This window comes from Colossoma macropomum, unplaced genomic scaffold (assembly GCF_904425465.1).
Source record: "Colossoma macropomum unplaced genomic scaffold, Colossoma_macropomum, whole genome shotgun sequence".
NCBI lineage: Eukaryota > Metazoa > Chordata > Actinopteri > Characiformes > Serrasalmidae > Colossoma > Colossoma macropomum.
This window is the reverse complement of record NW_023494810.1, coordinates 19,862,001-19,926,503: the sequence shown is the minus strand read 5'-3', so window position 1 is coordinate 19,926,503 and position 64,503 is coordinate 19,862,001. Positions and strand designations below refer to the sequence as shown.

General features: G+C 37.2%; 2 protein-coding genes across 3 annotated transcripts; both read left to right on the top strand.

The window, feature by feature from the left end:
* Positions 1-28,822: 28,822 nt before the first annotated feature.
* Positions 28,823-29,934, top strand: gpr25 (G protein-coupled receptor 25). Its single transcript, XM_036560027.1, has one exon. It carries the CDS (start codon positions 28,823-28,825, stop codon positions 29,924-29,926), a length of 1,104 nt encoding a protein of 367 aa, XP_036415920.1. The 3' UTR covers positions 29,927-29,934.
* A 5,602-nt stretch (positions 29,935-35,536) lies between these two features.
* On the top strand, positions 35,537-64,289 carry inavab (innate immunity activator b). Of its 2 annotated transcripts, none has more exons than XM_036559464.1 (10): positions 35,537-35,667; positions 51,657-51,771; positions 54,990-55,123; positions 55,942-56,067; positions 56,410-56,638; positions 56,924-56,977; positions 57,096-57,399; positions 58,043-58,198; positions 58,332-59,070; positions 63,873-64,289. In XM_036559464.1, exons 2-10 carry the CDS (start codon positions 51,717-51,719, stop codon positions 63,963-63,965), a joined length of 1,890 nt encoding a protein of 629 aa, XP_036415357.1. In that variant the 5' UTR covers positions 35,537-35,667; positions 51,657-51,716; the 3' UTR covers positions 63,966-64,289. The 2 variants fall into 2 exon arrangements, with proteins under 2 accessions (XP_036415357.1, XP_036415356.1); XM_036559463.1 differs by lacking the exon at positions 35,537-35,667 and adding an exon at positions 46,519-47,941.
* Positions 64,290-64,503: the final 214 nt, after the last annotated feature.

The window sequence follows — 64,503 nt, the reverse complement described above, 5'->3', positions numbered from 1 at the left end:
GTCGGGAAGAAAACCTCGTATCTCCATTTTTGATATTTTTCAGTTTTTGACAATCTAAAAATGCATGTTTTCCTTTATATTGTGTGTAAAGTTAGGGAATGGCTATGAAAAAATAGTTACTTGCCAGAAGATACCCATATCTACCAAAGTTCCAATCGACTGGAACTGTGAAAAAAGTTGACTGGATGAGGACCTAAGTTCATTTTGGCCCCACACACTGTGAAGAGGACGGTAAGAGAGGCAAAAAAAATCCCCAAAGATCACTGTTGGAGAGATACAAAAAAAAGTAGCATCTTGGGGTCACCAACTCTCCCAAACCACCATCAGACGCCACTTCCATGCCAACAGTTTATTTGGACGGCTTGCCAGGAGAAAGCCTTTCCTGTCATCTAACCACAGAAGTAAGCGTCTGCAGTTTGTTAAATGCTACTGGGACTTTGACTGGAAACGTGTTTTATGGTCAAATTAAACCAGAATTGAGCTTTTTGGCAACAAACACTGAAGGTGGCTTTGGTGTAAAAAGAAGGATGACTACACTGAAAAGAACCTTATGCCTGCTGTTAAGTATGGTGGAAGGTATGAAATGGGGTTGTTTTTCCTCCAAAGGTCCTGGGAACCCTAACAGGTCATTATTAAAATACCAGGGCATTTTAAATCAAAATCCAAAAAGGGTCATCATTGAACCTTTCAGCAGGACAATGATCCAAAGGTCCAGATCAACACAAAGTTGGTTTACTGAACACAAAATCAAGCTTCTGCCATCTCATGGAGGAATCTCAGATCTAGACCCCGTAAAAAAAAAAGAGGGACCTAGGACCCTGGATGATCTGAGAGAAGTCTGAGCTGTATTCTCCAACCTTATAAGATGTTATAGGAGAAGACTAAGTGCTGTTTTATTGCTAGGGAATACAAAGTATTAAATGCAGGGGTGCCAATAATTGTAGAACATATGGTTTTATTAAAAATAATTTCTTGATGAGGAATTTGTTTTATGAATTTACTTCACTTAAAGGTTGGATTTTTTTTTCAGTGCGAGATTAAGCTAATTCACCAAAAGGTGAATTTCTTATAACCCTTTCAACTCATCTTTACCAGGAGTGCAAATAGTTGTGAAGAGGACTGTATTAGTGTACGTAGGCCAAATCTTATACCATACAGGGGTGTTCACACTGCATATTACACAAGCACAATGCAGTCAGCAGCAATTAAATCTCAAAGCTATCATCACTGGCCTTGGTAAGGCCTTCATGTTCAATGTGATAATCAATATTATAGCCCCAGAGCTTGGTAATTAGTCTGCTTATTGGATAGACATCTGAAAGCTTATCTGCATAAAAAAAATAATCTTGTCATTATTGTAACGGATTGTAAAGAAGTGAATCACTCAGTACCTCTAAATTGCAACTTGTAAAGCTTTTTCTGTAAACAACATCTGTTCTGTATCTATCACCAGTTGATTCTTGAAGATAACACTTTTTAAACACCTCATGTTCCAAATGTAACTATTCTGTACTATTATCTGACAAAATAATATAGGCATTTAATCTTGCAAATGTGATTATTTATGCAACTGGCCTAAACTACCACTCCTATCCATGACCTAATTTTTTTCTAATTTATGATTATTTATGAATGTATTATTTCTTGATCAACTTGTTCAATATACAATACCCCGTTTAAACACAAGATGTCATTGTTGCATTGCTACACTTTTTGCAGCAGTATAATTTTGTTAGTCAACTTTAGCCAACTTTAGTGATTATGCATTTCTTGCATATTAATTAATTAATATAGGAGTAACCAGTACCACATTTATTGATGAATTATTTTATTTTGGCCTGTGTTTGTTACCTACTGGAAACTAAAACTTAGATGTCTCCACAAGGGGGCACTTCATTCACAGTGTATTTGATCTTAACTTGCACACAGAATTTTGCAGGTCACTCTTTTCATCTAAAAACCTATTTACTTTGTAGACAATGTTGACCCAACTTTATATTAAATACAGAAACCATTAGTATTGCATGAATATTGTTGTATTTATATAATATAAAATGAGTGGTGATAAAAGATTCCTCAAAGTACAAATACTCATTTTAAAATTATAAACTTTGAAGCAGTTTTTCATTATTTTCTCAAGTTAAAGAACAAAAATGCACACTTTCAAGGTTAGGAAATGAGATATTCTCTTTGTATTAAATTGATCAAAAAAGAATCATGAATGAGAAAGTAAGAATTGCTTGTGACATAAATGCTTCAACATCATTGGCTGGCTTACTATTGGTAGAAATATCATTCATATTGCAGACTGTCATCACTAGAGATGTTCCCTAATCACTTCTCTCGCTACTTTACTCTGTGTCTTCTACTGTCTGTCTCCCTCTTTTTCTTTCACACCGCTGTTTTATCAAATATATTTGTTTAATGCAAACAAATGCGTCACAGGACTTACTGAACTCTCTGATCTTGATGTTACATATGTTAAGAGTTTAGATTTGTTAGGTGATTAAGCAACTGCTGGAAAGTATCTGGTGTGACAATCAACTTATGATGTTCATGATTTTAAAGTATATAGTTTGTAGAGTAACAGATGTGTCGAAACACTGTGAGTGGAAAATTGTTTTCTTTTGAAATGTAATGAGTAAAAGTCAAAAGTTTTAAGGGAAAGAAATCTTTTTTTTTTAAAATGTAACAAAAGTAATGTACTTGAGTACAGTAACAAAAGTATCCTTTGAAATGGTTAGTAAAAATGGACATTCGGACTCCGCTATTCTGCCTATATTCCCTTGTATCTCCTAAACGTTTTAATTCCAATCCAATGGAGTTAAGGATAAAGAACTGCAAAGGTTAATTATTACATATCAGGGCATGAAGGGAAGGAATGAAGGGAAACAGCTTGGAAAGTGCAAACATTGATTGAACTCCACACTTGGAGAGTGCAAACATTGATTGAACAACTGAAACTTACCATGGACAAAAATAATCTGTCGGGGCGGTCTTCCTGGATCTTAGAAAAACATTTGACACCTTTAATTAAAAGATTCATATCTCCGAATTTTCCAAGTTCAAATTCTCTGCTTTGGATGTACAGTTCGAGGAAAAATACCTTTAATATGCAGCATTTATGCAATGTGGAAAAAAGTTATTCACACTCACATATCTCATTTACAAAAGTGGTTGTTCTGTGCTACCACTCCAAAGAACATGCTTTTGGTCATTTCATATTCCTAAAGTCATTCCTTTGTCATCCGTGATTTTTGACACCAGTCTCAAATACAGAGTCACTCCTGTGTTCATTTTAATTCTTTATACTTAAAGGTCTGTATGTGGGTCCAAGCACTAATTTCTGTCATAAATATATTACCCTTGAAGTTAGTTTTGTAGTAGTTTCTGAATAATATGTTTTTATAACTAAAAACAACTGCATACAGGATCTAGCTCCACAAGTTCTTTTGTGATTAAGTGAAACTTCTTTAGGTCCTTGGTTCACTAATAAGGGTTTGCTGCAAGATTCTCTGTTGTAAAATGTTGTTTCTCTATGGTGTCAGTGGGATTCATTTCAATGTCCTAATGGACTTTGTTTATTCATGCCATGAAAGGGATTTAAAGGCAAGTTTCAAAGTCCTTGAAGGGCAGACAGTCTTATATTCAAGTTTAAACTCTGTATTAAACTTTTTAGATTTTTTATGTTTTGCCCCACTGAGGACAAATACTGCAAAATATGATGTTACATTATTGGGTCTATCACTGTTAAATAAAAATAAAATATCTAAAAATAAAAAATATTGATATAGTGTGGTTTACATACTGTACTGTTTATAAAAGTAAATGCTGATGACTATTTTTTAAATTTACCAAAAACTTTACTACTGTACTAGATTAGAGAGGTTGGGGTTATATATGAGTATGAAAAAAAGCGTTGAATGTCATGGTGTAAAGCACGCCACCACTGGCCTCTAGACCAGTGGAGACGTGTTCTCTGGAGTGACAAATCACGCTTCTCTGTCTGGCAATCCGATGGACGAGTCTGGGTTTGGTGGTTGCCAGGAGAACAGTACTTGTCTGACTGCATTGTGCTAAGTGTAAAGTTTGGTGATGGGGGGATTATGGTGTGGGGTTGTTTTTCAGGAGTTGGGCTCTGCCCCTCAGTTCCAGTGAAAGGAACTCTTAATGCTTCAGCATACCAAGAGATTTTGGCTCCCAACTTTGTGGGAACAGTTTGGGGATGGCCCCTTCCTGTTCCAACATGACTGCCCACCAGTGCACAAAGCAAGGTCCATAAAGACATGGATGAGCGAGTTTGGTGTGGAAGAACTTGACTGGCCTGCACAGAGTCCTGACCTCAACCCAATAGAACACCTTTGGGATCAATTAGAGCAGAGACTGAGAGCCAGGCCTTCTTGTCCAACATTAGTGTCTGACGTCACAAATGCGCTTCTGGAAAAATGGTCAAAAATTCCCATGAACACACTCCTAAACCTTGTGGAAAGCCTTCCCAGAAGAATTGAAGCTGTTATAGCTGCAGAGGGTGGGCCGGCATCATATTAAACCCTATGGATTAAGAATGGGATGTCACTCAAGTTCATATGCGTGTGAAGGCAGACGAGCGAATACTTTTGGCAATATAGTGTATTTGATTTTCGAAAGGGCGTTCGGGACAAAACTACCATTTTTTTGTGTTATTTGTTATGTTTTACAGTATTCTGTGGAGTAGCACTGCACCCCTCAGTTTTTTCTTTTATTGCTTTCGTGTTTTTGTCCATAAGTGTTCTCTCACCACAGTACCCAGCTTGCATTTGCACTGATTTAGATCTAAGAAATACATCTGTGGTGCTAGCTAACACAGTCATAGCACTAACCTTAAATGGTTGTCAAACTAGTTTTTTCATTTTTAAAAGAGTGACTCAGCAAGCTAGAGGAAAAATGCATAATTTTTTCCTCTAGCTTATCTAGTCTTTACACCAGGAAATCTTGCTTTAGAGACTGCTGCAGCACTGCTGTAAGAGGCGAGTAGACATGTTTACAACAGATGCAGAAATGGTTACATTTTTTATTTTGGCCAGAGTGTTCATTTAACTACTTCATTCTATTGGATCGTTGTCCTGCCAGGTAGAAAAAGAAAACACAGAGGTCTGGAGAATTTGTATCCTGTTTTTCTTTCCTATAACATCTTATAAGGTTGGAGAATGCCCCACAGCTTTTCTGTGGGGTTTAGATCGGGGAACTGAGATGGTCATGGCAGAAGCCCACTTAACATCACTGGCTCTGCTGTGGAAATTGTCTGGAGCACCAAGTTCCTCGGTGTCCACATCAGAGAGAACCTCACCTGGTCCCTCAACACCAACTCCATAGCCAAGAGAGCCCAGCAGCGCCTCTACTTCCTGCGGAGACTGAAGAAGGCTCATCTCCCCCCTCCCATCCTCACCATGTTCTACAGGGGGACTGTGGAGAGCATCTTGAGCAGCTGCATCATCGCCTGGTTTGGGAATTGCACCACCTCTGACCGCAAGACATATACAGCATATAGTGAGGACAGCTGAGAGGATCATCGGGGTCTCTCTCCCCTCCATCATGGACATCTACACCACACATTGTATCCGGAAAGCCACCAGCATTGTGGACCCCATCCATCCCTCACACAGTCTTTTTTCACTGCTGCCGTCTGGCAGGAGGTACCGGAGCATCTGTGCCATCACTGCCAGACTGTGCAACAGCTTTGTTCCTCAAGCAATCAGGTTTTTAAATTTACAAGGACTGAACTAACCCCTACACACACACACACACACACACACACACACACTCCTCTTTTGATGCACTATTTGCACTATCTGGAACATTGCTGCTAATTCTGTGTTTACACTGTTTTACTACCTCAGTAACTGCTGTGCTCACGTGTGTTATCTGACTGCGTAACTCACAGATCACAGCATGTTAAATATCTCTGCACCTCATGCTCAGAAATGAGTGCTGTGTCGGTGCTGCACTGTCCTGTCTGTTTACTTTGTCTAATGTCTGTTTAATTAATCGGATTTATTGTATTGTTTCTAGCTTAATTTTTTCTTTGCACACTTATGTCAGCAATGTTCACACTTTGTACTTTTTGTTCCTTGTTGCACCTTGTTCCTGGAGGAACGTAATTTCACTCCACTGTGTACTTGTACATAGATGGAATGCCAATAAAAGCCTCTTGACTTGACTTGACTTGACTTGACTTTATGTTTGGTAAAGTTTTTGTGTTGATCTGGACATATGTTCTGGATCATCATCCAGCTGGAAGATGACTCATGTTTAGTTTCTTGGCAGATGCAGACAGATTTTGATTTAAACTGGTATTTCATGGACTATTTCATGACATTTTGCCATGTACCCTAATGAGGTTCCTAGGACCTTTGGAGGAAAAAGCTCCATCATCACATACCCTCCACCACACTTAACAGTGGGCATAAGGTTCTTTTCAGGGTAGTCATCCTTCTCTTTATGCCAAACCCACCTTGAGTATTTATTGCCAAAAAGCTCACTTCCGGTTTAATTTGACCATAAACACGGTTCCAGTCAAAGTTCCAGTAGCGTTTAACAAACTGCAGGCGCTTACTTCTGTGGTTAGATGACAGGAAAGGCTTTCTCCTGGCAAACCTTCCAAGTAAACTGTTGGCATGGAGGTGGTGTCTGATGGTAGTTTTGTAGAATTGGTATCCTATAAATGATGATTTTGTGTATATTTAGCTTATTACCATCTATATGAATGTCTTGAGTTTAAATAGACCATAGCATAATCATAAATGTCTGAATACATCTAAAAATTATCTTTTTTACTGGGGGTTGGCAGTTTGAAATAATTTCATAGAATGGTCCATGTATTTTTTTTCAAAGTCAATCATTTTACACCAGCGGAAAAGGTGAAAGATCATGCTATATATCATATCTGGTAAACTTGTGTGTCCTCACGCTTGTAAATATCACTTTCTCTGCTGTTTGAGTGCAGTTTACAAGAAAATTTGGTATTTCCCAGTTTCTGACACTACTCAAACATGTCATTAGCATGTTGTTTGATTAGCCTGGAAATATCCAATAAAAATCACATACACAAATTGGTCTTACTAAAGTGATCCTCCTAATATTCACAGTTTAAAATCCTGAAATAGGCGTATTCAACTTCTATGGTCTCAATCTAAGCTATAATGTACACTAAATGTATATTTTTAGAAATGTCTAAAAGATATGCATCTGGAAAGTTATGTTGCAAGACCTCAAAATTATTATTTTTTTACTTTAATTTTAACTTTTGTTAATGTTTTCCTTTTACTCATTTACATCAATACAGTATTACCACTTTTATAGACAACTAATAAAAGGGGTAGAGGATGACTGACCAGTTGTGCAATTTAGTAATTGTACAATCTGCAGTAGACCTATCAGGTAGGTGGACACCGTAAAGTAGACAGTAAGTGAAACACTTACAAGGTAAGTGTTTTTTAAGTAGTTGCTCCATGCAGTGGTACAGTGTTTTAGATCCAAGTGTATAAGAAAAGATGTGGCAGTAGGATCTAGGCTGCATTCGTAAATTCTTTGAAATAGATGAGCAGAAAAACAGACCAAACATGATTATAAAATATAACCTTTGGCCCAAATAAATGCATCAAAGTAAACCAAAAGATTCCAAGGTTAGGAGATGCATTCAGATTCAAAAATGCTCATTTGAATGGCTGACAATACAATTGGCAAAGAGCATCTAATTATGTTATTTGCAAGTGGTCCGGGGGGAGTTATTTCTAATTTAGGGTGCATGATCAGAACTTGCCAAGATTACAATTAGATGCTTTTTTGCCACCAATGCACAATTAGCAATCACCAATTTATTATTATTTTTTTGGCTGATCTGTGTAGCAATTGTATTATGTAACTACCGTGTGCCAGGCAAGTGCACTCGCATTGTCATAGCATAGTAATTATCCATTACTCATTGTGCAAAATAGCCAGCTGCCTCTCACTTGCAATGTATCTCTTGATTTCATTCATTGTAATTAATTAGGTAACTAATTTTCCATCTTAAAATATAAAATTTCAGTTTGGTGCATCAAAGATGAAATAATGTTGTTTATATTAAAACTTTGATAATACAAAATAGTGAGAATGTGCGAACTTGTGTGAACTTGCACAAAATTTTGCCAAAAAAAGGGTCAGTCAGTGAGTTTTCCTGTAAAGAAATCTGAATCAGACTTAAAAATAGGTCATCATATGCATTTTTCAGTTTCTGTGTCTAGTATCAGTGCACTTCTTTCTCATTACCAAACCAACCACTGAAAGCCACAGTTTATCAAATTTATCAATAAGCACTTTTTTCTTAATCTGTGTTCATAAATTTGGTGGCTTTCTAATGGCTTTCTAGCAGCAAACACCCGCATTCTGTTCTGCTATTGGCTTTCTGTTGCTCAGCAGTTTAAGTATGCCACTTGAAATAGATGTAAATGAATGCTACAATTGCTGAGTAAGGTGCATATAAACATGACAGTGGCTGTTTTCTTCTTCATTTGGTTTGCGGCACCCATGGTTAAATCAATAACCAGTTTCATTTTCACTCACATTCAATGTCAAAATTCACACACACACACTCCCTGACCATCAGCTCCTACTAAGACTGTCATGATCTTTATCATAGAATCGTTGTAAGGTTGTCACACCACATTCACTATAAATAAACTAATACCCACAGGATATTGTATTATAATATATAATATAAACAATAATAATAAAAAAAATTCTGTGTCAAAGTATAATGTTTGTGTAGCTTTGTGTATGAAAAACACTCGTAATTAATCTTTTACATAATCACCCTTTCTTAATTCATAAGAATAAAACAAACTGTATTTGTTACTGTACCTTTGAGATATATGTAAATGACCTCTTTTCTGAGCACATGCAATGTAAGATGCCTCATTTAGGAAGCACTTAGTACAGTGTAAACTAAAGTACACGTTGAGATGTCAGAAAAAAATTAATGCCACTTGTTTTGGATGTTTGGATTCTTTGGAATGCTATGAGATGAAACATTTGCTTCCCGACAGCCAGGAACAACATAATGTTTAATTGTGTTTCACTCCATCTTCCACTGCAGTAAATCAGATTTTTGTGCAGTGGCTAGAAAAAGTATGTGAGCCCTTTGGAATTACCTAGTTTCTGTGTTATTGTGCACACCAATTAAACATTCACAGGCTACTACTGGAAAAAGTGGGCAAACCCTTTTGGCTACTCCAAAAGGCAGATTTTATTTTTTGAAGCCATTCTGTAGTACTTCAGTGTTTAGGGTCATTGTCCTGCTGCCTCACCCAGCTAATACTGAGCTTCAGCCTGCAGATAGGCACCCTGACATTATCCTGTATGATACCCTGATAAACCTTTGAATTCATTTTTCCCTCCATGACGGCAATCGGTTTAGGCCCAGAGGCAGCAAAGCAGCCCCAAATCATGATGCTTCTTCCACCATACTTCACTGTTGGGATGTTCTGTTGGTATGCAGTGCTTATTTTACTCCATATGCTGTGTGTTACGCTGTGTGTTATTGCTTAAAAATTCAACCTTAGTTTCATCAGTCCACAAAATATGTTCCCAGTAGAGTTTTGGAATGTCAACATGCTCTTTGCCAAATTTTAGGCATGCAGCGATGTGTTTTTTGAATAGCAGCAGCTTCCTCTGTGGACAGTACTTTTTCTGCTTTTTTTTTACTAATTTGTAATATTTTCATGTTTATTGACGATTTATTCAAAACGTATTTCTCACATATAAAAAACGCAAAAAGTAATTGCCCTGTGAACCTTATAACTCATTGTGCCATTCTTGGCAGTAACAACTGCAAGGAAATGTTTGCAATAACTTGCAAAGAGTGTTTTATGTCACATTTTGGCCCACTCTTCATTGCAGAAATGTTTTAATTTGGCTATATTGGAAGCTTTTCGGGCATGAACTGCCTGTTTACGGTGTTGCCACAGTGTCTCAATGGAATTCAAATCAGGACTTTGACTTGGCCACTCCAAAATCTTAATTTTGTTTTTCTGAGCTATTCAGAGGTGAACTTGCTTGTGTGCTTCAGATCATTGTCCTGTTACATGACTAAACTGCATTTAAGCTTTAGGTAACCAATTGACGGGCGGGCATTCACCCTCAGGATTTTCTGATAGAGAGCAGAATTCATGGTTCCATCAATTATGAAAAGTAGTCCAGGTCCTGCAGAAGCAAAGGAGCCCCAGACCATCACACTACCACCACCATATTTGACTGTTGGCATGATGTTCTTATGGTGGAAGACAGTGTTTACACCAGACATAACAGGACCCATGTCTTCCACAATGTTCCACCTTTGATTTAACAGTCCACTATTATCCCAAAAGTCTTGGGGGTCATCTAGACGTTTTTTGGCAAATGTAAGACAAGCCTTTGTGTTCTTTTTGGTCAGCAGCGATTTGTGCCTTGCAACTCTCCATGTCATTTTTGCCCAGTGTCTTTCTAATTGTGGAATTTTGCACATTGACCTTAACTAAGACATGTGAGGCCTGCAGTTCTTCAGATGTTCACCTGGGTTCTCTTGTGAGCTCCTGGATGAGTTGTTGTTGTGCCCTAGTTGAAATTTTGATAGGCTGGCCCCGGGACAGTTTACCACTGTTCCAAGTTTTCTGAGTTTGTGTCGTTCACTGTGGTTCACTAGAGTCCCAGAGCCTTAGCAATGGCTTTGTAACCTTCTAGCCTGCTTCACATTGCCTGACAGCTTCTATTTAAATCATGTTTAGATTCAACAGGTCTGGCAGTAATCATGCCTGGGTGTGGCTAGTGAAATTGAATACAATAGTTAATTGATAATGGTTGATAATGATTTTGATTTAGCAGTGAAGGGGGCAATGACTTTTTCACTTAGCCAGGTAGGGCTGAACAGCATTTTTTTTAAATTATGAAATTATCATTTAAAGCAGTATTTGGTGTTTACTTGGGTTATCTTCGTCTAATATTAAAAGTAGTTTAATGCTATTTAAGTGTGACAAATATGCAAAAATATTACAAATTGAGAAGGGGCAAATACTTTTTCACACCACTGTATTTGCATATACTGATACATCATGATATATGATGTTTTTACCAGCAAAAACTTACTGTCAAGATAAATGGTTTTAAATAAATGATGTGCTTAGATGCAAGAGTATTGCACAGGACTATATGTTGATTTGGTTGCCACATGCACATGCTGAAAACGCTACATATCGCTTTAACCGTAACATGTGCCAAATAAACAAATGATGAAGAACTTAAGTGGCTAAATTATCAGATTTATTTATCATCATATGATTTCATATGATTTCTCAACTGTAATGTGATGTAAGAAATCATAATATACTGTTTACGTGATCACTTGAATAATCTGGTAACTGCTGAAATCAGATAATGATCAAACTATTAGTGCACATAAAAACAAGTCCGTGCAGCTCTATAAATGTTTCAGTTCAGGGTTTGCAACCGTCTGTCCACTTCTTAGCGTTGTGGTTAACTTCCAACAGTGCTATCATGAAATTTCACATCTGTCATTTTGGGAAATGCTATGTGACAGTCTAAAGACAGAAGGTGTGCATTGGTTTGAAACAGGTAGGGTAAGGATATTATTACATGTGTATGCTCATTTATTGGCAGTGAATGTGCCAACACTCATTTGAACTGACAAAATGTGAGTATAATGCCTTGTCAACCTTTACAGTCATTGTACCTTCTACACAGTCAGAAACTTGGACTAAAGACCTTGAAAGACAACTTTTAAGATGCCATGTCATCACATAAGTTGACTGTCAAAGGATGGCATCTCAGTAAATTACATGTTTATATAGGAAGAGACTCAGACAGATAATATGCAGACATCAATGCCAAAAAAGTGTCTTCTCACTGTCTGCTAATGCTAATGTTATCCAGAAAAACAGCAGCAGTTTGTTGAATTGAGCCTAGCTATGACTACACAAACATGTTAGCCACACGAGCATGAGAATATTGTATAACATTTCTCTTCATCTCATGGTAAAAAAATGTGTCCAACTAAAACCAACAACGGCTTCTACACCCCCACAAAAAAGCACTAAAGTTATGCATTATTTGTACACAGCAAAATCGGTGGGAAAGTCACACCTCTTATTCAGTGTGTCACCACACCATACCACACTACACCACCAAGAGCTAAGGCTGTTGTCATATATGTGAGGTCTGACACCAAAATAAGGAACTGGGAGTCAAAAATCCGTTTCACAATAAGCCATTCTTCAGTAGTGTATTCTTTTAATTAAGCCTTATATTTTTGTTTAAACTGGAATAAAGCCCAAAAAATAAACCAACCAACCCTTAACAGTGAGGGTGGAAGGGCATAGTGGGGTTGCTTTTGGAGTCTTGGGGGGGAGTTTGGAGGTTTGGTTAGTGTTGCAGGAGTAACTGTTTTCAGATGGATCCTTCACAATCTACAACATAATATATTAATTTTTTAAACTCTAAAATCGTAAAAATTTTGATGGTCTAAATAATTAATTAATTCAAGTAATATATCAAAATATGTATGTTACACAGCAAAGGTTCTCAGGAATCTATGTAACCTTATTTAGCTAAATTTCACTTATACTTATTGTGATCTAAATAGATCATCTAACAAGTTTAGCATTTAGGCTAATGCTAAACACCAAACATTACTGGGCAGAGTAGCACAATCCACTATCACCAAATGTCAAAAAAATATATCAAATTGCTAATAAACCTGTGTAAGCAACATTGATATCCCTGACTAGATCATCGTTTCATCAAAGTAATAAAAAAATCAATTAAGGTTAAATTCTACCAAATAATTTACTTAAATATGAATAATACAATAAAGCCAACATAAATAAACAAGCAGTAAAGCAAATAAAATTTTGAACTTTAAACATTTACAAGTATATAAAACATATAAAGAGTAAACAGATTTAATAGATACAAAATGTTGTAACAGATAAAATCTTTATCTCGTAGAATTAAACAGGTTGTATTTGCTACTGTGTTTATAAGACTGATACAGTCAGGTCCATGAATATTTGGATGTCGACAAAGTTATTTTATTCTAATTGCTTATTTATTCTAAATGCCAAAAGGCCGAGAAGACCACAGAAAACAACTGTGGTGGATGACAGAAGAATTTTTCCTTGCTAAAGAACACCCTCCAGGAGGTTGGCATATCTTGGAAGTGTTTTCCAAAAAAAATCTTTAAAAGCCTATACAGTCCTGGAACAACATCTTATGGCAAAATAGGATGTTGTTCCAGAACACTTGTACCAGAATGATGGGACGAGAGGAGCATGGAGAAAGGAAGGAACTGCTCATGATCCAATATATACCACCTCATCAAGCATGGTGGAGGTAGTATTATGCTGTGGGCATGTATGGCTGCCATTGGAACTGGCTACCTTGTATTTATTGATGATGTGACTGCTAACAAAAGAGTGAGATGAAGATGTATGTATGAAAATATTTGTCATTCCAACACCATTCACCAAATTTGGATGTAAATGCCATCAAATTAAAACTTGAAAGTCTGCAATTTTAATTTCAACTCCAGTATACTGTGGTAGACAGCTAAAATAATCACTGTCCAAGTATTTATGGATGTGACTACATTTTCATAGCACAAGGAACTAGATATTTAAAAAAGTGAGGAAAATGTGTTTTTCCATGATACATGCTCTTTAAATATCTCTGTTCTCAGAGAGAACAATGTCCTAAAGGTACGTTAAAACACTTTTCTGGACAGGTGGAGAAGAAAATCTTGGATCACTACTCCTCCTGGGACTCCAGGCAGTGCTTGAAGTCCTCGAATATCAGGTAAGCTTATCTGAGAAGAAAAGTGAAAATTAATGCAAATTAATCTCACATCAGACTGCTGTTGAAAAATTTTGTTGAAATCGTGCCAAATGCAATTGCAACAGTTCTGTGAAAAAATATTTAACCCCTTCCCAGTTTCTTTTATTTTTTGCATATTTGTCACACTTGAATGTTTCAGAACAAATTCAAATACAGTTTCAAATACAGATGCGAAAGTCACTGAAATCTACAAGTCTGGAAGGGGTTACAAAGCCATTTCTACGGCTCTGAGACTCCAGTAAACCACAGTGAGAACCATTATCCACAAATGAAAAAAACTTGGAACAGTGTTGAACCTTCCCAGGAGAGGCCGCCATATCGAAATTTCTCCAAGAGCGCATTAGCAAGTCATCCAGGAGGTCACAAAAAACCCAGATGAACATTCAAAGAACTGCATGCCTTACTTGCCTCTGTTAAGGTCATTGTATATGATTCCACAATAAGAAAGACACTGGCACCCATAGGTGACTTGCAAGGTGCAAACCACTGCTGACCATAAAGAACACAAAGGCATGACACACATTCGCCAAAAAACATCTACATGACCTCTACAACTTTTGAATATTCTGTGGGCTGATGAGTCAAAGGTGGAACTTTTTGGAAGACATGGGTCCCGTTACATCTGGCATAAAGCTAACATCGCATTTCCATAAGAATTTCCATAAGAATTTCCATAAGAATAGCATACCAACAGTCAAACATAGCGGTGGTAGTGTGATGGTCTGGGGCTGCGGTGTTTCTGCAGGACCTGGATGACTTGTCATAATTGATGGAATCATGAATTCTGCTTTCTATCAGAAAATATTGAAGGGGAATATCAGTGATATAAACCTCAGGTTATGAAGCAGAACAATGCTTCAAAGCACACAAGCAAGTCCACCTCTGAATGGCTCAAAAAAAAAAAATTATGGTTTTGGAGTGGCTGTGTTAAGGTCCTGACTTGAATCTCATTTAGAGGCTGTGGCAAGACCTTAAACGGGCAGTTCATGCTCGAAAGACCTCCAATGTAGCAGATTTAAAACAATTCGGCAAATAAGAGTGGGTCAAAATTCCTCCACAGCAATGTAAAAGACTCATTGCAAGTTATTGCAAACGTTTGCAGTTGTTACAGCCAAGCATGGCACAAGAAGTTATTAGGTTTAGGGGACAATTACTTTTTCACATGCGAGACATAGGTTTTGAATAAATCTTTTTCTTTAATAAATGGAATTCAGGGGCAAATACTTTTTCACAGCACTATAAATCTAAACCTTGGCAAAATAGTGAACTACTCCTAACACAGTTTCCTTCCCAGATGGCTCTTTCTCTTCTAGCTCTTTGCAGGGAAGTTGTTTGATGGTCTTCATTCAAAACCAATCCGAGATCCATGTGGGTCCACAATCTGAATATGAAGCTCTTTTATAGCAGTTTAGTAACTGCAATGAAAAAAGTTACATACATAATTAAATAAACAAACTAATAATAATAATAATAATAAAAATAAAAATAAAAAAAATAATAATAATAATAATAATAATAATAATAATTATTATTATTATTATTATTATTATTATTATTATTATTATTGTTATTATTATTATTATTATTATTTGTAGTAGTAATAATAATATGTGCATCAACTATGTTCATCTTTGGTGAGCTTTCCAAGCAGTGATTAAGTTAGTGTTACTCTCCAAAGGAGAAGATTTTTTGGGAAATTGCCCAAATCAGTGTGCTGATATTACAACCCCATTTCCAAAAAAGTCATACAAAGACAACATATCAAATGTTAAAACTGGGAATTCTTTTTTTTTTTTTAAATACACTGCCTGGCCAAAAAAAAAGGGCATCACCTGGATTTAACAAAGCAAATAGGTAAGAGCCTCCCATTGGATAATTACTGCATGGGTGATCATGTTTCAGCTGGTTATTTAACCCTAACTGATGCAGTGAGTAGCTTCTCATTTGTTAAACAACCATGTCGAAAGACACATCCTGTGGTCGTGGAAAAGATGTTAGTCTGTTTCAGAAGGGTCAAATTATTGGCATGCATCAAACAGAGAAAACAACAAGGAGATTGCTGAAACTACTAAAATCGGGTTAAGAACGGTCCAACGCATTATTAAAAAGTGGAAGGACAGTGGGGAAACATCATCTTCGAGGAAGGAATGTGGTCAGAAAAAAATCTTGAATAATCGTGATCGGCGATCACTTAAACATTTGGTGAAATCAAATCGTAGAAAAACAACAGTAGAGCTCAGGGATATGTTTAATAGTGAAAGTAAGAGCATTTCCACACGCACAATGCAAAGGGAACTCAAGGAATTGGGACTAAACAGCTGTGTAGGCTTAAGAAAACCACTTATCAGTGAGGCTAACTGGCAAAAATGGCTTCAATTTGCTAGGGAGCATAAAGATTAGACTCTGGAGCATTGGAAGAAGGTCATGTGGTCTGATGAGTCCAGATTTACCCTATTCCAGAGTGATGGGCGCATCAGGGTAAGAAGAGAGGCGGCTGAAGTGATGCACCCATCATGCCTAGTGCCTACCGTACAAGCCTGTGGGGGCAGTGCTATGATTTGGGGTTGCAGCAGTTGGTCAGGTCTAGGTTCAGCAACGTTATGTGCCCAAAGAATGAGGTCAGCTGACCACCTGAATATACTGAACGACCAGATTATTCCATCAATGGATTTTTTCTTCCCTGATGGCACGGGCATATTCCAAGATGACAATGCCAGGATTCATCGGGCTCAAATTGTGAAAGAGAGGTTCAGGGAACATGAGACATCATTTTCACACACGGATTGGCCAGCACAGAGTCCAGACCTGAACCCCATTGAGAATCTTTGGGATGTGCTGGAGAAGACTTTGCGCAGTGGTCCAAATCTCCCATCATCAATACAAGATCTTGGGGAAAAATTAATGCAACTCTGGACAGAAATAAATGTTGTGACATTGCAGAAGCTTGTGGAAGCAATGCCACAGTGAATGCGTGCCGTAATCAAAGCTAAAGACGGTCCAACGAAATATTAGAGTGTGTGACCTTTTTTTTGGCCAGGCAGTGTATGTGCCCATATATATGGGATGGGGGCATGTTTACTACTGTGTTTCATCACCTCTTCTTTTAACAACACTCTGTAAGCGTTTAGGAACCGAGGAGACCAACTGCTGTAGTTTTGGAAGTGAAATGTTTTCCCATTCCTGTTTGATATAGGATTTTAGCTGCTCAACAGATTGGGGTCTCCTTGTCGTACTTTTCATTTCATAATGCACCAAACATTTTCAGTGAGTGACAGGTCTGGACTGCAGGCAGGCCAGTTTAGCACCCTGACTCTTTTAACATGGAGTAATGCTATTATAATACATGCAGAATGTGGTTTGACACTGTCTTGCTGAAATAATCAAGGCCTGAAAAAGACGTTATCTGGTTGGCAGCATATGTTGACAAAACATGTATATATCATTCAGCATTAATGGTGCCTTCACAGATGTGCATGTCACCCATGCCATGTGCACTAATGCACCCCTTTTGAACTGTGCACTGATAACAAGTTGACTGGTCTTTAGCCCAGAGGACACAGTGTCCATGATTTCCAAAAAGAATTTCAATCAAATATAGGGTTTAAATGATTTGCACATCATTGCATTTTGTTATTATTTACATTTTGCACAGCTTCCTAACTTTTTTGGAAATGGGGTTGTATTGTGGTTTATAAAGGTGGTCATGAAAACCGCCAATGTTGCATTAACTTCTACAGGTATAGTTTCAGAGAATGAAGGATCAAACTGTACTCCACAAGAGTCTTGTCTAAGCACAACCTAAATAATACCTGTAATGCTGATAAGTAATAATAACTCACAAGTGATATACCGATCTTTTCACTTTTGAATTGCTTTTTGATTTGCCTTGCTGCCATGTTAGGCATGTTTTGGAATTGCAGTCAAATAAGTGGTTCTCTGCTGTATAAAATATATTCACAAGTTATCCAAAAACCAAGACCAGTATTTCTGCTTTGGCGATAGCAAAACCAGAGCAACAATGTACCCAGTCTTATTATTGTCAGTAATATTGAGTTACAGGAATGGTTCACTGAAGAATAAGATTCAAGCAAATTTCCCTCACCAGACACCAGGGTTGGGTAGTTACTCAAAAATGTAATTGATTACAAATGACTATTTACTTCTCTCAAAATGTAAAAGGATTACTTTATTATGTGTTACTCTGTAAAAACACACTCATACCAATTGTACAAGGAAAAACCCAATTGTCCTTCTCTATACCTAATCTATTTTGAAAGAAATAGTCTATAACAGTAAACATCATTTAAAATACATGTTAGTATCCCTACCTTTTAACAAGACAGCTAGTTGCACTGATTAAAATGACAAAAACGACTGATGCTGTTTGAAAAAGGGTAAACTAGCCAGTAGAAACAGTCCAAACAGCTCAATAAAATAAAAATCTTTATGAATAAAATGTAAAGCTTGAAGACCTGTAAGTCTAGCATTTTTAAATGATGCTGGGTCTCTGTCAGAGATTTTCATCCATCACATGAGCATTCATATTAGCATGCACAGATAGATAGACCTCAGAGGGGAATAGGGCTCCTGCTTTTTTGCCCTTGTCACAACATGGTTAGTGTGTTTAATGGTGTTTTATATTGCCTCTGCCATTGTGAAAGATCTGTTTCAGTGAGGTGAGGCTCAACCTCACTCCAGTAATAGTGCTAGTGGGTTGGTTTGGGTTTCACAAGGTTCATCACCCTTGGGTCCCCCTCTACTATGATTATTTTGATAAATAATCAGCAAGGGATGCTAATGTCCAAATTTAATCGATCAGCCAAGAAACATTTATGTAACAGTTGGAGCACTCAATGTCATCACAACAGGCAGGGGTCAGAAAACAGGCAGGCAGCAATGAGACAAAGCCATGACACAAAAACCTATAAACAAGCAGTTCACAATAGTATCTGTAGTTCAAAACCAAAGAGAGTAACACCCAAAACTAAGGCTCAGAACTTGGAATGAACACACAAGATCTTCACAAAGGCTGAAAACAAACACAGAGAACACAGAAGTCTAGAAAGGGGTTGTAATCAATCTTAGGAATGTGCCACAGGTTTGTGTAGAATGATAAGTAGGAAGACCTAGTGTGGAGTCAACCAATCCCAGGCCATTCTGGTGTAGACTTCCATTACTTTAGCCTTGTTGGTGCTAAACATGACCCACTGACCTATTGATTACATTTGGGGTAAGAATGTAATTGTATAAATTACAATTAATTATGTTTAGTCACATTGTACAATAAAGTAAATGTTAACGAATGATGGTCTATTGTAAAGCTAGAAATAATATTCTACCTTGCCATGCTTCAGTTAACAAAGAGTCTTCAGTGCTGAAAAAAGAATGTTCCCCTTTGCTGATTTCCTCCATTTTTGCATATTTGTCTTACTAAGTTTTTCAGAAAATACAGTTTTAAAATGTTTCTAAATGTTTCAAAACCTCATACAGAAATTAAAATAAGGACAACATGAGGAAATACAATATACAAAGTAGAATCATGAATACTGACCTTATCTGAGGTGAGAGAGGCCTGCAGTTCCTTAGATGGTTGTCTGGATTCAATAAATAAAATGATCATTTTAAAACTGTAACTCTTTTTACTCAGGTCTCTCATTAAATTTTGGCTGAATATGAAACAATTAAGTCTGACAAACATGCAAAAATGAAAGAAATCAGGAGGGGGAAATAACTTTTTAATGGCACTATATAACTGGTCATTTTAACCTCCACCAGGTGACTGTGGCCTGCCCAGAGGTAGGCTGTAACTAGTTTTATTTACTCAATTACAAGTACTTGAGTAAAATCTCGATGAATTTTTATTTTCAAAATTTCATTTTAAAATGGTATTTTCAAATGACATTATTTACAATACTTACATAATAATTCTTTTTTTAGGTTCAATTCTGCTCTGTTGGTTCAGTTCCTGTACTGCTTTGCTATCTTCACATCTCTCATTTTTGAGCTTTAACATTGTATATCAGACCAGAAGGATCCATAAAAGTTCACCTAGCAAACTAGATGGATGCTGGATGTACGACGAAGTTTTACTACAGTTCTATACCAATTCTTTAACCAAGTAGTTTTTTGATCTGATTATTTTGTACTCCTATTGAAGCTGTTTTTGCTAGGTTTCTTTTACTTTTAATTCACTTTACTTTATTTTTAAGTCATTATTCCACAGAAGTAACAATATTTTCACTTGAGTTTAGGCTACTCTACCCACCTCTGAGCATGACATAAGCATTTACACAGAACGCGTTTTTATTGCTGCAATTTGAAACCAACCTATGAAGAAACCAGCTTATGAAACCAGCGTATGAAAAGAACCAACCCATGAAGAAACCAGCTTCTGAAACCTACCTATGAAAAGAAAGTGAAATTTAACACAAGGAACTATAAAATGCACACTAATATAGCCTTCACTTTAAGAAGGGGCTGTGCACAACACTGTGTGTTTAACTCACTCATATGAATGTGTGATTTTTTACGAGGCATGAATAAGCTCAATAGGAAATGTATTCTGAAATTTCTGTGGCACACTTCCTTCCTACTGTCATTAACGGTCAAAATGCAGCCTGTTACCGGAAATGCATAGACTGCGTGGCAAGCTGACACAGAAAAAGGAATGAGCGCCCTGTGTACGTGTCTCTCTCTGCACATTTTTTTCAAATGACAAGCACAATAAAATCACAACATAGCATGTGAACAAGTATGAACCCCATATATTCTCCCTCAAGTATGTGGAATAAAACAGAAACACATCTGTTAGCACTGTTAGTTAAGTTATAAAAATGCACAGTTAGTGGATCAAATAAGTGTGAGTTTAAGTATATAGTGATGGGTCTTTATTTAAAAAAACAGAAATACTTGGTAAGAGTAAGACCTAATTAAAACCTTTTGGTAAAAGACAGTGTTAATCACCATTTAAAACACAACAAAGCCAGCTAATGCCAACATCTTATTCAACATTCTATTCATGAAGCTACATAGACTGAATTAGCAATACTTATACTTCCCCAGAAAAGAATACATTTATGTTCATAATGAATATAGTATATCAGAAGGGTTTTCATTACAAAATGAAAAAATAACATGGTTCATGGAACAATTAAGAAAATTAATTTAAAGAATCTTTACAGTTTGATTTATAAGAAAAGTTACCTAACTACCTGAATCTTTCTTGTGAGATAAGGCTAAAGGCCTGATGGGTTAACAGGTGAGTTGGTCATCTTGTCATCTTTTGAGGTAAATTAATTAATTGTGCTCACTTCTGCTAAGGACCCACTGATCTTTGCTGATCTTTGACAGCATATTTAAAATATATAATATATTTGAAATATTCAAACATTCAATATTCATCATATGTCAAAGGTATGAGAGAATTAATTCTCCTGTTTTATCCATGAATCTGGATGTATACACTCCCTGTAAAAAACTAAATTTTTGTCAGTTGTTACGCCATTTATGTACTAACCGATCACGGATGGTATTTTGTATTCTAAATGAAAATTTGTATTATGAACTTGTGTAAATGGCCAAAAACTACACATTTTTCACATTAACATAAATTGCCAGTTAAGAGAGTTGTTTTCTTCTCCTCGAAAGTTACTGTTTTGGAGATGCCTGATAAAAAATTCACATTCATGTTCATATTCATATTTTTATCCAAGTAATTATAGACATGCTTCACCTGCCTCACAATATCTGAGTTCTTCTCATATTTATATCATCGTATTTATATTAACAGATCATCATTACAGGCTTCTAAAAGTAGTCATTGACGATCAGAGTTGACTAATAGTACTTACTGGTTTTCACTGGTAACAGTGACTGATTCTCACAGATGTATTTCTCATTGTTACTCTGATAGGCCTCTAATGGTGGTCGTCAGTTATTATTGCTTAGTGTAAATATTTCTGTCCCATAATAAGCTGTTTTTTCCCCTTTTCTCAATGTTTAATATTTTACATTAATGGTATAACCTTATTTTCTATTCATATTGCTTTTATGTTTTTGTTTTGCTATCCAGTGTTGACAAGAGAAGGATAGGTTCCACTTTTGAGTCTTGGTTCTTCTCAAGGTTTCTTCCTCTTGCTCTTAGGAAGTTTTTCACCACTGTCACCAAAGCCTTGCTTATGGAGGCTTGGACCCAGATTCTTTCTGTAAAGACACTTTTGTGCCTGTTGTAAAAAGCGCTACATAAATAAACTTTATAATATATAATAAATAAACTTGACTTGATCTATTGTTATGCCTCTAAAATGTGGAACTCAATTCCACCTTTTATTAGACAGTCAAGCTCAGTACACACTTTTAAGAAACATTTGAAAATGTATCTCTTTAATTAAGCATTTACAACCCCATTTCCAAAAATGCTGTGCAAAATGTACATAAAAACAAAATGCAATGATGTGCAAATTATTTAAACCCTATATTTAATTGAAAATAGTACAAAGACTACATATCAAATGTTGAAACTGAGAAATTTTATTGGGTTTTTTTTAAATATATGCTCATTTTGAATTTGATATCAACAACATGTTCCAAGAAAGTTGGGGCAGGGGCAACAAAAGGCTGGTAAAGTTGTACAATGCTAAAAAAAAAACACCTGGTGGTTGATTGACAACAGGTCAGTAACATGACTGTGTACAAAAAGAGCATCTCAGAGAGGCTTTCAGAGGTAAAGATGGGGAGGGGTTCACCACTCTGTGAAAGACTGCATGAGCAAACAGTGCAACAATTCAAGAATAACATTTCTCAACATAAAATAGCAAAGAACTTTTGCTTTTCATCATCATAATACATAATAACATTAAAAGATTCAGAGAATCTGGAGAAATCTCTATATGCAAGGGACAAGGCCAAAACCAGTATTTGCTGGCCATGATCTTTGGGGCCTCAGGTGGCACTGCATTAAAAACAGACATGATTCTGTAGTTGAAATTACTGCATGGGGTCAGGAACACTTCTGAAAGTTCGTCGCTTCGTCAATAAATGCAAGTTAAAACTTTAAAATGCAAAGAAGAAACCAGCCATAAACAGGATCCAGAAATGCTGCCACCTTCTCTGGGCCTGAGCTCATTTAAATGGACTGAGGGGAAGTGGAGAAGTGTCCTGTGGTCCAACAAATCAACATTTGAAATTCTTTTTGGAAATCAAGGACACTGCGTCCTCTGGGCTAAAGACCACTCAGCTTGTTATCAGTGCACAGTTCAAAAGACAGTATTCATGATGGTATAGGGGGGCATTAGTGTACATGGCATGGGTGATGTGCACATCTGTGAAGGCACCATTAATGCTGAATGATATATATATGTTTTGGCAGCATATGCTGCCACCTATACTGCATCTTTTTCAGGGAAGGCTTGCTTATTTCAGCAGGACAATGCTAAACCACATTCTGCATGTATTACAACAGTATGGTTCTGTATTAAAAGAGTCAGGGTGCTAAACTGGCCTGCCTGCAGTCCAGATGTGTCACCACTGATTACATTTGGCACATTATGAAATGAAAAATATGACAAAGGAGACCCCAAACTGATGAGTACCTGAAATCCTATATCAAGAATGGGAAAACATTTCACTTTCAAAACTACAGCAGTTTGTCTCCTCAGTTCTCAAACGCTTACAGAGTGTTGTTAAAAGAAGAGGTGATGAAAAACAGTGGTAAACATGCCCCCATCCCAACTTTTTTGGAACATGTTGCTGGCATCAAATTCAAAATGGGCATATATTTTTCAAAAAAACAACTTTTCTCAGTTTCAACATTTAATATGTTGTCTTTGTAGTATTTTCCTTTAAAAATGTGGTTTACATTATTTGCATATCATTACATTTATTATTTTTTACATTCTTCACAGCATCCCACCTTTTTTGGAAATGGGTTGAAATTGAAATTCTACATTTTTTTGGTATTTCTCTTTATTTCTCTTTTTAAACGAATCAATGTCATTGAATTATATGACTTATTTTTTCCATTCTGTTAAACTTTATCACCTGTTTTGCTTACTGAATTAACATTTTTTCAGATTAAATATCCATTATGATGGACATATATAGTCCATTTTTCTTGAGTCTGTGAAGAAGTTGAGCTAAATCCTGTTCAGATTCTTAAGCTCAAACATAATAATGGGATAAGAGAGAGTTCACACCCCTGATCTTTAGCAAAGGTTATGAGGAGCATTCAAAAATGTGGAATTGGCTCTTGTACATGTCAAGAAAACAAATCATGTTGAAATGTATTAATATATTAATTTAACCCTTTTTACAATATACTTAAAGTATTAGCCTTAAAAGAACATAATTATCCCAAGCATTAAATCAGCCAAGTCAATCAATTCAAATAGAATGAATTTTGTTTTTCCAAGTCTCTTGGGATTCCACCTGGGATCTCAAAACGTCGTGCATCAGTTTGCAATGGTTTCCAGGTTAAATGACATGTTTCAGAACAGTGTGAAACAGAGCACAACGGGCTTTAAGGTATATTTTGTCTCATTTCATGGGTGTGTCAGAGGTATTACCCGATCAGCAGTGAAGTGTATATAAACCCTGTCATATTGAAAAGGAAGTGCACACAATGGATTCTAATAAAGTCCTCTACAAATGCAGCCACTGCACCTTGGTTCCTGGCTCCATATGTTTGCATACTGGCCATGTCTTTCCTCTTGCTATACTTATGCTTTTTGTGTCTTTCCTTCTAGGCTATATCCTCTTGGATGTACAATTCACTTTTTTATTTTAGTTAGTCTCCAAGTGTTGTCATTGTTGGCTGTATGAGCACATTGTCATGTTCTGTACTGGTGAGTATGGTACTCTCTGAGCACAAAAATGACCATCTTTAAACTGACTGTAGATAGGTTGGGCTAACAAAAGTTAAATCAACGGATCAAAGTCAAGTTCAACGAACTTTTACAAACTGAATGGGAAATATGATAGAAAAATACGTTTAGCCAATTTATGTTTAATCATCAAAATTGCTTTATTTTGAAAGAAAGCAATTTACTTATATAGAAGTCCTTTCCATAATTTTGTTAGGTTCAGGTAAAGAATGATTTTCGAGTGAGGCAAGGATGGGCCAGCTTACGAAAGTCTACTTTTGTTCATTTTAAAGTAAATCAGATTTTTCAAACTTTTCAAAAATGTTTGTGCCTGTTGATAAATGTTAGTACAAAGAGTCAGAATTAACATTTGACATTTGTTGAAGTTTCTTAAGTGTCTTTGTCACTGTTCCATTGATATAAGAACCAGGTTGAAATTAGTTTTCCATAAAAATGTAATACTTTAATCTCATGAAACCAAATTGTTAAGGATATTTACTTCACTTTCAAGCATATGAGATGTCATTCCAGAGGTAATTACACTGTAAAATGGCTCATCAGATCAATCTAAAAAACTATTTCATGTAGTAATAAGTAAATTAACTAGTTTTATTCAACCTAAATAAATACTTTGAATGGACAATTCTTTCAATCAATGTAGTTTTTTTAAGTTGAATAAAACTAGTTCAATTGCTTGTTACCACATGAAGTATTTTTTTAAGTAAATCTGATGAGCCACTTTACAGTGTAGCTACCACACACTGTAAAAAATGGCTTGTCGGTTTAACCTAAAAAATTATTTTATGTGGTAACAAGTAAATAAACTAGTTTAACTCAACCTAAATAAATACTTTGAATGAATTATTCTTTCAATCAAAGTATTCTGAGTTGAATAAAACTAATTCAATTACTTGTTATAAAGTATTTTTTTTTGTTTGATCTAAAGAGCCATTTTTACAGTGTGTATAGATGTATAGGGTGTACACGTTTTAAACAGTGTAGGGTTTTAATAGCATAAACTGTGATTGCAATTCTCAGACTCACACAAACACCAAAATACAGTGAGAGAATATCTTTAAGTGCTTAGAGTTACACTGTAAATGTGGCTCATCAGATCTGCTTAAAAAATTACTTCATGTGGTAACAAGCAATTGAACTAGTTTTATTCAACTCAAAAATCACTTTAATTGAAAGAATCGTTAACTCAAAGTATTTTTTTAGGTTGAATAAAACTAGTTAATTTACTTGTTACCACATAAAGTAATTTTTTTAGGTAGATCTGATGAGCCACTTTTTACAGTGTAAAACAAAGTATGATACAGAAAAACCTAGATATGACCGAAAAGCAAATGGGGTAATGCTAAAAGTAATGCTAAAAAGCAATAATGAAATTTTTTCCATGCTTGGCTCACAAGCACAGCAAACCACTTCACAACTTTCAACAACTAGATAAACTGTGGTGTGTGAATGGCGATATCTGAATATAATAAGTGTGAACATGTATTGGCACATATATTTATAGAGACAAGGATGTTGACAAGACTATGTCAGTCTAGCAATTTGCATTAAGTTATTGTCAGTATACAGTCACATAAAAAAGTTTGAATATGCATGGTCAATTTACATGTTTTGTGAATTTTCTAAGTGAAAATAAATTAACACATACTCTACAGGGAGCAAACTGAAATAAATAAATAAAATTTGTTTTATTTAAATAAATTTCAACATATTGAAAAAAAAACATAAAATACAAAGTGTGATTTTGCACAGGCCACATTTTATGTTTTATATTTCATGTTAGGTTAATTTCAGCAAATAAACAGTAATTGTGCATTAAAATGTGCAGAAGTGTGTTCCCTGTAGAGAATGTGTAGTTATTTTCTCTCAGAAAATCAACAAAACATGTAATTTGAGCAATGACATCCAAACTTTTGCACACAACTGTATAAAAGTTCCAGTGCAGATCTTCTGACCACTGGCTGACATTGTGGATTTGAGGCATTTGATGGTTTAGTGCTTGTTTGTAGTGAGGAAGTAGGTAAAGAACATTATAGTTCATGAAACAACTGTCCAGTAAACATGGTAAATGTTCCTTTAACATAAATCCAGAATATTTTGTCATCCTTCCCTAAATGATAGCAGAATGCTGTCTAATCTATACTGTTAAAATGATTTTTCAGTCGTGAAAAAGTTCCCACTTACACTAACAGTTTGTTGTGCTTTGGTGGGCAGAGAATGTTTAAAGGAATGGTTCACTGAAAAATCAAATTTACACAGCAGTCCTCTTACTCTAAATGTAGTTGTTTGGCCAAGATATATTTGGTGTCTAAAGTTCACCAAAAACATTTTAAATGACTTCCTTTACATTACCCTTGTAGCTCTAGTGCAAAAATAAGAAGCAAACTTCAAGACCAAACATGTCTTGGCCAATCAACCACACTTGGAGTGTGAGGATAGTTGTGTAAAAAAGATTTTTCGGTCAAACTTCGCTTTAAAAAAATTAAATTCAATAGCAAATAGCATTGGTCTTTGGATCCAAACGTTGCTAAGATTATGTAAAACATTCAAGCAGGTGTGTCCAAACTTTTGACTGGTACAATATGGAAGTTAATGAGCCCCATAAAGTCATTACACAATAGATATAAGGTAGATAAAAATCTAGGGCAACATCATAACACTAACATAGCCACATAATGCAAAATGCGTTAGGAATATTTTACTTTCATATTTGTACATTTCATATTCATACTACAATCTATCCAGAAATTGACAGGTTAATGTGGTTGAGTAATGAGTAGTAGAAGCACTAGCATATATGCCTGTTTCACTTATTTTATTTATTTATTATAGTAAGTCTGGCAAGCAATTTTGGTAGTGTCTTTAAACAAAAATACTCTACAAACTGTTGTGGAATGACCATGCTTTTTGAAACCTTTTAATATCTTTTCATATGTCAAAAGAATTAATGGCTGCAGGTTTTGGAAAGGAAAGCCACAACATATCACAGTCACAGATTTATGTTAGCGTGGCCACATATGATCTGAAAACAACATTGTTTTTCAGTGTCTACATATGTAAAATTATTTTGTTTTAATTTCTGTCTTCTCATTTTTCATGACAATTACAAACTGAGCAAAAGCAAAAATATATATCTGGAAGTAAATTTCACATATATCAATGGCATTGATATAAATAGCAACACAGAAATATAAACAACTCTTTGTCTTTCCTCTGAAATCTATGTGGATATTTTTTGTAACAAGTTGTTAGTCCTTCCTTTCTGTGCCTTTTTGCCAGTGTGTTCGTGTGTGTTCTGTAATATATAACTGTCGCACTTTTATTTTGTACTCCTATGTAATTTCTAAGAACAAAAACACTAGTCGTCTGCAAAGAGTTTGCTAATCTTACTTCAGAGAAATATCAGGAAACCACAGTGACAGTTAAAAAAACACCCCAAAGTGCATGTAATGTTGTTTAAATATGCAGCACAACTGCCATGAGTGATAGACAGTGTTGCTAGAATCATTTGTATGGTTGTTGTCCAGTGTACTGTCATGTCATAAATGATACATTTTGTTTATCAGAATTTTTTATGTTGTGATCTAGTGTAGAAGTGTCGAATCCTTGCTGTTGATGGTGCTGAACATGCTAGATATATGGTAGGCATAAATAGATGGCATTCATAAATCTCTGCACCTACTCAGGAATATCACAAGCATTGCCTAGCTGAAATACTGATGTAAGTATTTTGCAAATGATGTAGTCTTTGGTATGTCTTATTATGGCACACTGTTTTTTTTTACCTAAAGTAGTGCCAGAGAAAACTTATACAGCAATTTTAGTGATTCAAATCTTTTTGCAGCAAGCTAGATCATTTCCTTGTTGAAGAAAGTGTTAAGAGAGATACTTTAGACAGACAGCAAATGCTTCAGGTCAACAGAAAGGAGAATCTGCTGCTGCAGTTTGTGGTTTGCAAGCATGTGACTGAATAGGTTTTCTTTCCTTTGCCAGTCAGATGTGCACAGATGGCAAGCAGCTCTTAAGCAGCACACTTTCATGCCACAATGGACAACACAACAGAGCAGACTGCAAACTATGAATATGATTATGACTTCGCTGTTACAGATGCTCCAGGATCTGCCAGCTCCCAGGTGCTCTACATGTCCCACATCTATGTTCCTATGCTGTACTTCATAATGTTCTTTGCTGGATTCTCCGGGAACCTGTTTGTGCTCATTGTCATTGGTAACAGACACAAGAGGAGCAGGCGTCTGGTAGACACCTTCGTGCTGAACCTGGCTTTAGCAGATCTGGTGTTTGTCTTCACTTTGCCCTTGTGGGCTGTCTCGGCCGGGCAGTTTGACCACTGGCCCTTCGGGAATGTCATGTGCAAAATCAGCAGCTACATCATTGCCGTCAACCGCTTCTCCAACATCTTCTTCCTCACGTGCATGAGTGTGGACCGCTACCTGGCCGTGGTGCGCCTCATGGACTCCCACTTTCTCCGGAGCAGCAAATGTGTACACCTCACCTGTGGCATGGTGTGGGGGATATCTCTGGTCTTGGGCACTCCATCACTGGTCTACCGAAACTTGTATAAACCTGATGGTGAGGGCTTCTGCATAGACAATTTGGAGTCTTTCTTCTTCAGAGCTACGATTTTGCTGACAGTCTTCCTCACCTTCATGCTGCCTGTGCTGATTATCGTCCTGTGTTATGGATCCATCCTGGTCAAATTGCGCAGCCACTCCATCACTGCTGGCAACCCTCGCGCAGAAGCCCGACGACGTCATTCTCTAAAAATTGTCTTCACCATCATCACAACCTTTCTGGTGTCCTGGTTGCCCTACAATGTGTTCAAAACCATCCAGGTGATTTCCAAGATGAGTGACGCCGAGCTAGACCACGACACCCACATATATTTGGCTCGGGGGCTCATCATTTCCTCCTGCCTGGCCTTCGTCAACAGCTGTGTGAATCCTGCAATTTACCTGTTTCTGGACAAGCATTTCAGACGGAGTGCGGCTGCAATGTGCCTGAATTGTCTGGGCCATGGAGATACGCAGCAGAGCTATTTCTCCTCCAACTCCATCTCAAACGGCACCTCAGAGAGCCTGGGAAGCACAACAAGCCGTGTCCGCCTCTTCTCCCTCTCCCAGAAAAACTGAATTCTAACTTTCAGCCAGCATTATTGCTTCAAATGCCTTTTATTAAAGACACTGTCAAGGTATTTTTTATAGTATGCATTAAACGTAATCATAAATATATACATTTTAGATACTTTTAGATACTTTAGATAGTCTCAGGCCAGGACTGGAAAATCCAACTTTCATGAACATTGCTTGCTGACTACACACAACATTTAGAGTGTTTTAATGTGGGTTTCTAACCTTTGTTGTTAAAGCTCTATTTCCAAAACCCTTTATGTATATTAAAACATGGTCCTGGGACTTTAATAAGTGTAGGGAAGAGCTATATTATGTTTTTTTTATTTTATTTTATTTAAATTAGCATTATCGTTTCTATATGAGATGTATTAAAAATTAACTTTCTTATATAGTCAAAACTCTTTTAGATTAGTAGCAAGTTTGAACTATGCTCTTAAAGTCTGATCATGCACATAATTCACAATTGATAATATGAATAACATTCATTTAAAATAATTCATTCTTCTGCATATTAATACTTTTTATTAGAGTAACACCACATCAATATTTCAGCAGTCTTTTTTGTCTTTTCATCATTTATGTTAAACAGTGATATGTTCATTTGAGCCCTGTGAACAGTATGTGTCCGATTAATCTAATAAAATCCTATTTTAAAACATCACAAATTAAAAAAGTTCTAATAACATGTTCTTTTAAATTCACACAAAGCAACACATTTTTAAAAATAAAATAATTTAAGCATAAACTGTTTGGCAACTGTTGACATGAAGTGCTTTCCTACCTTGTTCGGGTTACTATAGCTTGTATTTTTTCAGCTTGCCCTGGCTTTAATGAATATGTCCCGTTCTCAAGACGGGCTGGCCTTGACAATTCATTCTGGACATTCGCACAAGAATGATCAAACGAAACATTACAGCCAACAGCAGTAACTGTTCATGAAATAAATTTTCTCATGAGAACTTGAGTGGGCAGATGCGAGACACGAGAGTTCAATGGTTCAAGCTTGGCCACATGGCTTTGCCGTTCCCCTTAGAAATGACTCACATAGCGGGTTTTGAGAGACAATGGTTACCGTATGTGCCAGTGTGAACTTTCAGCCTAAGTCTCAGGCCTGGCTGGCCAAAAATTACATTACCTGAATTGCTTGTCCTCAAGCCAGTCGGCCCAACTGAGGTATGCATTAACCTTGAGGTGTTCCATATGCTGTACATATGAAATTATTTTGTCTCTTATTTTTTCTTGCTGAGCGTTAAATTAATCATTTTAAAATAAAATAACAGAAAAACTAAAAAAAAATTATAAAATAAAGGAAACAAATTCTTTCTGTTCTAAAATGAATGTGCCGTTTTAGTGACAATATGGATAACTTATGTTTGCTAATTCACTGGCAAAAACAGGTTATGCAGTGACAGAAATATGTGCTGAAATAATCTTAGAGCAAATAACCATTGAAAAAAATTAAACTTATAAACAAAACTTATAATGTACATAACAAAAGACGTAAAAGATGTGCTACATTACAGATCTATGAAAAGATGAAATGATGTAACAGATTATAGATTACTTTTGATAACTATCATTTAGCTGTCTGAGTCAAATTAATCGCGAGGGCTGATTATGAGAGTTCAATGGTTCATGTTGTTGGCATTGAAGTTTTGAAATGAATTGAGGTGATCTCTCTGAGTTAGCGGGGGAAAAACATTTCGGTTGGCATTTCCATTTTGAGTTCATTAAACGGGTCACTACAACGTAGGGTACATTTTGACTTTTTAAAATATTACTATTTGTTATATTGATTAACAATGCCCTACCTAACTAGTCTACCTAAACTATTAGATATGGCACTTTTTAGAGGCAAATAAACATACAGCACTGCATCTGATTTATTCATTTCTAATCTAATCCAATACAATGAAGCAAGTGATGAAAAGGATAAGAGCTGAGGGTTTACAAAGCAAAAAGAATCACATCACTCAGCTATACTTCAGTAAGTGTGTGGGCAACAGTTCTCGGAAGAATGCTTCAAACGAGACACGAGTACCATCTGGCCACATGGGACACTTAAGTTAAGGTGTTTTTGAAACAAATCTTAAGAGAATGAACAAAGTCATGAACTGCTCACTGATTGTATGTTTACAGACATTTTACCCCACATTTGGTTGAACTGTTTTAAGAAAAACCTTTAGAGCTTTTACATTGTGTGTTGAGGTTCTTCAAACTTTAAAAAGGTTCTTCATATTCACTATCTAATTTACAAAAATGGAACCATCCATCAAAAAACATCCATCCAACAGTGGATCTTTCATGAACCTCCAAGGAACCCTTTTTAAAGATTGTAATTGGTAGATATGAGAGTGCCACTGAGAGTTGCTTTTTAGAAACTTTCCCATGCCCCTCTCCCTTCTGCGTGGCTGTTATACTGTCACCAGTTACTCTCGGTTTGATTGTGAAACCTCTTTACATACATGGACATGCTTTTTCATTTTTTATCTGCCTTTCTCTACTGAAATAAAATGAAGACCCCTTGTTCTGTTGAAGTGGAATGCTATTTATTTTTTCTGATGTATACTACTTGTTTGTGTTTATTTTTTTTTTAATTCAAGTTGTATAAGATGCAATGCAGTGGGTCTTGGAGACAGGGAAATAGGCAGGAGACTAAACAGTAAATTCAAAAAGGAATCTAAAGACCAAAGGAGATGGTAAATGTAAAGTGAGTGGATGCACTATAACCTACAAATACCCCCCGGAAGTTTTGAAACTTGTCTAGACTCTAGAAGGCACAGATAGAAAACTGGTCACATGACACTCTTTCTTGGTAGCTTTGCCTACTAGTTTCACATTTAAAAGAGCAAATAATAGAATCTGTTCAATGCAGATAAATAGCAGGCTACTGAAAAGAGAGCTGTATGAGCCATTGTGGTTCTTGATTTGGTTGATTGCACTCATGCTGAAAACTGTATGATGTCTTTGTGAGCAAACTAAAACGGAAACCTATGTCTGCATGCATGATGAAAAAAACAGGCGTTTATAACTATGAGTAACAGCTGAAATCTTAAAGGCATACACTGATTTGCCAGTTTGTTAGGTACATCTAGCTTGTACCTACACTGACTGGCCATTTTATTAGAAACACCTAATAAATAGGTAAACTTTGTAGGTACATAATTTTGATTTATGACCATAATTATTGACTTTGACCAGCTGTAACAATTTATTAGCCACCCTCTGCCCTGCCAAAAACATCCAGCCAGCAGTGGCCCTGAGATCAGAAACTGACCACTGATGAGCTACAGGATGGAAAAAGATGTACTTGATGTACCAACAATGTAGGTTTGTCTAGTAAATCAAAAGAACCAAGTTCATCAGTGGAAAGGGACCACTACTGAATGACCGCTGACCAGATATTATTTGATTGGAGTGACATTCTCAGCATAACGGTGACATCTTGGAGGTGTACATTTAAAGACTGTTAGCTTGTCGTTTACCATACACAATGTTTGTTCATATACTTCTTAATCAGTAGTCATTTTCAGACTACAGGAACACTACTAACTAGATCTTTTTGGTTGATGGACCATTCTTAATCCAGCAGTGATGAGTTTAAAAACCTCAGCAACAAATATCTAATACACTCGTACCAGCACCACACTGCCAGTAGAGTTGGTAATTGTAAACCTTCACCGTGCACCTATAGTGTACATACAAGGTATTTGTAGCAAATAAAGTGGAAATTCAGTATTTCTGAAGAACAATTTAGCCATTACTATCCAAACCAATCAGTAAACCTATATGTATCTTCTGAGTGATTATATGTAATGTTAATAATGGTATACTAGCAGAGAACTCACTTATAAGCTCACTTTGGGTATTATTTTGTCTTACAACTTAATCATGGGTGTACTTCTGAACAACAACAACAACAACAAAATGTAATCCCAAAATAACAGATGCATCGCAGCTAGCAGACAGTCCTAAATGGTATGTGGCCTAAAAGTAGGTTCCTGAAATGTGTTGCACACTTAGTGATTTATAATTTATAGATGATTTATGATTTGTTACTTTTGCACAAAGATGAAGTAAAAAAACACCCAATATTTTGTGTAATTGTCGCTTACAGAAGTGTATCTTGCCTTTGGTGTTATTTAAGTGTAAATGAATTGTGTGACGAAACGTGTATTCATAAATCAGTTTGAAAACACTTCTGTTAACAAACTAAATGGAAATCAGCACATTCACTCAGCTTGCATTTTTCAGCATGTCCTCTGCAGGCTATTTCAGTGTACTTCAGTGCAGTAATGTCTAGCACACTTGACAAAGCTCTGCTGACATCTAGTGTTGCAATACTTCAAACAAATTTGGTCTCTCTCTCAAGACTGAAAATTACTACCACGTCTCATGTATATCAGGGGATCTGTACCAGGACATTTCTTTAATCTTGACCCAAAACACCTGTGTTAATCTTTTTGAAATCTTTATCAGTCCATATTTTATATTCCAGATATTGACTCTGCATTAACATATCTATTTTAATGAACAGAAACAAGACCATATCTCTAACAACTTAGCTCTTTTGGATTGAAACTGGTTTTATATTTAATATTTTATTCCTTTTTTGTTTTCTCCTGAGGCCTATTGATGACATTCGTGTGAGTTTACGTATGTAAGAAAACGGTTATAATTTATATGACCATTTTCCAATCTTTCTTTATTCCTTAGAATCAAACAGGTTGCTTTTGTTGCGGTGCCTGTATGTAAATAACTGTTTTTCTAATTGGCCGTTTTGTATTGCGCCTCATTCAAAAAGCATTCTGATGTAATATGTATAACTTCAGCCTGAATGGTCAAAATTGCTGTAGACTAAATAGATGGACGTACGTAAATGTGTTCGTTTTCGTGACATCACAAAAACAATGAATTCAAAACACTGTTTTTGCAGCCTTGTTTTCCATATATGAACTGTATGGAATTTGGAGTGTTATATGCTGAGATTGTAACATCCTTTACCAAGCTCCTTTATTTAAAAATGTTTCGTTTTTCATGTTGTGGGCCGTTTAATGGATAGGTTCCTGTTCAACGGATCTGTATAACAAGCTTCTGAGTCCAAAGTGAACTCTTTCTAATGATAATCACTTTCCTCTTACAAGGTGGGGGTAGCTACCCTGTGCTCAACAACATGAACGCTCGTTAAAAGTGAAACATGTCCGAACATAAGTGGTTATCGTTTGATCCATTTACACTAGGGCTTTTATACCTAGATTCTGAGGCGTTAAATGCTCGCCACCTGAGCGGAGTAGCCCACAGATAATACATAAATATGAAAAGGGATCAGGCAGCATAGCAGCCCTGGTGTGTGCTGTTACTATGCAGAGGAGGGACTTGAAGGGGTTTAGCGAGAAGTTAGGAGCATACCATGTTAGAGCTTTGCGGGAGGCTACGTGCAAATATCGAGCCTCGAAAAAAAATAAATAAGGTCTTTACTTTGTAAATATCAATTTGTTCGTGTTTTGAAACACTGTCTCTCAGTTTAGACCAAACTGTGCAAAAGTGGTAAGCAATGATGAAAACATCAGCGTTCATTCAGCTGCTTGCATTGTGTAACTTGGTACGGTCCCTTTCAGAGTCCTGCTTACAACAAGTTGGAATGCGGTGGGCTAGAAAACGTGGATGAAATAACACGACATGGCGTTACGGGAAACTTCGTAGAATGCCAGTATCTTTTACTTTTGTTATGAGGACACTGGGTAAGTTTATTGTTTCATTTTCGACGGTATGAACTATTGAAATTAACGTGAAAGTTCAGATTAGGGCTGAGCGTTGCACTTCAAGTTTTAGAAACAAATGAAAAATGAAAAGAATACTGTTAGGTGCAGTAAAGGACCACTTTCTTGATGCTTTTAAAGCGTAAATCGGTGTGATCAATAGTTGTGGCCTAATATTTATTGTGATGGTTATATATGGTTATGGTTATATATTGAAAGTTTCTGATTTAGACCTACTTTGAAACTTATTTACGAACCAACCAACCGGATAGAGCATTTCGAACGATCGTTCAAGTTCCATCCATTCAAATAAAATGAGCTTTTTCGTTCCAGGTTTGTCTTCACACACACCCCTCTTGGGATTTTTCTGTTATAAATCATTATAACATATTACATTCTGCTATAAATTTCCTCGTCATTTGACTTGTAAACAGTTGTAATATCTGTGATACAAACCGTTGACGTTGTTGCAGTGATTAATTTATGAATGGTAATTCGTGAGTGACTTTATAGACAATATCTGTGACGTGAACCGGATACGTGGCTCACTGTAATCAAATTAAGATAACCAGTTGTTTTACTCTTTTAAGTTCAAATGTGATTGTTCACGTAGTTTGTAGTTAACAAAATGTGTGCTGCGTAGTGCACATGTTGGGTAAGTCTGCATATTATTGTAATATTGAGTAAAGACAAGATGCGGTGCTTCACAAAATCAATGGTAAATCTAAACTAAATCAAACCTCAACCAAAACATCTGTTCAAATCATGCCCGTTACTGCCTTCTGTATAGCGTTACATATCACTTAATTAATTTGAGTAGAGAATCCCCATAATTGCCATCGTTGATACGTATCTCTGACTCTTGTGAGGGTCTGTCATTCGGTGTTTTTTGTGGAAACTACTGTCAATGATCAATGAGACTAAAATCACAGACTACCATACTAAATAATATGTCAATACATGATATGTATAGCATTGTAATATACAATTTTGAATACATCGTGAGCCTCTGAGTGCATCTTTATCAGCGAGGGAGGGGGGTGGGACCTATGCAATACATGCGTCCATGCTCAAATAACTGAGCTTTTTGTCTGTTTGTTTTTTGAAAGTCACATATAAATTCTCAGGTTCTCAGATTTTTAGGCTTATTTTGTTACAGGGCAGGTGCGGCCAAACAAGTCTATCAAATCAGTCTGTGTCTGTAATTATAGCTCTGTAGAATCAAGACACATTGCATACATTATTGGAAATCATAACTTGAAAATATGTGTATCATTACACCCCTATTAGGCATGCATCCTTACCCTCCGGGAATACTATGAGTCATTATTATTTTGTTGGTGACCTCTAAACACTACAGTTAACTCTGGAGACTGCCTGGATCTGAAGGATTGAAAAATGTTTTCATTCAAATTATTCATGCACACACAGTATAGCATGCCTCCTTTTTTTCGTAAGCTGGCGAGTAATTGAAGGGAACTTTGAATGAGTGTGTGTACGCATGTGTGATGGAAGAGAGATTTGAGTGAGCAGGCATCAAATGAAAGTGTGCAGACAAGTGGATGTGAATGGCTCTGGAATTCAGAGATTTGTTGGGTCAAAGCCAGGGTCATGCCAGAGAGGAGCCGAACAGCATGTGAGTATTGTGTGCTGCTGACAGCTCGGCTAAAGACTCTCTAACCTAATCTAACCTAACACAATGATAGGCACTGCCATGATGTTTCATTCTCACATGCGCTGCCATGCTCCTTTCCAATTATACCTTTCTTTGTCAGTTTGAAAGGACTTTGTTTCTTTGCTCTGCTTATAACATTGTATGCTCTCAGATAATAGCCTGCTCAGTGGCCCACATGCCTTCACATTTGCTAGACATAAATGCAATATATATGTCAAATTAAGTAAGTCATCAGGGATTCCATCATGTAGAACTGTCAAGGTTATGCTGTAGGAGCATGTAGATGTACCTAGCTTGCATATTTGTTTTACAGGCCTAATTTCTGTGATGAACCTGATGGTGTCATTATGTTTCCACTGCACGTGTAAACTAGTATCTAGGCAAAGATTTGGATTTGTGCCAACTTGTAACCTTGTAATGTAAACGTAGCCTATGGTAGTTAGACTAAATACATTTACCTGAACAAAGTAATCTGATAACTGCAGGAAAATGAAAATGATTGGACATAACTTTCACAAGCACATCATTAATGTGATAATGTGGATTATAAGATCTGCATTTGTCAGTCAATAATAAGATTTCTTTCTAAATACATGACCTAGCCACCTCAAGGTTTTGCAGTCTGCCCACAAACTCACCAAAGAAGAAGCATGTTTAAACTTCTTTCTAGAATTTTTTTTTTTCCACATATAGAAATTTATCCTATAGTCACTCTAACTAGTATTTATTCTGGAGTTTTTATGATCCCAAACTGCACATGCTGTTACTTATTGCTATTTTTGACACGTGCGCAAACTTTCTGAAAATCTGATAACATCTTTAACGAATGATATAAGTGACAGATATAATGACCAATAAAATAAATCGCAGTATGCGGTTTACATGACCAACTGAACAGTCGAATAATGTTTGAATTATTAGCATCCATGCAAACATACTCATTGAATGTAGGCACCACACCTAATGTACCAATGTATTTTGTGATAATAGTTATTGTCCTACTGTGGCTTGCAGCAATTTTTTAGTAGTAACTTTTTTTTTTTTTCATCACATGGGTCTGCTACTGCAGTAACTCAGTTAACTGACATCAGAGACAATACTGTCGTTATGGGTCCATGCACATGTCCACTACAGTGGGGTGCCAGATCTGTACTGTAAGGTTTATGCATATACATATCATGCAGTTATGCAGACTATTCATAGTGTTGTATCTTGTTCTATAGAGAGAACAGGCGGTTATGCAATTCAAATCTGCTTTGACTCTATACAGTGGAAATACGAGTGAAATTAAAACCAGGACTCTGTCTTGCTGCATTTTCTTTGACATGTTTCTTCACATTGACATGTTTTTTCAGTGCTGATAAAGCACAAGAAATCTTTAGGGACAGAAAAGGGTTTCCATGTTTGAGTGGTTATGTACAAAAAAATAGATCTCTGCCAAGAAAAACTTTAACAACTATTGTAGCCCCCCTATTCCCTTGCCATTACTTGTCAGGAGTAGGGCTGGGCGATAAAACGATAACGATAAGTATCGCAATATAACTTTTCCTCGATAGAGCGATAAGACATGTTCGATAAATTTTCGATATAATACACCATTCTCACACTTCCACGTTTTAGCGAAAGCCCGGTGGCGTTTTCTACTGCAAGGAAAGCGACACTACTCTGCTGTCGCCAGGAGAGGGCGCACTTCCCAGTTTTTTGACTTGATTAGAGAGGGAGGAGGCCACGAGTAAAAAAGGGTCGCCAAATATACTTTAGCAACATCTGAAACGCGGAGTTATACATTCCCTGTTTGAGTGGAGCGACCGACGATCTGTTCTCCTGTGACCGAGTGTGAGTGACGAGATAAGTGACGTAAGTGTACTGTCCTACGGTGAGCTCACCTCTTTCCATGCATCCTAACAACTTTAGCGGTGTTAAATCACGTCTGCAGCGCCGTGTTACAGCGCCAAACCGTCATATTTTAGTATTAGTGCACTCTCGAGCAACGAAAGAGGAAGAAAGAAGTGGGTTAATGTGAGTTACAGCCCTGATTTAAACGAAGGTAAACTGAGGAAGCTGTGAGGCATTGGGAAGCGGGAGAGCGCTAGGTTAGCTTTCCAGGCTAGCTGTTTTTAGCTGCTGGCTAACTCCGGCTGTGGCGCCCCGGCACAACACAGTGAATTGATGATACGGTAGATCAAACAAGACAAAATCACCGCTTTCAGTTTAAACATAGCTAAAAGGAGGACTCTGTTTGACTGGTGCGAGAGATTCACACTGCAGATAATGCTTTTACACAGCGAACGTCAGATATACTGCGGTTCACCCCTTAAACTACTACGATAGCATAGAGAAATCCAGTCGTCTGCTTGCTAGTGTCTGAATACTGTGATATGCTCTGACATGGATGTGGTAGGAGTGACAGCAGTGACCTACCGAACCAAGTTGACGTTGTTGAGAAACTAAAGAGTTTAGCACTGTTGTTGGCCACTTGTTTAGCATTTGTAACGGGATAGCCGAGCGCTCGTCACCAGACTGCTAAAAATAATCTGTTTTCTTTCTTAAATTATGACTATTACAAAAATTGCAGCGGTGCTTTCCCAGCTGATAAAAACAGCTCAGAAACTTCCTCCCACTGTCCCAAGACAGATTAGTGAAATGTTCCACTGTTTGGTGAGTGTTTGTCATGATCCGACCATAAATGATAGTTTAAAACCACAATTAACCACCCAGGAGCAAAATCAGCCTTCAAATGTGAAAGAAATAATGATTTGACATTTATCGCAATATGTATCGATATCGAACGATATCGAACGATATGAATTTTGTTTATCGTGATAACGTTTTTGGCCATATCGCCCAGCTCTAGTCAGGAGGTAGTTAGAAATAGCTTCTTGCGGACATAGTGGCTTAAGTGTAACTCTGCTGCATATGTAATATACAGTGCTATGAAAAAGTATTTATCCCTCACCTAATTTGTTCTGTTTTTGCTAATTTGTCACATTTAAATGTCTCAGATATTTAAGAAATGTAAGATAAAGACAACACGAGTAAACAAAAAATGCAGATTTTAAATGATCATTTCATTTATTGAAGATAAAGATTTATTCAAAACCTGTATCACCTGTGTGAAAAAGTAACTGCCCCCTGAACCTAATAACTTGTCATGCCGCTCTTGGCAGTAACAACTGCAATCAGATGTTTGTGATAACTTGTGATGTCTTTTACATCACTGCGGGGGGATTTTGGCCCACACTTCTTTGCAAAATTGTTTTAATTTGGCTACATTGAGGGTTTTCAAGCGTGAACTGCTCATTTAAAGTGTTGCCACAGCATCTCAATGAGATTCAAGTCAGAACTTTGACTTGGCCACTTCAAAACCTTAATTTTGTTTGTTTTGAGCCATTCAGATGTGGACTTGCTTCTGTGCTTCGGATCATTGACCTGCTTCATAACCCAACTATGTTTGAGCTTTAGGTCACAAACTGACAGGCAGATATTCCCGTTCAGGATTGTCTGATAGAGAGCAGAATTCATGGTTCATTCAATTATGCAAAGCAGCCCCAGACTATCACACTACCACCACCATGTTTGGCTGTTGGTATGATGTTCTCATGGTTCATGCAGTGTTCGCTTTATTTCAGATGTAACGGGACCCACGTCTTCCAAATTTTTTCACCTTTGACTCCATAGAATATTATCCCAAAAGTCTTGGGGGTCATCTTGATGTTTTTTGGCAAATACGCGACAAGACTTTGTGTTCTTTTTGAGACCTTCTAGCCTGCTTCACATTGCCAGACAGATTCTATTTAAGTGATATTTAAATTCAACAGGTCTAGCAGTAATCATGCCTGGGTATGGCTAATGAAACTAACCCAGTAGTCAATTTAATTTAGTTAAGGGGTTGATTTTAGTAGCTAAGGGAGAAATTACTTTTTCATATAGCCAGGTAAGGCTGAACAGCATTTTTCCTTCAGTAAATGAAATCATCATTTACAAATAGCATTTGGTGTTTTCTTGGGTTATCTTTGTCGAATATTAAAAGTAGTTTGATGATCTGAAACGTTCAAATGTGACTCGTGCAAAAAAACAGAAGAAATTAGGAAGGGGCAAATGCTTTTTCATAGCACTGTATCAGTCTGATGTTCTCTGTAATGGTATAAAGACTAAACAGGAACATGTAAAAAAATGTTATAATCATAATCTATTGCTTTGACAGGAACATTGTACTTCCCCGTAGGTTAAGAAAGGAAAAAAGAATGTCCTCATTTTGAAAAATGGGTGAGCAAACATGATGTCACTGTGTATTTGAATTCAGCTTGAAATAGACAACTCTTACCTAGTAATCTGTTTTCTGCCATTCATGTAATAGCTTTCCTGTGATTGTCCTTCCACAGAATGTGCTTCCACACCCACTCACTCTTTTGCCTTAAGAAAGTGTTTTCTCCAGACTGAAACATGTGCCGCTGTAAGGGAGTAAGTAGTAGGCGGCTAGGACTTGGGTTTGATTCATGTGTTCTTCTCAACCTTCACTGGTGGAATCGTGGTTGGGGCCTTTAAGTGATAATGAATATGGAGACAGAGAGCTCAGAGAGATGTGTTCACTGTTACAGTGATGATGGTGGTGTGGAAGCCAATGGAGACATTACTGTCCACATCAGACACTTTCAGTCTGTTCCATGGTTCATTTGAAATCAGTTTCTGCTTTACATCTTCCTCAAGGCCTTACAAGTAATGTAATGCAAATGCAAGGGTGGGGTCTTTCCTGGGACCAGAAGTACTCCCTGTCCTTCCCACTAGGTTTCACCATCCAAAGCAGCAATTATGCAGAGCATTAATATGGATGGTGGTCTGGAGATATTTAAAAATAACTAATCACTGATGGTGGGCCCAGTTAAGTAGGAAAGCATGTGCTGTCTTAAATATAAAGGTGCTTAAAAGGGTTCTTTGGAGTGAATCCATAGAAGAACCACTTTTGCTTCCTCAAAGAACCTTTTGATGGATGGTTCTTTACAAAATTCAGTAGGAATCACTCAGATGTAGTTCTTCTGTGACAGCATTCTGTATGTGAAATATGTTTAAGGGTGTACGAGAAAACAGGTTTGAATGTCACCCTGTCTGATTAATCTGGCAAAACATTATGTTTTATAGTTAAGGTATGACTGGGATGTAAAAACATTACACAACATTATATCTGAGAATGATGTTTAGGGATGTTGTTTTGAGAGTAAAAGCAAAACAGTAGAAGACGAGTTTGGGCTTTAACCGATCAACCATATTCCCCTTTGTGTGAAAGCAACTTAAATGTTTGTGTGCTCAATGCATGTTATTCCAGTCTGAATACTCAATGTCTATAATATCGATTTAATAATTTCTATTGTGTGAGTATTGTTGATACACCGTGACATTATAGTAGGTTACAGTTATAGTTAACTTAATCCATGCGTTTCCAGGAGCTTCTGTTTTTATTAGGCATTTTTTTTCTCACATAAATTAAGCTTACTGACTTTTGTGTACACGGCTCCTAGTGGGATGTCAACTGTGACTGACTGTGGCTTCAGTGCGCTTGAGCTCCCAGGCTGAATGGACAGGATGGTAGAGATCCCCTGAATAACATGGCCTCACTGGCCCCCGTGTGCAGTAAGCCTACATACTCTGCAGTGCCAGGAAGAGGAGAGCTAAAAGATTGGCAGGTCTCTATAGAGTGTTTGGCCTAAAGTGTGGTTAGACAGCCTTTAAAATCATCTAACTGTAATCCTATGGAAATCCTATGGATGTAGCACAAAGCAAACAGTGTCTTTTCACTACCTCTATAACATTTACCCTTGATTAGATCTGGTTTGCTGTGTTGCAGATCACTGTTACAGATTTTGTCATGACACTAATGTAAAGGCATGAAAAAAAATGGATGAACCAATATGTGTTTTTCGGGGCCGATGTTGATACAGATTATTAGCACACAAGAAAAACAGTTGATATAATGAGAAATTTAAAAATAAAATTACAAAAAACATTTTAACTGAAATATTAATGCAAGGTTACTTTATATTTGATTAACTTAAAAAACAGAAAAAACAAAATGTAGCATAGGTTTTGACACCCTACCAGTTATAAAGTCTCAGAACTGAAATAACTTCATCGGTCTCAATCGAGTCATTAGGACTGGTTTGGCAGTTCAAGAATTGTAATCAGGAATTGTCAGCTGAGAGCAGTTCCGGAGAGTAATATATTTTCTGACTCGCCTAACCTTGTGGTAACACTCAACAACCATAGGCTCCTCTAAGCCATGAAGCTTATTGATGACTATGAAGTGGGGTAAAGCTATAAAAAGATGTCAAAGCACAAAGATACCAGCTCGCAATTTCCACTCTCAGGAATGACAACTTTTTTTGACTTACAAATAAAAGTCCTCAATGCTTGTAGATCACTTTTCACTCATCTTCTGATAGACTAGCTAGGACTTAAAATGAAATTGCAGAGAATAGTCTCTAGAATTTATAATGATTTAATAACCACATCCCAAAGACCTTTGCATGTTCTCTATATATGGGACAAAGAGCTTGAATCTTATGGTCTCTGCCCAAACTGGGCAAGTATCTGAATCATTCACAGTTATTATAGTACACCTTACAGACATTGCAAAATGGGTCTGATTACCAGTTACAACTGTCAGTTCTGTTCTGGACATACACCAGGCACGTTTCTACATATGTTCTGGGAATGTGAGTCTATTTCAAAGTTTGGGAAATTTGTTAATACTATTTTAAGTATTATTTATGTCTCAAAGCTGGCTCGTTGCTTACTGAATGATGGAGAAATTTTTACACTTAACCAACGCAGAATGCTATTCTGTGGTGTCACTGCAGCTAAAACTCGATTATTCAGGTTTGGTTTACTCCAGAGTTTAATTTACAGAGATTTTGGATTTGTAACATGACAGAATTGTTAAAAGATAAAATAAGCTTGAACTGCAATAGCATCTGCGTGTAGTATTATTATTAGACTACAGAAGATTTCAGTCAAGGCAAGATCTGGAAGACCAAGAAAGCTCTCAGATTGAACTGCTTGTATACTGGCCAGAAAAGCACAGCAAACCCCCCTAAAGGACCTGCATGAAGGTTTATCTGTACATAGGAGTGATGATGCACTGTTCTACATGATCTACATCAGAAGGAAACCTTACCTGCAACCTCATCATAAAAGTCGATGTCTGAAGTGTGCAAAACAACAGAATAGCCAGTGGCATTTTGAAAACATGCTGTGGACTGATGAAGTAAAAACTTAACTCTTATGGCACAATCACCAAAGATATTTTTTTAAGAAAAAAAGGAGCAGCATTTGATGAGAAGAACACCTTGCTAACTATTAAGGTTCTGTGGCAGCCAGTAGACCAGGAAGCATCGCACAGATTTCATTAAACATTAGCAAATTTTGGAATGAAATATGACAAAGTCAGTTGAGATACTGAAGCTGAAAAGAAGGCTAGTTTCTACAACAGGAGAATGATGTAAAACATACATTAAATCCACCAGGAACTACTTCAGGAAATGCAAGCTGAACCTTTTAGAAATTGCCCTCACAGTTCCCAGACTTGAACATAATCAAAAAATTTTTGATAGATCTTAGACATGCTATGCATGCAAGTTGGACCAAAATCTTTTGAAAGGAAGAGTGGGTGAAAATTCCTTAAACAAGAAAAGAAGTACTCCTAGCTGACTGCAAAAGCAGTCCACTCTTTTGCATACAACAATAGTTCTTAAGTGAAGGGTCATCAGATAATAAGCCACTCTTACCTTACCACTCTGTGCACTCTTAAAAGTAAAATGGTTTTACTTGAAAAAAATACACAAATACACTATACTGTGATCTATACTGAAACATCATAAATGTCATAAATTATACTGTGACAAAAATGTTTTGCCATTCCATGCAGTACTACTTATCCAATGTTTTTTTTCTTTAACACAACAATGCTTTAAAATTAGGTGTTTTTTTGTTTTTTTTTGTTTTTTTTCAATTTAAGCACTTCGTTTAATATGAGCATCTAAAATTAGTCTATCATCCTTAAACTACTCAAACATTCTTCTACTCCACAGTAAAAAACATACAGCTAACACATGGCATTACACAACATGAGTGTGTGCTATTTCAGGCTAGATTTGTTAGTGGTTTGGACCGGAATCATTCTGTTTTCCCTCTAGTGTCCACTCAAGTATTTTCTGGTGATATCAGCCCGATACCAATACCTGGTATCAAATCATTGTCATCTTTAATATTTCCATTTCTTATGATGCAGTTCAGATTTTTATATCGTTCATAGCTCATTTGCAGAGTAAGATCACTGTTTTGTTCATTTAAGGACATGCAGCTTTGCTGACTCTTGTTTTGAAATAAGGTCTGTATTTTTTTTTTTAATGTAGTATATAATTCCATATCTGTACAACAAGGGACATAGCACAGAATATTGGAAATCAAATCAAGTCTTTGATCTCAGAATTAAAAATTATATCTTAAACATAGCATATTCTTACACCCCTAATGGTGATGGTCTCTGCCCCATCCCTAACTTTCCTCCAGATAATCTAAAGAAGCGATGTGGGCCCACACAAACATTACTTCATGTCAGTCTGAGGTAATGCTTTGTTTATTTGGCCTGAAGCACATTATGGATATGTATGCTATGAAAGTCTTATGAAACATTTTAAACATGTCCAAGCTGTGGTTAAAATAGTTTGTCTAGATCTAAAACAGCAGACACTGGGCTATTGTATCCTGGAGCTGGAAATTCCCTTGAGTGTTTGTGGTGACCTCTACGACATGATCCACAAAATTCAGTTACTACCTACAAAGGAGTCTTGTGGCTGAATTTGTTGAGCTCTGTGTTTGTGGAACCTTTACCACGTTTGCATAAATAGCATTATTATTTCTGGAAAATTGTGTGAATTGTCCTCGAAAAAAGTAAATGTAATCTCATGTCGGTTAGTTTTTTGTCTTTGTGTCCAAGTGCTGCATGCATTACTTGGTTGAGAGACTTGAGGGATTCTTCCCACCAGCATTTGCCTGACGCCATTTCTCATTCTATCCAATGCGATGGTAACGCGTGCAAAGTAACTTCTCAGCCAATTAAGTTTTCATTGTCTAATACTTTTCACTGTACATTTGTTGTCTTAAATGTTCCCCGTATCGTCTGAAATTCTTTTTTCTTTTGCTGACCCTAAGTTGGCCTCTCCAGATGGTTAATATGTATCAGCCTACGTCACTGGAAATGTATATATCTGGAGACTATTGGTGAAATCTGATACAGACTGCATCCCTGCTGCTTGGCATTCTGTGATGTGATAGCACCATGGCAGTTCATATAGACTGACATTCTTGGAAAGCCAGAGTGAGTGTAAAGATCCTGAATGAATGTGAGTGATCCATGGGAGCAGCAGACGCAGTGTCTCCCACTGCATTCTGGAGGATTAGCCCTCTGACTTTCTAAGGTCAGATGATTTCCAGTTGGGTTTCAACTGAGCAAATGGTATTGTTTAAAATGCTATGACCTTTTTGTGTATATTAGGGGTGTTACGAAAGGTATATTATTATATTTTATTTATTATATTTATATGTCAGACAGCATTCATTGTGAATCAAATAATATCATATTTTATCCATCCATAATACTCACAAAAAAGACGATCACAAAAGTAAGCACCTCCACAGTCATTTAAATTTTATGTGTATTTAAATTCGTCTAGTAAGAAAAATGTGTTAATTCATTCACCACCAAGTTAATTCACTCCTTGCTGTGGTCCTCTTTTGGCAACTGAATTTTGACCAAAAATAAAATAGCAGTTTAATAAATAAATAAAAGCAAAATACATTTTGGAGTTTCTTCTGTATTGAAAAATATATCATATCATGGTGCAAAAAACACCACATATTGTATCATGAACTTGGGTGGCATTTCGGTTTAAAATCCTCTTTAAAACCCTCTTAATATTGAACTTCTGAAGGGAATAAGATCCCTTACTAAATGTCAAGTAACACGCTAATGAAGTAACTATTTGCTAATCATTGTTTTGTAATTTTCATACACCACGTCATGTAGTTTTACAAACCTGGCAGTAATGTATTAACAGTTTTTACAGGAGAGGGCAGCAGAACTTCATTATGATTATTGCAATAGTGTGGCACTTTCTAGAGAGAGTCACACAGAAATCACGGTTTCCATTCAAATTGTGTCTGTGTTTACCTGTCGACTTTGTCTTCATTTACTCACAACATGAACACAGTTTTGTTTCTTTCCATCTGCGTTGTGGTTCACGCCTTCGCCTCTTATATCTGTGCATCAAGAAAGCTGATAAGAAGTAGGCTAAAACAGGTAGAGTCATTCTGACTCTGGTTAATGGTTGCTCTGTTGTACTGAGACTGACAGGGCGCGTGCTCACTGCACTCACTCTTTAACGGAGAGGGAGAGTCACAGCAGCTCATTCAGAGAGACGAGGGGGAAAGAGTGAGAGAGCTGTTACTGCGTCGTTAAAGAAACTTCATCTGTGGAAGTAATCTAGGCAAACAGTTTTCTCTCTTCTTTTTCTTGAAGACTTTGAACATGTAAGTAGACTTTTCTTTTCATTTCTAATGTTTCTGGCATATCATATTCACATTCTTTGTGTATTTTTGATGCTCCAATCTTTATATTTTTCAGCAAATACAAATGATTTGAGTTATGTTTTGGTATTAAGCTGATTAGAATTTTGGATACTTTTGGTGAAATCCAATACTGAGCACCTTTGGTTTTTGGAATTTTGTGATGTGGTAGGACCACTGTGGTTCGTATAGAATGTTAGGAAATGTGTTCATTGCTTATTAAATAATTGTGTGTGGCTTTTAAAGTGCTTTTGGTAAATAACATGCTGTATTGCTGTTTTGATTTCCTTAGTATTTTGGTTTGGTTGATTTAGAACATCGTTTTGAGTAGGCATTAGAAGCATTACCTCAGTTTTGATTGTAGGTAATATCAGTGTGTGTTTTGTTGTTCAGTCCATCGTTTTCACCGGCATTCCTTGTTTAACTTAGTTTAGATTGTGATGGCAATTTAGAATTTTATGGATAAGGTCATGCAAACAAGTTTTTTTTTATGTTTGTTGTTTTGTTGTTGTTTTTGTTTTTAGATAACTAAGAATGAGTAAGAACCTTGAATGCAAAGTTGATTTAAAAAAAAAAAAATGAATTGGCTCACATTATTTAACACCTGTAAGCATAAGAGAAGCAGAAACTATTTCACAATAATAAACTGTGTCTTGCAGCTGGTGATGGGTCACTGCTATATAGCCCTTTTACCTGTTAATCATTCTCCCAGCTGTGGATATCCCTGCTTACTCAAGACGCTGTCATTTTGACGTAGACTGGCACAAACAGTTCCACAGACAGGAAACTAAGCAGACTCTCTTACTGGCCTGGAGCCCACGGCCTGGTAGAAACGTGTGACTTTGTGCTTAGGTGTAGTCACATATGTACAGGTCTGAACTGTGAGGTTAAAGTCATGATTAACAAAGACTACAAATGTACAACTCAAGATGCATTTGTAAAAAATAATAATGTCACACAAGACTGAATTTTCATCCATCCTTATGTGCAGAGGTGTTTAGAGTAATCTAAACCTATAATCAATTAAAAGTGTCATTACTTCAGTGAAATAATGACTCAAGTAGTAAAAGTACTTTTCAAAAAAACAGCTTGAGTAGAAGTACAAAAGTAGCAGCTCAAAAAAACTATGTAAGTACTGAGTAACTTACAGGTCTTCAGCAAAACTTCTAAGTACATACAGCATCTATTAGTATAGACAAATACTGGCCGTATTTGTCAAGTCTTATTTTTCTCTTTTTAATGCACACTCTGTCTAAAACCTTAGAAACCTTAGAAATCAGGTATGACCAATCACAAAGCTGTTCACGTGGTCTCTGGCATAACCTAATGAAATAAAACACAAAAATTGGGCTTGTAAAATATAAAATGTAAAAAGTATATAAAAAGTAGATTTCTTTACTCAGCAGGATACCTGTGTATAATTTGAAAATATTCAAGAAAGAACAAATCCATCAAAGTTTTTCTTGTGTCTGAGTGAATGTAACTACCCACATACATGTGTGTGTTGCTGTATCATTTTCAGTTAGAAAAGGTGAAGTATGTAATGTGGTTGCAGTTTAACCAAGTTATGTGATAAGTGTGCAAACTAGCCCAAAACTAAAACTGTGGCACCAATTAAACTTAAAGTTGCTAAGAGGGGTTATCCCTGTAATGCCAAAAATCACTTTTGGATGATCTTTTAAAGAAAAAGTGTGAAGACGTTTGAAGAACATCCACATTATTTAACAGTTCTATGCCAATTCAAAGTTTCTCATCCAAGTCTAGAATCATTTAGGAACCTTTTTCTAAAGGGTGTAGACCAAGAGTCTGTAATCTGACAGAGGCTCTTCTGTCTTTGAGAACTTCAGTTCTGTATATGAAGGGTAGAGCTGGGCAATATGGCCAGAAACGTTATCACGATAAACAAAATTCATATCGTTCGATATCGATACATATCACGATAAATGTCAAATCATTATTTCTTTCACATTTGAAGGCTGATTTTGCTCCTGGGTGGTTAATTGTGGTTTTAAACTATCATTTATGGTCGGATCATGACAAACACTCACCAAACAGTGGAACATTTCACTAATCTGTCTTGGGACAGTGGGAGAAAGTTTCTGAGCTGTTTTTATCAGCTGGGAAAGCACCGCTGCAATTTTTGTAATAGTCATAATTTAAGAAAGAAAACAGATTATTTTTAGCAGTCTGGTGACGAGCGCTCGGCTATCCCGTTACAAATGCTAAACAAGTGGCCAACAACAGTGCTAAACTCTTTAGTTTCTCAACAATGTCAACTTGGTTCGGTAGGTCACTGCTGTCACTCCTACCACATCCATGTCAGAGCATATCACAGTATTCAGACACTAGCTAGCAGACGACTGGATTTCTCTATGCTATCGTAGTAGTTTAAGGGGTGAACCGCAGTATATCTGACGTTCGCTGTGTAAAAGCATTATCTGCAGTGTGAATCTCTCGCACCAGTCAAACAGAGTCCTCCTTTTAGGTATGTTTAAACTGAAAGCGGTGATTTTGTGTCTTGTTTGATCTACCGTATCATCAATTCACTGTGTTGTGCCGGGGCGCCGCAGCCGGAGTTAGCCAGCAGCTAAAAACAGCTAGCCTGGAAAGCTAACCTAGCGCTCTCCCGCTTCCCAATGCCTCACAGCTTCCTCAGTTTACTTTCGTTTAAATCAGGGCTGTAACTCACATTAACCCACTTCTTTCTTCCTCTTTCGTTGCTCGAGAGTGCACTAATACTAAAATATGACGGTTTGGCGCTGTAACACGGCGCTGCAGACGTGATTTAACACCGCTAAAGTTGTTAGGATGCATGGAAAGAGGTGAGTTCACCGTAGGACAGTACAGTTACGTCACTGATCTCGTCACTCACACTCAGTCACAGGAGAACAGATCGCCGGTTGCTCCACTCAAACAGGGAATGTATAACTCCGCATTTCATATGTTGCTAAAGTATATTTGGCGACCCTTTTTTACTCGTGGCCTCCTCCCTCTCTAATCAAGTCGAAAAACTGGGAAGTGCGCCCTCTCCTGGCGACAGCAGAGTAGTGACGCTTTCCTTGCTGTAGAAAACGCCACCGGGGCTTTCGCTAAAACGTGGAAGTGTGAGAATGGTGTATTATATCGAAAATTTATCGAACTTGTCTTATCACTTTATCGAGGAAAAGTTATATTGCGATACTTATTGTTATCGTTTTATCGCCCAGCCCTAATGAAGAGACAGAAATTATCACCAAGACAACATGAAAACAGCCACAACTGAATGCAAATGTAGAATGGAGAACTAAAGCCCTGTCTGTCAACCTCTCCATCAGGTGCATAGAAGTCACTCACTTTACAATGGGCAGATTAAAGGGCAACTATTAAGTAGAATACCCCCTCCACACACACACACACACACTTCGTTAAACCCTGGGCTGAGCTCCTGCTGACAGAGCATTGCTGTAAGGCACAGTTAGATTAGAATTCCGAGTTGTCCTGTTAAACCTTTGTTTGCCTGCATTAGTCCTCTGGAATCTGCTCTGACCCCCCTCCGGCTTTCTAGACCTTGTCACGGTTGAAAGGTTAAATGGTTCCCCAGGACTGGCCAGTCTCATTTTGGTTCAAACTGCTAAGTTAGTCCTTTGTAAGCATGCATTATAAAATACAGCTGTATTAATTGATTTTTTTTATTTCTCAGGGGGCTGTCAAGGAAGTGAAAACATAGTGTTTTGACTTAAAGAACACCAGTGTGGCAGACATGGAGGCCAAAGAGGAGATCAGTGACACAGACAGTGGGATTATTCTGCATTCTGGTAGGTGCAGTAGGTGCCCATTATTTCATGTCATAAATATTTCAGTCATGGTTGACTAGTTACTTTTGCTGGCTTGATGTTTTTCAGAAGGTAATCAACAAGACTTAAAAGTGCAACTGTAGAAACATTATCGTCACTTTCGTAAAACAAACCCCATATCTCTAGAACTTTGTAAAATAAAAAAAACTTTCTTTAAAAAAATGGGGCCTGTGTCAGTGGAGAACAATATTTTTCTTGCTTCCCTCAATTAAAATAGTTTGATGTAGTATGTAAACAATTTTAACATGTCGAAGTTTAAGTTCCCAAGTCCATATGGAAACTAGGCTGCAAAAGCATCCCATTGTCAATTAATCGATTTTTTGATGTCACAAAAATCAAGCCATTACACATCTCCACCTGTTCAGCCTTCAGCAGTTTAGCCTTGTCTATTCACGCTGAAGTTATAATAAGTGTTTCAATAGAAAACAGCTGAGGCACAACTCAAGGCTAATCAGAACAGAGATCAGTTTACAAATATCAGTCAGGCACAATAACAAAAAAACAATTAATTCTAAGGGGTAAAGAGATTAAAAGAGGTTGGAAAATAGCCATGTAAATTTAATGACTGTTCGGCTCTTTCAACCACATAAATGTCATACGTGGACCTCAGAAGAAAAATTAAGCATAAATGAAATGTAGCAAATGACCCGTTTAATGTATGTTTAATCTAGCAATTTTTTCCAAGTACTTTCAAGTTTAATTAGATGTTGATACAGAAGTTCCAATATGTTTTTATTACCCATGACTAACATATTTAATGTATTTTTTGTGAAGTTTGTGGTGGAATGTGTACAATGTCTCTGCATAGCATGATAGCAAGGCCAGTGTTCAAAACACAGGAAATTCCCAAGATAAAATCTTCTTAATCATTGAAGATAGGATGTTTTATCTCAGTTTGGTTCATGTTGCAAATTCCTGGTATGTAAATCACAAATGACAAATGCTTTACACTCTTGTTATGCCATGCCTCTTGAGAAAACTAGTACTAGTGCTTACCTAGACTGTGTGTTTTGTGGAAAATGAAGAAGGTTTCTTCATTCTTCTTCATTCTTTCTTGCAGATGTAATATAGTCAAGTCAAAATGTAGTTATATAGTGATTTTTACAGCAGTCGTTGTCACAAAGCAGCTTTACCCAAAATCCGGGACCAAGCCCCCATGAGCAAGCCAGTGAAGACAGTGGCAAGGAACAACTCCCTAAGAGCAAGAGGAAGAAACCTTGAGAGGAACCAAGACTCAAAAGGGGAACCCATCCTCCTCTGGTCAACATCAGATAGCAAAACAATAACACAAGGGCAATAAAAGAGAGAATAAGGTTTTAACAGTATAGAGTATAAAATATTAAAATACTGAAAAGGCTCTACTTTATTAATCCTAGGTACTAAGGCCAATTTCCCCTTGTCCCTACCACTTAGCCCTTAGCCCTCTGTTTTGCGCGTTCACGTCTAGGGTTAGGGTGTCCCAATTTTTGAGAAAGCTAGAGGGGTAGGGTGAAGTGTTAGGGCTATGTGGCCCTCCAAACTGAGGTTTTTCAGAGGCACACTCCAAATGGAGTGTTATGAGGGAAAAAAAGAAAAACCCACAAGATGGCTACGCGAGCAACCAAAGAAACCCACAAATGTTAGTATTTTCTCTGTTAAAAAACTATGATAAACTTTGTATTATCTTAGTTTAATGTCGTTTCAAGGTGTTATGGTCGTTTTCTTCATTACAAACATAAAAAATCGCTAATAGCATGCTAGTGACTCAGTAGCTAGCTAGCTAACTAGAGCACTGCTAGTAGCCTGTTAATGAATAATGCTGTTTTTTTTTTTTTTTTAATTTTATTAAATTGCATTGTTGTTGCATTTTGTAGGGCAAGATTTCAACCACTACCCCTTGTAACTCAGTTCCAAGGGGTTAGGGTGACACTCGAAAACAAGGGGTAGGGGTAAAGAAGAAATGGGATTGGCCCTAATAGTAAGCCAGCATCTTGTGATCTAAATAGGCATGATGGTTCATAATAAGAGAGAAGTTTATTCAGGTACTGGCCGTTTAGAGCTTTATATGTCAGTAGAAGAATTTTGTAGTCAATGCAGAATTTAACTGGAAAGCAGTGTAGGTTTGATGAAATGACTAATATGGTCACATTTTCTAGTTCTTGTGAGGACTCTGGCTGCAGCATTCTGAACTAATTGAAGTTTGTCAAGGCTTTTGCTGGAACATCCATACAGCAGGGCATTACAGTAATCCAGATAAATGCATGCTTTAGCTTTTCTGCATTCTGTAGAGACTGCTGTTCTTAATTTAGCAATATTGCGAAGATGGAGAAAAGCTATTCTAGTAATACTGATTTTGTGTGCATCGAAGGACAGATGGGCATCGATCGTGACACCAGGGTTTTTTACAGATGTACCTGATGCAACTGAGAAGCTATTAAGTTTGAGTGTAATTAGTTTGTATATATTCACAAACCAATAGCAATCAGTCAGGTAAGATCTGAACCAGGAAAGAGCTATTCTTGTTACTCCCACAAGGTTTTCTAGCCTATCTAGTGAGAGAGAGAGTGGTCTGAAGTAGACCCAGCAGAGAATAATAAGAGATTGTGTAAAATGTTTTACTAGCGCTGTCTCTGTATTGTGATGAGGCCTAAATCCAGACTGAATTTTTTTTTGTGTGTGATTCCTATACAAATAGGAACTTAGTTGCTGTGCCACGCCTTTTTCCGAAATCTTTGATACAAAAGGAACATTTGAGACAGGTCTATAATTTGATGGTTCGCAGGGATCAAGATTAGCTTTCTTAATCAGACGTCTAATTACTGCTAGTTTGAGTTTTTGGTGTATTTTTTGAAAATACACTAAGAATACAAATGTGACTGAAGGAACTTTTCACAATACACTTTGCTTTTTGCTTTTTTATTCTTTTTTACATTTAAAAATAGCCCACAATTTTTATTGAAGAGTGGCTGTTTTATTGATTGCAGTTATTATCAGATACTAACATTCTTGTGCGAATGAATCACCACCTTTACATAGATACATCCTTTTGAGATACTGATGTAAAGATAAACTACAGGTGGAAAGGACACTTGAGATGCTAAAGCATTGAGGATTTTGTAGCTCTCTTAAGTTCCTGCTAAAAAAAATTAACTAGCCCTTGGGTGTATGACTGTGTGTGTGTGTGTGTGTGTGTGTTGCAGGACCTGACAGTCCCACCACAGGGATGAAGGATGTGAGTACACATACTCGGGCTGTGAAGCTAAAGCGGCAGTCACTGGAGGACAGGCTAGAGCTATGTATTCTGGAGCTGAAAAAACTCTGTATCAGAGAAGCTGTGAGTCAACTTTCGAGCAAACGTGCACACACACAGTTCAAGAAGAGATATGTCAAAGAGAGATACACAGCTAAAAGTACAGTGGGACTTCCATTGTAGAACTGATTAAACCTGAGAAAGGCTGGACAAACATGAGAAACAGTTTTCTTTTTGACCATTCAGGTAGCCTGTAGAGGAGAATGACTTGAAGTGGATTTGTTCTCCGCTAACCCTTTTCCCACACCAATTTTTTACTGTCTTGGTCAAACAAATGAATGAATATATATTTGTCATATCCAGGTGTTCTCAAGAAAGTCTCTGATGAACCCTCAGCCCTCTGTCACAATAACATTTGAAATCATGCCTTAGCGACAGGGTTTGGATTGTCTGTACTTGAATTGGCACACCCCTGATGTGGCTCACCAGAGCTTGTGGTGTGCGGTTTTGTGTCTCCATTAGATAAATATCACCACAAGCATTACCAAGGTGTTTTGAATAGAACTGATCTTGGGAGGGACAGTAGGATTTGTCTGGGAGGCAGGATGAGAAAGAACAGAATCTTTGAGTAACAGCATTGCGTAAGCTACAGCAGTTGAGAACAGAGGCTTGCCTGGACTCGCAGATTATAGCGTTTCATACAGGAAAAGCAGGAACCTTGGCTAAAGCCACATTTGCAGTAACTCCTTTGTTACTTTATCTGCTACTGAATACAGTTTCAGTTACATTTCAGCTGTTCACTTGTTGGTGTGAGGTATGAATTTACACACATCAGCATGTCTCAAAATGTCCTATTCTCATAGCCCTCCATATTTAAAACATGGATCTTCTGCTTCATGCAGGAACTCACAGGACACTTGTCTTCAGACTACCCTCTGTTGCCTGGAGAGAAACCTCCACAGATTCGCAGACGCATCGGGGCAGCTTTTAAGCTAGATGAGCAGAGCATTCTATACAGAGGAGGAGAGGTAAAGGGCAAAACTGAGTGACCAGTAAAACCTCTCTCATTATAATCTACTCCCATAAAAAACTAAGATCTAGAAAAGAAAGAATTGTATTTTTTAGGGGTAAAGAAACACATTGTGAGGTGGAGCTCTTTTACACTGAAACAATTAATAAAAAAACATACGTCAACACAACTTTCAGTTTGTTTACTTCTTAGTGTAATTTTAATTTTGAAAGTAATTTACACTTTTTAATCAAATAAATTCAATCACTATTTTTAAAGGTAGAGAAACCTGTTTCATAAAACTTGTTTTATAAATGAAAAATAGATGTCAGTAGATGTCACTGACACGATTATTTTTCAGGACTCAGAGCTATGTGCGGTGGAGGCTAAGCTGGCCCTGCAGCAGCAGATCTACGTTGCGGCCCGCAGACTGTGCCAGGAGGAGCACCTCAGCAAGGCGGTGAAGAAGAGCAGAGTGCAGCAGTGCAAGCGTGAAGAACAGAAGCTCAAGGAACTCCAAGAGGCTGTGTTCCAGCTGCGGCTTGCACATGGCCGTTCCTCACCGCGCCCTGGAATGATTCTGCAAAAACGTAAGGGTGCTTCTCAGTTCTGGGCAGTACTGATAAAATTCAATATCTATAATATAATAATATTTATATAATATAATATATATAATAATATTTTCCAAATTTATAATATTATGAGTAATTAGGTTTGCAAAGTTAATGAACCCATACCTATCAGAATTGCTACTGAAAATCAACATTGCTGTAAATGCGATACATATCCCATTGCTTCTTTTCCATAGTAAACACTGACAGTGGTCTCTTTACTACAGTTACTTTTAAACATTTTGTCATTTCTTCTGTTTTCAGATCAAGCCACATCAGATGACAGTTCGTTGTCAGATTCAGCAGTGTTGGATGAAGGTAAATGTGGGATCAAATGCATCCAAAAGTTTCTTTTGTACTTTTATGCTGTGTATCATAAAGTGGCACCCACACGTCATCACTGTATTGACAGTGTCTTCTCTCATCACTGTTTCAGAAGAGCTAATGAGCCAGTCGTCCCAGCTCTCCTCGGAGCCCCCTCCTGTTGTAGACTGTCTTTCTGTTCCTCCAGGCACTTCCCATCGTCCGCTCGCGCCTACTGGCTCCTCACCCCTACTTCAGCCACCTGAGCCCAGCCCCTGTCAGCCACCCGCACTGCCCCTCAAGGCTTTACACCCCTGCCATAGCCCCACAGTAGAGTATGAGCCTTCCCCCATCCAGAACTCCCCCTGGAAAGAATCTAGTCTTGATCAGCCATACCAAAAACAGAAGAAGTCTTGTTCCAGCAGCACCAAATCCAGGTATGTCAACATCTGAGCCCAAACAGGAGATTTGTTAAGGCCCCACGGAACTAAAATCCATGATTTGTTTTCTAATTAAGTTGATGTTGGTCTTAAGAACACACACTATGCATGTACAAAAAAGTCTTATGAATAATGGGTGAATGTCTCACTTGCTGAGGTGAATTGATCTCCGATAAAGCTTAGAAATTAACGTGTATATCTAGGCCTCTAGTTTCTTCAATCAAATAAAAAACAGTGTACACTAAACACTCAAACCCTTTTCATATTTTACACTACAATCCCCTCTGTTGTTAATGGGCTTTAATGTGGATTTGTGCATGGAATTGACCAGTGTGGCTGTAGAGCAACAAAAGAAAAGAATTAAGCCAGCATTTCTACTCAAAGCAAGCTTCTGGCCATGGATCGCTGTGGCATCATCAGGATTCTCCACACACTACTGGAAGCATTTGAAATATGGCTCTTTCAAGCAATTTTCCCCTTAAGCCATCATTAAGACACACATAGTAATTTCATGGGTGTGTTACACCTCCACTTTGCTGATGACCCCATTAAACAAAATCTACATATATGTAACAAACTCTCAGTCTGAAAATAACTCAACATCATCATAAATACAACAGTGATTTTTTTTTTCTCGCAGTCCTGCTGTTACTCCTACGTTGCCTCCACTGGAAGCTTGTTTAGAAGAGACAGGCGTGACGCTGCAGATACCCAGTCATGTATCACTGAGACACACACAATCCAGCAGTGCCCCCTCCACTCCAGAGATGCATCTACGTAGAGGTTATTCTCTCAGGTCAGCAATTGCTAAAAATAAAAAAAGGACTAATGACTTTTAGTTTTACATGTTTCTATCTCTCAATATTTTCATTCACTTATTAATTTGTATTGGTCTAAATGTTAATGGTTAGAACTGTTTGGATTTACAGAGTTCCGAACACTGAGCGACCACAAGAGGTGGAGCGGGACAGAGGCAGATCACAGGGGCCCAGGAGGCGACTGACAGACGTTATTTTGACATCATCATCTCCAGAGTACTCCCCGATGAGATTAGCCATGGGAAACCCAATGTATTACTCCAGCTCTGAGGACAGTAACTCTGAGCACTCTTCAACTCCTTCCTATGTCAGCTCACCATGCCAAGAGCATCCAGCAGAGCTACAGAGGCCATACCAAGCACAGTATAGATACCAATACACCAGTCTCCCTGATAATTACATTCCCCAGTCCTACATGCCACTCAGCCACTACAAAAACTCCTCACCTCAGCTTTCCTCAAGCTTCTACAGAGGATATGTGGATGAGGGAAGGGGCCATGAAATGGACATGAGTAGAATGCATATGAGGCACCAACCTCCACCTTCTTGCACCAATGGCCACTACGAGTATTGGTATGAAGAGGCACTCCCACATCAGGTATACAGGCCAGTACCTCCCCACCTCATGCTTTCTCGGGCCCCATCGCTCAGAGAGTACCCCCACCACCCCAGCAGGGGCCTCCCTCGTCAGGTGGTTTCAGAAGAGCTCAAGTCGTGGCACCAGAGGAGCCAATTGCGGCCGCCCCGACCGCACTCCCTGGACAGACATCGGCAAGGTGCAATGCGCTTCAGAAACCAGCCTGGACACGAGTCACCACTGTCCCAGCAACACAGCTTCCAAGAACAACAGGTGAAGTATCTGTTCTGACTGCTACTCATGGGTTATATTCACATTACAGAGTTGTCGTCCACTAGAAAATCCATTTTTCGGCAAAATGTGACACAGATTTGTTTTTTCAGACCTGTGTGATCTTTTCAAATCATGTTCGAAACACTTTCATATGTGCTCCTAGATCAGATACAAATCCAGTATGTAGCAATACCACCATAATGAGAAATATCAGATCAAAATCTGTTTTTTGTTTTGTTTTACATTACACTTCACTGCACATGTACGTCATATCAATGTGGGTTGCAGGTCAGCAGCAGCTTTAACTTGACGTTAAAATGTGTCCATGCAGGTCCTTTTAGGGCATAGATGTTCACAATAAGGACGGTTTAGTGGGTCACTAAATGTGAACCATTAACACACAAGGATCAAATATGAGCAAAAAAATCTAACCAATGAGCATTAAATTGTGTAATGTGAACCTAGCCATGGTATGTGGATGAGGTAAAATGTATATTCGCCATCTCTTAGGTCCTGACAAGAACAAACAGCACTTTTTGAAGTGTGCAGCAAGCTGAGGGCTTCATGAAACTCAATAGCACAAGCTCACCTTACTGTCATGTTTCAATCTGTTGGAAGAGAGAGGAATTTCCACAGAGTATGAGAAGAGAAACTCAGGCACTGTCCAGGCCTGTCTGTAGAGACTCAGAAGCTTCCAGAGAGAAAACACAGGTTTAATAATGCTGTGCTTTATCAGAGCTAAGTCACAGCAGGAACAAGGTGCGGCGTGTAAATGAAGAGTTATTGACTGGAATTAGATGAGGGAATTGAATGTGAAATTTCTGCACCGGTGCTAACATAAGTAACATGGTAATGCTTCTGGTACACTATGCTGGTTAAAGAAACATATATAAAACTGATTTTTTTGGCTTTGGACATCTGGATTAAAGGGAAGTTTCTTCATAGTTCAGTAGTTAAGATGTTGATATAGTGATTTAAGGTGATGTGAAGTGAAATGGTACGTTGTAGAGAAACTTACCAACTCATTTTATTACAATAGTCGTGACAGGAATCAGGGGTTATAATGTTTAAAATGCAGTTATAGCCATTTTATTTGCTATCCATAATGACTAGTGACCCTTTGCATGTCTTAAGAGTTTTTCTCAGGTAAAATACTGGTAAATAAAAAAAGAAAGTTTTCTTTGGGTTTTCTTTCACCTTACAACGCCCTACATGTATCTGTCTGCCTTGAATGGATTTTAAAAATCTTATTTTAAGCCAAAATCTCAAACTCAAGCTCTTATCTCAAAGCTTTTGTAAACAACTTTTCAGGCATTAGGCAGTGTTTCTTATTTTAACCATTTTGTGTAATGGCATTTGGTGAAGTAGATTTTAAAGGCATTAAATGCTTTGGACATCTGGTTTACTGTCACCACCCACTATGAACAATTCTGATCCAGTGAATTTCTCTAGAACCCATGTGTGAAACACAAGGCCTGTGGGCCAGATCACATCCGCAGCTCAATCCTATCCGGCCCGCAAAGTATTTTAATTTTCTATTAATATTAGCCTGTTTCACAAAACCCTGCACTTCAGTCCCCAGCATGCAAAGCAAATTAATGTGCGCTCTGACTCTCCTACTCCAACAGCAGTCTATTGAACAGAGGTCACATCTCAGTTTTACACAATTCTACACAATTCCACACCACTCATATCATGAAACACTCTAGCTGCATTTACACCTAACATTAGCTCTGCAGCTCAGAAATTGAGCCCAAGTCTTGATGAATGTGCAACAAAGAAAGGATGCCAGGTGTCTAGTTCAAGCAAATAGGTAGGTTTAAAAGACTGAGCTCCTGGGGACATTTACATTTCTATATTTTAAGTATTCATGTAATATTGCAAGGTCTACAGTGCCTGTGTTTTACTGTTGAGGTTTTTGTGTATTTTGAATAAACAGTGACCAGTTTGGGTTACAGCACAACATTTAATTAAAATGAAATAAAAACATATGTTCTCTGGCCCATGAATTTGTTGAGATTTCTAATATGGCCCTTTTAGTTATTGAGTTTGACACCCCTGCTCTAGAGTGTCACATTTCACACCAGACCACTCTGAATGACTTTGTTTACATACAAATGGTGAAATTCCCCTTTATTCTAGAGTTTTTGCTACCTGTGAGGTAACTTTTTACTAACTATAATATAGTTACATTTTTATACTTTTAGTAACACAAGTTTGTGAGACAAGGCATTCAAGGTTGATTTGTTGTTTTGTTAGCACCAGTTTACAGTGGCTGCAATGTGTGTGAACTTGATATGCAAGTGAGCATTCCATGGCTCAAGGACAAAAGCTTTAATTGAATGAAGGAAACTGTGATAGCAGCCCTCCCTGTTGGTTCTTTTATATATGCTGAAGTGGCAAGATAATTTGTTTGGCCAGCATTTTACAGTGTACTTCCCTTCTGTTTGTCTAATTGTAGATATCTCTAAAAATCTCCTGATAACTATGTAATAGCTGGCATGTTCCCAGTGCTGAAACTGAAATAGATATTGTTAAATGAATTTTTTTGACAGTAGAATTAATACAACACTGTTGTTTTGATGACAGGAATACACCCACAGCACCTGGAGCTTAAGTCGTGACATGATGTTAAACCACAAAACCTCATTAAGTTGGCAACGTAGTTAAGCCTAAAAGTGTATCACATGGCCAGTGTCCATTGAAAGTGGTATTAACCATATAAGGATCTGGTACAACCTATAAAATGAGATGAGTGATTTTTCCAGCATTATTTCACACGCAAAAGTGAAGCAATCCCATTATAGTTAGAATTGGAAACCAAAGGAATGCCCTAGACATGTCCCAACAAGATGACATAACGAATGAAAATTCCCCCACAAAATAATTCAGCTATGAAAGAGAAGGGAAAAGGAAACAAAAATAGGTGTGAAAGTATCCTCTCTCGCCATAGTACTGCAGAAGCTTCAAGAAATCCAGCAGAACTTAGTCAATATCTCAAACAATGATACTACTTGTGATTCAGTTGTCTCCAGCTTCTACACTCTACTGCAGATTGAAGCTTTGGTTTAATTGAATCAGCACTGAGGTCATATGTTCATTAGTCTTTGAGCCGTCTCTTTGATGGAAGAGCTCTTGGTGTTTTCAGAGTTTATTCAGGAGCCAGGATGTGGGAACACTGACTCCGCTTTGACACACAGTTGCTACATTCCAGTATCACGTTTCAGCCTTCGCTAATGATTTACATGGTCAAGTGTTCCAAAGACTGGAGGAGTTGGAATAGTTTTAAACACATTATTTTTCGAAATATAAAAGTCCCGTACTTTTACTGACTTGACTTACTTTTTCATATTTAGAAACTGGCCGCAGTGTTCCTTTTGGCCAGATAGGCTAATAATTTTAGCAATTTTTTTATTTTGTTTCAAAATCTTATGTGCAGCAATAAAGAAGTAGTATTGGATAAAATATGTCATAAGACAAGCTTTCCCATCAAAATGTAGAGGCAATGTATGAGATGGTCTGTTATACAGTTCCTCTTAAAATGTGGACAGGAATTTGGTTTTATTTTGGACAGGAATTTTGGTTTTTGTTAGGTATTTGGTTTTCACTCAAATGATGTTTAACAAAAGCAGCCACTTAGTTTGCTTAGGAGTTTAATGCTTTTGGGTGCATTTCATCATGCAAACTTCAAAATAAAGGTTTCTAAAAGGTTCTTGGCTTGGACAAATTGTTCAAGGAAAAACCCTTAATTGGTATAGGTCAATCTCATTTCTAATAGTGGTTCTTTAAGGTACCATCCATTGAAAGGTTCTTTATGGAACCAGAATTGGTTCTTAGGCTTGTCACAGTTATTACAGAATTGCCTGATCACAATTATTTAAGCAATTATTTTTCTGTTGTTAGCTTTGACGATCATGTGTTTACATTGCAACAAAGAAAATGTGAATTGGGTCCATTTTCATCTGTTCAGTGGAGGTAAATACATGTAAAGAAGGAAGAAAACAGTTATTCATACATGGGGCTTACAAAAACAGCAGAAGTTATCTTGGTGCTGTAACATGTCACGTCAGTTATGAGCTAATAAGTATCAACTGCTAGGACACTGCTAGACGACTAACCATCCAGTTTGGCCACTTTAGGCGTGTGCTTTAATACATACAGTATTGCATACAGTGAACAAAAAGACAAAATGTTAATCACAATTAATTTGAAATTTGAACCTCAGCTAAAATTTTATGATCATGACAGTTCATCTATGAAACTGTTACAGAAAAATGGTTTTTAAGAGTATGGAAGGTAGATGTGAGATGCCACTGAGAGTTGCTTTTCAGAAACCATGTATCTCTCCTGTGCGACTCATACTGTCACTGGTTACCAATTTGGTTATGGAACTTTTTTCTGAAACCACCCATTGAAAGTTTTGCAGAACCAAAAGTGGTTCTTCACCTCTCCATTGTACCTTTTATTAGAGCTTACATGGATACATTTGCTTTGGCTGAAGGAATCAGTGACTTCTTAGTTAATGGAGTGAATGGAGTGACTTATGGCTCAGCTGTTCTAAGCAGGGTTGATTTGAGCCACTCCTTTAGTCAACAGCACTGAGTCACTGTGTGTGAAACTGCTCCCTCCCAGTGTTACATTGCTGATACTAGATACCAAGTTAAATCTCTTGCTCTCCCAGCACTGATTGCAGCTAAAAGCAAATCAGCTCACTGTGCTGTCCTTCAGGGAAAAGGAAAACATAGCTTATCTCAGGCAAACACATTTCAGGTCACAAATAACTCTTTTCTTTTCTGCTCTAGGTACCCCAAAGACACATTATCCAGAGGACTGCTGATGGAACACCAATCAAATGGTACGAAGAAGAAGATGCAGAGATTGTCAGCCAGGTGTAGCAGAAGGACCCCATACCTGTGGAAAGGGAAATAATTAACACCTGTCAAGAGTCCTATTTATGATTTAATTTATTGAACCACTAGATGAAAGTGATTTTTCCATGGTTATATCTAGATTAGTTGGGATAATCTTGAGCTTTTGACATTTTTAAATGCCTTTTCACCTAATAATACACCACAATAACTGTTTTATACCTGAACTTCTGTGAAAAACAATGTTGTTGTTGTTGTTGTTGTTGTTGTTAAGAGTAGATTTTTCTATTTCTACATTTTGTACAATGAAAGCAAATCTAATTTGTTACTTAAATGAGTTTTTATGTGTTGTCTTCCCTTGCCAATCTATGCTGCTGCTGAAGCAAATAAAATGGAGAGGGGATTACTCTGTGTTGCTGAATTTATCCAATACAAGCCAGTGCTAGAAGCCACAATGTGACTTGTGTTTTCAACGTAGTCTGTGATTGAAAATTTCCTGATATTTTTCTGAATCAAATTCCTGATATTTAAAAAAACAACATTCAGCTTTACCATTACATGTGTA

Bases quoted from the DNA above. Each gene is read 5' to 3' on its own strand.
- inavab (XM_036559464.1), top strand. From the start codon at position 51,717: ATGGAGGCCAAAGAGGAGATCAGTGACACAGACAGTGGGATTATTCTG. The intron at 57,400-58,042 runs GTATGTCAACAT...TTTTTCTCGCAG, and splicing joins TCCAGCAGCACCAAATCCAG to TCCTGCTGTTACTCCTACGT. The intron at 58,199-58,331 runs GTCAGCAATTGC...TTGGATTTACAG, and splicing joins CGTAGAGGTTATTCTCTCAG to AGTTCCGAACACTGAGCGAC.
- gpr25 (XM_036560027.1), top strand. From the start codon at position 28,823: ATGGACAACACAACAGAGCAGACTGCAAACTATGAATATGATTATGAC.